This window comes from Callithrix jacchus, chromosome 7, assembly GCF_049354715.1.
Source record: "Callithrix jacchus isolate 240 chromosome 7, calJac240_pri, whole genome shotgun sequence".
NCBI classification, from domain to species: Eukaryota; Metazoa; Chordata; class Mammalia; order Primates; family Cebidae; genus Callithrix; species Callithrix jacchus.
Window position 1 is genome coordinate 96,126,545 of NC_133508.1, and position 72,089 is coordinate 96,198,633.

Consider the following 72,089-nt stretch of genomic DNA (forward strand, 5'->3'; position numbering starts at 1 on the left):
ATATTCTGGCTTCAGCTGACAAGGCCAAGGACATGTCTGCCTCATAAAGTCAATTTAGGAGCTTCTGCTAAGAAGTTATTCAGAAAAAAAGCTGAGACCCTGTCCTTTACAATCCCATAGAGAGATGTACTATACTTTAGGAAGGGCAAGGAGGAAGAAAAACTTACTATCCACACCACAAAGTTAAAACACCCAAGAAGGGTTTGGTTTTGCTCTGTTCTCAGTCCTGTTTTAACTGAGTTTTCCTTTTTAAAAAAATACTATGGCCTTTGCCTGAGGCCTAATCAGGATGCTCATAAATGTGCATATTTATGGATGTTAATGTAATACACTTTATAAAATTCTCTTTGCTTCGAGATGCTGATCTGCATATTATGCATGTCTCAGCTATGCACTGGGCGGCTGCTCCAATATTTCTGCTGAGGCAGGCAGAGTACATCCACCCAAATGCATTTTGTCTAAATGTAGTTTGGTCTGGGACATCTTGGTAATCAGGGAAGACAAAGTAGATTAGAAGCATGTGAGAGGCCAGTTTCCCAATGAGCTCAAACATGCTCTGCTGATAGAAACCACTCCACACAGGGCATGGGTGTGTGACTTTGTGGCGAAGATCAGGAGGTGAAAGGATTGGGGTCAGGTTGTGACGAGGAGATGAGGGTTTGCTCAACCCAAAGAGTCTGTCTGGGATGCCAGCCGTGAGGAAAACAAGCTTCAGCACAGATGTCTGTGATGTGGAGTAACCCCACGTGTATTTCAAAACAGATTTCCCGGGGAAAATTTTTGGAAATTCACAATCTGTTGTTAAAACCAGGCAAGCCTTTGAGGTTTGTTATTCTTCTTCTAAGACTGTAATATTCACTGGCAGGAAAACCCAAGGGAATGATCTACTATGACACCTGATGGTGAGATGGCAGGTGGGGGAGGCGGAGTGAATGGGTTATATCTATTGAAAATTTACTATGAGTTTCTTTTTTTTTCTTTAATTATCACAGAAGAGGTTACTAAATTTTAGAAAGAAGCAGGACTTAGTACTTGGAGACCCAAACATCCTAGAAGGACCCTGGAGATCCTTTGTGAAGTTGAGAAGGAAGGAGATTATTGTTTAAGGTAGCTTCCGAGTTGTGAGCCGAGCATTGGAAACTAAGCCAAGGACACAGCCAGCCAGTGAGCAAGGCCTGTTCCAGATCATTCTGGGGAGTTTTGCTCCAGTTTGGAGGGCTGTTCTAGGTTCCCTCAGTGGTGATTTTGGAGGCCTCAAAGGACTTCCCAGAGATGAGGGAAGAGAGGTCATCCCCATTCCCTTGAAACTGATTCAGCCAGGCCTTTCATGTCAACCCTCTGCACCAGTTGAGCAAAGCAATAATCACACCCATTCAAGTCTTCTAAAGGGAAAGAAATCACCACCACTTGTCCTTATTCTGTTGCACTGGAAATAGATTTGTCAGATAAAAATTTAACAGGATACCCAGTTAAATTTGAATTTCAGATAAATGATATAACTTTTTTGGAATAACTATGTTGCAGATGTTGCATGGGACACACACACACACACACGCACACACACACACACACACACACACACACGATCCGAAATTCAAATGTGATCAGATGTCCTGTATTTTTATTTGCCAAATCTGACAACTCCTTCCACAAGTCACTAGACAATGTCTTATAATTATGTCCCCCTGCAGGTGGTAGGAGGTACCATGTCATAGCACAACCTGAAATATGGGGTTAATGATGGAACATGACACTGAGAGGTAGTGGGTAGTGAGCCTCTTGCCACAGATTGCTTACCTGGCTGTTTTCATGCCTTCCCTGTACTTATAATCTCTCACTACTCAGCTCCGAGGCATAAGGAACATGGACCCTAAGGCAGGTTGCTTGGATTTGACCCCCAGTTAGCTAACGGCCTTACATCTGGTAATATAACCTCTCCGTGTTTTCTAGTTTTCTCATCTGTAAAATGGGGCCAAGAGTAGCAATTGCCTTGCAAAGTTGTTCTAAAGCTTCAGAAGTGCTAAGATTAGTGCTTGGCCCATGGGGAAGAAAGAAAAGATATCAAATATTACTGTAACTACTCCCTGGTACCTATATACAAAAGGAGTTGGGCTACTGAGAATCATGTAATCGTGCCAGAGCTGGGGCAGAATTTAAGGTCTCAGAAGCCATTGCCGAACCACTGCCATTCAGAGAAGAAGAATATTTTGGGAGCATTTAGAGGAACCCTCTTGTTTTAGAGATGAAAAGAAAACTCAAACCCCAAAGACCAAATGACTTGCTCCAAACTTCACAAGTGGTTGAGAGTAAGATCTTGGGGTGAAAAGACAGATACAGATAAAATCACCCAAAGGAATGGTGGAGAGCCTTTTGCTAGGACTCAAGTAATTTAGAATCACAGAATTACAGGATTTTAGAGCTACTAGAAATGGCAGACTTTGCCCCAGGGCCAGCCTAAAGCAAGATAACAGACATGAGAGTCAAATGTTCTTGGGGTTCTAGTCACAGTTTTGCCCTGGTGTTTCTTACATATCTTTTGGCAAGTTCCCTAGCCTTCAGTTTCCCGCCTGTACAATGGAGATAATCATCTGAGCTCTGTCTGCTTCCTCCAGCTATTTCGAAAGCTTTGGAAAGAATTACACCTAGGCTGCCTCCCAGGAACGCACCACCCTACTCTGCCCTCGTGGCCTCTCCCCAGCTTGTCAGAATGCTGCCTTCCTTCACGTCCTTGGCTCCCAGCCCTCAAAGGCATGGGATATCTGGGCCCCAACTGACTGATGGCCAGCAGATTCCAGTATGAAGGGTGATGGTGGAGAAGGTTCATTCTTGGTTGGCTGGCCTGCATTGCCCATCAGCCTAGATTCAAGCCATGCAAAGAAGGACTCTGAGCTCAGCGTTCAACTGAAGCTTTCTGAATTGAGCAGAGTGACCTTGCTGAAAAGTAAGTCTCATCATGACACTCACTAACTTAACTCTTGTCTACAGGCCTTAACCTGGCCCCCCATCTGCATTACCACTCAGACTGTTAGACCCCAGCTTTTCTGTGCCCACTACACTGGCTCAAATCCATTCTTTGCATAGTCACCAAGAGAGCTGTCTAAAATTAAAATCCAATTAGGCTGCCTCCCCGCTTAAAACCCATTATTCACAGCAGGGATTCTTTTTTTTTTCCTTGAGACAGGGTCTCACGGTGTTGCCCAGGCTGAATGCGATGGTATACATGACTCTCTGCAGCTTTGACATCCTGGGCTCGTGAAGCAATCCTCATCCTGCCTCAGCCTCCCAAACAGCTGAGATCACAGGCACCCACCACCATGCCACACTCTACAGAAGAATTTCTGTTTTTTTGTAGAGACAGGGTCTTGCTATGTTGCCCAGGATGGTCTCAAACTCCTGGCTTCAAGTAATCCTCTGGCCTCAGCCTTCCAAAGTGCTGGGATTATAGGGGTGAGCCACCATACCTGGCCGACTGCAGGGATTCTTTATTTGAAGATCACAGATAGATTTCAGGGACTATGTGAACATAGCTCTGTTTGTGTATCAACTTTGATCAGATTCTCAGAGGGGGCTGTGGCCAACCCCCTACACTAAAAAATGTTTACAAACCTCAACTCCACAAAATAAAGTCCAAACTTCTCAGTCTAAAGGAAATACAAAGCCATTCGTGACACAGTTTTTAAATACGCCATCTTCACTTTGGATCTCTCAGTCCCAGTTGCTCAAACACATCTTGCCATTTCTTATCTCCTTGCCATTGCTCAAGCTGTGTCCTCTGTCTTGAAGATCCTCTTTTTCTCATCCTTTCTAGGAACCTCCCTCCCTTGGTTGAGTCCCAGTTAACTAGTATAACTCCATTCAAGAGTTTCTTCTTCCAGAAGCTTCCTAATATGGTTTAGCCCTGGGCCTCACCCAAATCTCATGTTGAATTGTGATCCCCAGAGTTGGAGGTGGGCCTGGTGGGAGGTGATTGCATGATGGGGGTGGTTTCTAATGGTTCAACACCTTCTCCTAGTGTCGTCTTGTGACAGAGTTCTCACAAGATCTCATTGTTTGAAAGTGTATAATACCTCCTACCCATCCCTTCCTGCCTCAGGCTGTGTGCTGGGATGGGGAGAGGGACATGAATGAGTCATCTTTCCCATCCTTGAGGAGGTACAGTCAGGTAGGAGAGACAGATATGGACACAAATAGACATGCAGTTCACATAAAGCAAAGTGGCAGAGCTGTGCATATGGTACAGAAGCAGCAAAGATTCATTCTGTTTAGGGACTTTCGTTTTACAGTGATTTCTGACTGTTTCTAAAGTTTGAAGGTGTGGTTTTTCTTGTTTAAACATTTCAATACTAGGCATTCTGTTGCTCTGAGCCTCAGTCCCACAGCTGTCATTCAGAAGCTATGCCCACCACACAGGGACATTGGAGGGAGTACACAAGGGCATGTGTCAAACAAACCAAGCACAGGGCAGGGTCTTTGCAAGGATCAGAAACTCCTGTGTTTCTGGGGCAGATTCAAGTTTTGATGCAAGTCCTTCAGGAAGGAACTTGCCCTTCTTGAGCTTCAGTGGAAAATTAAGTATCCCTTGAAAAAACTGAGGTGTTAAGAATGCTTGAGGTTAGGCCTACAGAGAAAGAAAAGTTCCCTCCACTTTGAGAAATCTCCCTCCTGTGGGTGTGGTAGTGAATGTGAAAGTAGAACCTGCCTCCTGGCCCCCTGCACTTACCAGAAGGGGCAGTGGTACTTGCAAAGGAGTTACAGAAAGAGCAGCGGCTGAACAGGAACTGGAGCCACTGGTTCTGGGAAGCTGGAGCTTTGGGGGCAGATCCTGGCAGACCCTGGCAGACCCCAGTGTTTACAAACTTCAGGAACACCTGAACCCCAGGCTGTGTTAGGCACAGAGCAAATTGTGGTGAGCTACTGGCACAAATCCTCTGGAGCCAGAAAGTCAGACAGAAAGCCAGGATAATTTCTCTAGGGCCCAGGGCTCACAGTTTCCTGGACAAACAGCCTCACTATGGCCTCTGGGAGAAGGTGGGAGGCAGAGCAGGCTGGTGGGTTAGATATTCATTTATTCACTCCCAATTTCCTCATCTGTGAAATGGAAAAAGAAATTCCTTCCATGTCTACTTGGACTATATATAGTGGGGAAGGGTAGAGAAAGGGTTGCTGTGGCGATCAGATGAGATAATACATTCAGGTCTTCATTGAATAAGCACTAAGCACCTGCTCCGATAAAAACAATAATGGACACTCACTGAGTACCGATTGCATGACAGGCACTACGCTAACTTCCTTAATCCTCACAATCATCCTCTGAGGTAGCTGCCCTGATTTCCATTTACAGATGAGGAAACTGAGGCTCAGAGAGATGACTTGTCCAGATCACACAGCTAGTCAGTGGTGGATCTGGGATTCGAGAGCCACAACGTCAACTGGGGCCCAAATCTCAGCTCCTACACTAGAGTCGAGGATCTGCAAGGTCAGGAATTATCATTTATCAACCTCTAAATCTGCAACACCCATGCCGTGGCCCAGCATATAGTAGTTGCTCAGTAAATGTGGGTAGGCCTCTTGCACAGCTACAAGACAAGGTGAGATGAAGCAGTCTGGTGGGGAATTTAGGAAAGCAACCCAGCAGCAGGTGATAGAATCTATAACAGCGGTGCCTACGAAGAACTCCTGAGGTTTGTGCTGGGTCACACTATGTACCAATCAGGGTCCCAACAGTCCACTGGAGCTCTCAGGAAGTAGCAGATTTTGAGGAGGGCTTATTTGCAAAGGTGCAGATATAGAAGAATCACAAAGGAGAGAGTAGGCACTTAATAGCTGCTGAACTGTTCTCACAACTCTTAATAGCTGCTCAATTGTCCTGCAGAGTTGCCTGCCTTACAAGGAGCAGTAGGAAACCACAGCCAATTCAGTGATGTAGCAAACAGTGTCTCAAAGGAACATCATGCTCCCTGCCTCCTTCTTTTCCCTCCCTCTGGTCTCCTGTGGCTTCCTGTTGGCCAAACCCAAACAGGAGCAGAAGGTTCAAGAACCCATTAATTCAGTCCCCATAGAATTGGATACAGAGCAGATGAGGAAAGGTAATGTACAGATCCAAAGGGACAAATGAAAGGTATTCTGTATGGATCATGAGATAGTGTGGATGTCCCTACCCAAATTTCACATTAAAATGTATCCCCTATGTTGGAGGTGGGGCCTGGTGGGAGGTGATTGGATCACAGGGGCAGATTTCTCATTAATGATTTAGTACCATACTCTTGGTACTGTCCTCACCATAGGGAGTTTTCACAGCTCGTGAGAGATGTCATTTAAAAGTGTGTGGCCTACTCTCCTGTCTCTGTCCTGCTCCTGCTCTGGCCATGTGATGTGTCTGCTCCCCCTTTCACCTTCCACCATCATTGTAAGTCTCATGAGGCCTCCCAAGAAGCCAAACAGATGCCAACATTATGCTCTCTTTACACCCTATAGAACTGTGAACCAATTAAATCTCTTTTCTGTATAAATTACCCATCCACAGGTATTTCTTTACAGTAATGTGAGAATGGCTTAATCTGAACTGGAAGGATATGCAGATTTTTTCTGGAAAGCAGAGTTGAGGAAGGACATCCCATGGAGGGAAAGAATGTGCAATCTTTTTATCTGGAATGCTTGGAATATTCTACATACTTTGGCATAGCAAAGGCATAGGGAATGAGAGACAGCATGGTAGGAAACAAAAATGTGTTCAAAGAGTGGCAGGGGCTGGCTCAGGGAGAGCTAAGGCAGGGAGCACCATTCTATAAGCACAGGGGACCAGGAAGGGTAGTTAAGCATGGACTTCCTATTACTGCAGAGTGGTGAACGATTTGAGGAAAGGGGAGGGGTCTAGAGGCAGGGTTCTTCTTGGAAAATACGGCAACCATCCTGCAGAGGTGAGGGGGAGAGTCTGAAGAAGCAGAAGCCTACCCTCTCTCGAGCAAGATGAAGACAAACCAGACCTGTGCGCTCCACGGAGACTGGACCTACTTCACCAAAGTGTCTTTATCCCCTTCAAGGGCAAGTGTGGAACAGGTATGGCCGCTGGTCAGCCTTTGCGTTGGGCTAATGCTGAAGACCAGAGTGACGTCTTAGTGTCTTGGGGGGAGTTCTATATTTGGTTTCTTTCTGGGTAGAGGGAGGTTGCGAAGGAGACTTTGGGAGAGATTGCAAATCTGTAAATGGGCAAGGCTGCCTAGACCACTGAGAGAGGAAGAGAAAGATAAAGGAGATCAGAAAATTAGAAGGAGCTGCCATTGTTCTTAGAATATGTGGGAGACCATGCCCAGGAGAAGGAATGGATCCTGAAAAGGGTAAGTGTGTGCTGACACTAGGAAACAAATTGGAGGAAAGTTGGTAGATTTCTTTGATTTTTTTCTTTTGCTGGTGTTAAATATCATGAAGAACTAGGAGAGAAGGAGGGGAGTAGGGGAGATTGGGAAGATCAGAAGCAAACATTTCTGAGGAGATAAACAACCTGAAATGCAGAGCGGCTGGGAGAATAAGCAAAGACAAAGTTGTCTGTGTTCAGGGCACATCACAGAAGGACTGATATCTTAGAGGTGGAACATTTTTTAGCTTCCAAGGATTTTTGGGGGGTTATGGTTTCTCCCAACATAGAAGTATAATAATGTCTGAATTCCTTGCAATAAGGTAGGTGACAAGTAATAACACAGGAGGTGGAATATAAAAAGTAATAGTTCACTTTAGTATAGCAATAGAACAACACCTTACACTGGGGCAAATGGGAACTGGAGCAACGCTTGCAGGTCTCACTGTGGGGAAACTGAGGTCCAGTGAAAGGGAAATAACTTGCCCCAAATTATATACATACACTCTCACCTCCATTTGATCCGCATAAAGTATTTGGTTGGTGTGAAGGTAATTGCAATTTTTGCTATCACTTTCAATGACAAAAGCCACAATTACTTTTGTAACAACCTAATACTTTAGGCCAATATGGAGAGGAGACAGTATAGTGCAGGAGCTAGCAAACTTTTACTCTAAAGAGACAGAGAGCAAATATTTTGGGCTTTGGTTGGGGGAGGGTCACATATGATCAGTGTTACATATTCTTTTTTAAAAAAACAATTCTTTAAAAATGTAAGCGCCACTTTCAGCTTATCGGCCATACAAAAATCAGGCCATATAAAAACAAACTGTCCAAAGGAAAACATGGTATTGAATTTTGACCTGGGTTTGAATTTTGGTTCTGCCGTGAACAGGCTGCGTAACTTTTGGCAAGTTAATTAAACTTCTTTTTCTTCTCTGTTAAATGACCACACCTACCTCAGCAGGCTCCTAGGGAGACAGAAAAAGATATTGTCTAGGCTCAAATCCTATTTGCCATTTGTTTTCAGCATAACTCTTGCTAATTGAACTCTCTGTGTCTCAGTTTCTTCATCTGTAAAATGAAGATAATAGCAGTACCAACTTTATATGATTGTTATGTGATAAAATGGCAAATGTGTAAAACTCATAGACTGGTTTCTGCCATGTATAATTTTTACATGAAAATAAGTATTTCTTTTTTACCAGGTACCTCATATGTTTATATAACATTATTACTATAATATAAATATTGTATATTTATATTCTATTAAACACATATTTATTTATTTATTTTGAGATGGAATTTCGCTCTTGTTACCCAGACTGTAGTGCAATGGCGCGATCCCGGCTCACCGCATCCTCCGCCTTCTGGGTTCAGGCAATTCTCCTGCCTCAGCCTCCTGAGTAGCTGGGATTACAGGCACGCGCCACCATGCCCAGCTAATTTTTGTATTTTTTAGTAGAGATGGGGTTTCACCTTGTTGACCAGGATGATCTCGATCTCTTGACCTTGTGAACCACCCGCCTTGGCCTCCCGAAGTGCTGGGATTACAGGCGTGAGCCACCACGCCTGGCCCTAAACACATATTTATATTAATGTGATAATGCTACCAGTCTTAATAGTAATTTAATATATTAATATATAACATTATTATATGATATAAATGTATATAAATATATAAGTATAATATATATAAGTATTGATAACATGCTTATATATGGTAAATATATACTTATATGGTAAACATATATTTATATATTTATTATAGGAGCAGTGAGGAACATGGCCAGTTGATCAGATTGCCAATATTTGATCAATTTTGACCTACAAAAATGGGAAATTCAATACATTCTAATGTAAACAATGTATAGATTATAATCAATACATTATATATTAATTATATATAGTTATATATATTTATACTGTTATATATATAATTAGTAGATTGCATATGTTACAATCTACTAATATTAATATGGTAATTTAAATATATGTGATATTAATATTATATAAACACATAAGGCACCTGGTGTAAGATAGATACTTGGCAAATAGTAGCTAACCATCGCAACCACTCTCCAATGAGAAATCAGACTTCAGAAAATTAAGGAAGGTTGGCCCATATTATAGTGGCCTGGTCAAGCCAGAGCTCACCTATAGTTCAGTCTTACATCTGTCCTGTAGGATAAAGCGAGTAAGAGCAGCTGCATGAAAGTGAACTCTGTTTCTCTGCCTATGTGCGGGGCTCCCACCTCCATCAGATAAGTGCTGTGTAACGTAAGTCTATTTTGATCTCAGTAGAGATCTATGTACACATGCACACGTTTGGCAGCCATGGGCTACAGCCCTGGTGCTCTTGCTTGTGATTCGAGCCATGTTATCAATACTTAGCTCCCAAGTGTGTAAACTTGGGAGATCAAAGCTATCCAGGTCGGGAAGGCTGATATTTAAATTCCAGACTTGCAGGCACAGCACTAAAATTCCATGGCTCAAGATCAAGTTCATGTACAAAATCAAGTCAAGCATTTGTTTAACATGGTTGTAGGGCTCTGGAGTGTGGGTAAGGTTTGAATTCAGGAGAAAGCTAGGGGCCTGCCCAGAATGAAATTCTGTGAAATTCTTGTTGTGGATAGTTTTTAGGTTCAGTGATTTGTGTGATCCTAGTTAGAGCATACGTGTCTTCATGGTCCAGCTTTGGTATCACAGAGATGTTTACAGTCTTTAGAAATAATACAAATCTATAGCTCTCAAGCAGTAAAATCTGGAGATGCCATCATGTACCTTGCAAGGTAATAGAAAAACTAGAGATACTGGACATAACTTCTTGAAACCTAATAGGCTCTCAACAAATGAGAGCTTTGTCTTTACAGTTGTCCCTGCCATTCCCATTGTTCCATCTCCCTCACCACCCTGGAACATGCAGACCAAGGAATACCTCCTTTTGTGATGCCAAATTATCTTTTATCTTCTGCCTACCTCAATAAACCTTTGGTGAGTACCCTTCTGGGCTGAGTAGAATGTAAGGCTCATTGCAAGGGCAAAGATGATTAAGACAGGCCCTCAAGGAGATGTGTCTGGCCGTGGGTCACACATACTGTACTAGTTGTAATGCCATGCAAGTGACTTAAAAGCAGAGTAAACCTAGGTCTATAGGTTCACAGGAAAAGGAAAGATTCATTTTTTTCTAGTAGAAGTGGATTAGCTTTCAAAGGGGAGCTGAACCTCTGACTCCTTCTCTAACATAATATAACAAATGGCCAAGAAACCTAGGCTCAAATCCTGGCTATGTCACTTTTTGAGCTGTGTCATTTAGAGCAAATAATTTAACTTCATTGAACTTTAGTTTCCTTGTCTGTAGAATGAGGATATGATTACTACCCACCTCATGGAAGTGTTGGAAGAAAAAAATGAGATAACCCACGTAGCACTGTTCCCCATTATGCTAGCACAGCTAACCCTATTTGACTACCACGATTATAAAAGGGAATCATCTTAACCTTTCATCTTAAAAACACGGTTTTCTTTTCTTATTCTGCTCACTTATAATTAGATTAGTCATATTTTATACCCGTGTAACACTTTTAACACTTTTACATTAAGAGGAAATACATACAATTGCCAATATTTGATATATTTTGACCTACAAAAATGGGAACTTCATAATAGCTCTCCAAAGCATCTTCTGCAATGGCTCATTTGGTCTTCACAACAACTCTGTGAGTGCGTTGACTCTTCTGGGATTTCCTCCTATGACCTTTTCCTAAAAGATTCTTCTCTCCCACTTCACACAGATGCAAACGCATTATCACGTTCAATGGTTACTACTGTTTGCTCCAAGGGTAAGCATATGGCCTTGTCGGACAAAAGAGTCCCTTCCCCGAGATATTATATTTTCATTAATTCATTTTATTCTTTGAGCAGAACCCTGAGAGTTTCATCAGCTTTTTTTTCCAGTAACTAAAGTTGGATATTAAACACTGAAGAAGTTGGTTGCTATGTTTTCTACCACTAATTTATACAATTAATATTTATTGAGCACCTTCTAGGCTCCAGGCACTGCATAGGGTACAAAGGATATGGAAATGCTTAGGGTTTTTGCCTTCAACAAATTTTATTGTACTGAGAGAGACCAAAAGTAAGCAAGAAAACAAATAAATAAGTTATGACAGTGTGATAAACGCTGTGCTGGGACTATGTGGAAAGAACCAGGCTGTATTGAGAGAGGAGAATGCTGCCAATACACTGATAGAGACAGAGATAAAGTTGAAAGGAAGACTAGTGAGATTTGAGCCTCTGGCTCCGCAGCACCTGAGGTCCAGCTCTGTCACTGTCCCTCCAGCTCCTGGATCATTTGGATTTCAAGAGCTGCCAAGACATTTCCCTCATTGTTACAGTTCAATTGTTAGGTTTCTGCCATTTGCAATCATAACAGCCCATTGTAATCCAGCAATCTAGATGGGAGCACTTCTTCTCCCTGTATAAATGGTGCAAGTAAGGACTTCCTTGGGAAAGTGGGTCTGAAACTTGAGCAGCATTAAATATTTTCTGATATGATACTTAAATATGAATCATAAATAACTAATGTAACCTGGGATGTTGCATGGGATTAAAAATAATTCAACTGTAGTTGGGGTCATTGCTGTCATCGGTGTCTTTGACCACTTTTTATGGTCAATAATACTGAAAGACTAATAGGATAAGCGTATATCTGGAATCTGCAAAGGACTTTAGGGAACATTAAATCAGATATCATTTTAGAGATATTGAGAGGGAGGCCCAGAGCCCATACATGACATATTCAAATCACATAGCTTGAGAGCACCAGGTAAGATTTGAACCCAGGACACCTGACTCTCAGTTTATTCTCAGTTTACTATTGACTCAGCCATTCATTTACTGAACAAACACTTTTGAGAACTATTGTATATCTAGGTGCTGGAGCCACAGTGGTTCCTGCTCAAGTAGAATTCCTTCTGACTGGGAGAAGAGAGACAAATAGAAATCTGGTGGTGCATGTTGGGAAGAACCTAAAACAAGGTGATATGACAAAGTATGACTCTGTGTGTACAGAGGGGAGGGAGGTCATGTTATTCTAAATGAAGTGCTCAGGGAAGGCTTTTCTGAAGACGTGTCATTTAAGTCAAGATCTGAATGTCCAGATGAGTCAGCCATGTGAAGATTCCAGGGAAGAGTATTCCAAAGGGAGGACACATATGATTAAAAAAAAGCTCTGGCAATGGAATGATTTGCCCAGTGAGTGCTGGTGTGGCTGAAGCACAGTGGGGGGCGGTACCAACTGAAGTTGGAGAAGTTAGCAGAGGCCAGAGTGTTGCTCTCAGGACAAGGTAAAGGACTGATTTTTTATCCTACGTGCAGCAGGAAGCCATTTGGGCATCTTTGAGCAAAGGAGTAACATGATCATATTTGTTTTAAAACAGGATTCCAATCACTTCCTGGACAATGGAGAGTAAAAATAAAGAGCTAGTGGTACAGACAGGAATGCTGAGAACCTGGACCATGGAGGTAGAGAGAAGAAGATGAATTTGAGAGGTGCCATGGAGGAAGAATGGATAGGACTTGCTGATAGGTTGGGTCTAGAGGAATTATGATAAATAGCTAAGTCCCAGGCTTTTTTGTCTTAATAAATTAAAGGGATGGTATTACCATGCACTGGGGGAAGATGAAAGTTTGAGGAGAAAATATAAATCAAGAATTCTGCTTTGCATATCACTCTACACCTTTGTACCACAAGAGGTCCATATTTAAGGCCAACAACAAACAAAATAAACCTGAAAAAGAATCACTAGAAAACCTCAGGGGATAGAGATCATGGACTGCTCTTGGTTACAACACAACTGGCCATCTGGTTTCCTTATCTGTCACTAATTAATCAATGTTGAGCAGCCTGACAAGTAATAATTACCATTGTAACAAGCCACAGAAAGGTATCCAGAAATTGCCAAGAGGTCAGTCCTAGTGTTAGAAGCAACCAGGTCAAACCCTACCAGGAGATGCGCAGTCAGACTGGGTGGGACATTCCAAGTAAAGGCACAGCTTGTATTCCAGAAGCTCAATAATGGGCAGGATCACAGTGACCTGGAACGGAGAGATAAAGGGATGCTCATGAGAGATTTACACTGTAAGATGATAGATCAGCATGTCATGTTGTGAGAAGTAAGTACAGGAAAATATCATCCTGTGAAAAAGCTGGGAGAAAAAACAGACTCATTCATTTGTTCATTCATTCATACATGCATTCAACAAATCCTTATGGAGCCCAATCTTTGTGCACAAATGTTCTAGGTACAAGAACTAACAATGAACAGAACAAAGGGGTGTGTGACCCAGTCCTTGCTCTGTTCACTGAGCTCTGCCCAGTGGCTGGTTGCTTTCATACGAGGAAAACCTTTTTTTCTGCTCCTTTGGCATAAATTGCTGGAGATGAATGTACCAAGGTGGGTGAAGGGGAGGATGAGGTCAGAGAGGTAACAGGGCCAGGCAAGCCGTTGTCATTTTTTGGATCTTACTGTGTTTGGAATGTGTTTGCCAGAACAACGGGGGATTTACAGAGAGAGATACCCTATATTTGTTCCCAGTCCTCTTTCACTCACCTGCACCTACCCCTGTGCTTTGGCCAACATGTTCTATGCAGGTGGGTAAAGAAGTTGCAAACTTTCATTTTTCTCCCTGTGTCTCTAAGAAGATGTCTTTCAAACCTCTGATTCTCTTTTGCTCCTTTACAGAAACGCTACTTGAAATTTTCAGGTAGGATGGGGAGAAGGGCAAACCTATTGTTTCCTTCAAACCTAATAATGTCCAAATGAACCCTCTCTATCTGCAGGGTGGTTTTGTTGTTGAGAAGGCTGCAGCTTGGGGAGCATGATATTAAGGAAACCGGTGTCTTGAGTCTGTCCCTTTCTCTCTCTGTCCCATTAAGTCAGTCAGTTCTCCTCTCCGATTGAGGAGGAGAGGGTTTGGGACTCAGACTTTATTCTTGTTAAATTTCCTTTCTCCTCTAATATTCCTTGAACACTTGTCAGTTTTTTCCATCTCAAAATTTCCCCTCTTCACGCTTTGAAATGTGTGAGCTGTTGAAAGGACTGGGAGATGCAGAGTGGAGGGTGAATGGGAGCTGGGCAGGCCTGAAGGGGTCTACCACCAAGGAGCAGCCAGAGCCCCGGGGGGCTGTCTTGGTGGCTGCTGGGGAAAGTACTAGCTCTCCTCACAGAGGGGGCTCTGACAGGCTCTATCCAAACCAGATGTGCACCAGAGAGAGCAAAGCCTATTACAAAGTGTTGTGAAATGGCCCAGGGGAGATAAATAAGCAAAAACAGTCCAGTTGCCTAGCAGCACATACAACAAAACAAGCCGCTGCTCCATTGGCACTGAATAGGGCAGAACAGCTTTCTGCAGTGGGGAAAAAAAGAGAGAGGGCTGGAGTCTGATGAGGACCCAGGGGACCTGTTCCCAGCAACCCATTCCCACTCCCTCCAGGCCATTCCTATGCTCCAGGGTGGCAGGGCTGCCATTGAACCTGCTCAGCCTTGTTCCACAGCCTCGGGGGCTTTGCACCTGGCTAACCCACAGGGTCATGGTCAGGGCCTTCTCCTCAATGGTGGGTAATTGGGGTGAGGGCTGTCTGCACCCATTCCTGAGAATGATGCTTGGCTGTATCCACCAGGGGGGAACAGGACTACAAAGATCTGCTAAAGTTCCCTGATAAGGTGCTTTACAGGTGACTCTTCATCATTCGTTCCTTCATATACCATGTATTTCTTGGGTACCTCCTATGTACCAGGCACTGTGACTGACTCCAGGAATAGACATAAAGGAAGAAAATAGAAACACTCTTTGCTCTCAAAGGATCTACAACCTATGGGAGGAGACAGAGATTAATAAGAAATTGCACAATTAAATGCATGACTGTAAATCATGCTAATTCCTTTAAAGGAAAAGAAATGGGTTGAGGGGTTGGATTCAAAGAAAGTATTCTGGGCAGGCCTCTCTTAGGTAAGTTGAAACTTAAAGAATGAGCAGGCATGAGCCAAGTAAAAAGAAGGGAAAGGGAGTCCCCAGAAGTTGGCAGGCAAGAAGGACTGAAGGTGGGGAAGAGGTGGCTGCTTAGGGGAAAATTACGAAAAAGAGAGTAGGGCTGAACGGTCAGTGAATGGGGTGCTGAGGCAGGGGCCAGATCACATAATCCCTTCCATGAGAAGGATGTGAGATTTTGTCCTAAGTACAATGAGAAACCTTTGGGGTTTATTTTTTTACTGATGACAATATTGAAGAAGCTGCAGGAGTCCTGAGTTGATCAGATTCACTTTTCAAATTAAAAGAAAAATTTTGTGAGATGGAGTCTCTGTTGTGAGATTGGAGTGGTCTGATTATAGCTCATTGCAGACCCACACTCCTGGGCTCAAGCGATTCTCCTGCCTCAGCCTCCTGAGTAGCTGGGACTACAGGATGTGGCACCACACCCAGCAGATTAACATTTTTAAAAGATTACTCCTGGGTACAACATGGCAATTCTGAAAGGGAATGAGAGAGGGGACAAGAAGGAGGGGTTAGGAGGCTAGGATTATTAGCAAACTGAAAGCATAGAAGTTCATAAACTGGCCCACAGTCACAGGCAAAGCTGGGATCCAAGTCTGGACTTGCGTGGTAACCACCAAGCTAGTGTCTCCAGGTTTCTGCCTCCCAAGACTAACTTGAGGAAGCTGTGGAAGCCACCCCAGCTCCTCTCTCAAGGAGGAAGTGTGTGTCTCCATCAGAGCTGAGGGGTAAGCAAGCACTGGCCTGGAAGGAACTCATTGTGATAGTAGCTAGCAATGCCTTGCTGGCTCCCTGACTCTTGTCTCTCCCTCTCTCCCTCTCTCTCTCTCTCTCTCTCTCTCTCTCTCTATCTATCTATCTCTCTCTCTCTGTCTTATACGCATGCATGCACACACACACACACACACACACACACACACACACACACACACAATGCCCTCCCTTCGTTGTGACTCTACTCCTCCTACTCTCCCAGAACCTGAATTGAAAAAGTACTTTTTCTCCAGCTTCTCAGAATTTTTAGTAGTGTCAAATATTCTCAAGAAATTATTGTAGAGAAGAGCTCTTTGCAAGCACAGAATACATCCCAGTTCCTTTTGTAACCTCAACATGAACTAGTGGTGACAGGTGACAGATGGACATGAGTCTGGGAACTAGGTTTTGATTCAGGCTTCACAATGACTAGGTGTGCCTTAGGAATTTTTTAAAGTGGGGACAAAAATACTACTTGCTTTGCAAGATTATGAGGATTAAATAAGACAATATATTATAGAAAAAGGCTTTGAAAATTACAAAGCTCTGTGTAAATATTCATTGTGATATTGACAGATTCTGATCAATCAAAAGTTGCACCTGAATGGATTGGTATTTTCCTGGCTCCCCACCTGTGACACACCTGTGCACAGAGTCAGGGGTGTAGCCCTTCTTTCCAGCATACACCTAATCCAGCTACCTGTCTATACGCATCCTGCATATGTTAAGCACATTCAGGGCTAGCCCTCCTTTCTTACCATGAACACCATCAGCTTCATCCTCTGCTTGCTTCTGTTCATATCCTGGCAAAGAGAAATGAGAAAATTCTGGTCATCCCATAGCATCCAAGGCTTCTTTCCATAATATTAGAAAACTCTACTAAATTGTGATATGGTAAGACATAATAATAAAGCATTGTATGTGGATTAGCTCAATGATTCCAAGATATTAGTCATTTTTGCTCCACCTTTGTTATTTTGGACATATATGGGTATCACCATGTTGTATTGTCTCCAATGTGCTTTAACATCATTCATTGTAGATGCAGTGACTTCTGCAAGTCTGTGTCAGTGAATTAGTCTATTCTCACAATGTCTTTATAGACATACCCAATCTCAGGTATGAGACTGTGTATAAAGACATACCTGAGACTGGGTAATTTATTTTAAAAAAAAGAGGTTGAATTGGCTCATGGTTCTGCAGTCTGTATAGGAAGTATGGCTGGGAAGAATTCAGGAAACTTGCAATCATGGCAGAAGGCAAAAGAGAAGCAGGCATCTTCTGCATGGCCAGAGAAGGAAAAGAAAGTAAGGAGGGAGGTGTGATCACTTTTAAACAGTGAGATCTCATGAGATTCACTCACTATCACAAAAACCCAACCCCATGATCCAGTCACCTCCCACCAGGCCCCTCCTCCAAAGTTGGGGATTACAATTCAACATGAGAGTTGGGCAGGGACACTGACCCAAACCATATCAGTTTATTTTATTCTATACCATGGATGTCTAGTGACATGACAATTTCCTAAGCAGGAAAACACACTGCTGGAGTATTTAGCCAGCATTTAGTCAAAGGCCACACTCCACAGATGTTTCAGTTACTTTTATCTCTATTCAACACCGGAAGTTTGGTTAGTTAGCATACATAATAGAGATCAGAAATAGGGCTTTATTAATGAAATTAATGATTTTAAAGATACATGGGTTGACTAAGATTGTAGAGGCCATCCTCCTCATTTTTATATTAACTAATAAAGAATCCAGGGAGCTTTTTTTTTTTTTTTTGAGACGGAGTCTTGCTCTGTCTCCCAGGCAGGAGTGCAGTGGCATGATCTCAGCTCACTGCAACCTCTGCCTCCCAGGTTCAAGCAATTCTTCTGCCTCAGTCTTCTGAGTAGCTGGTAGCTGGGACTACAGGCACATACCACCACACCCAGCTAATTTTTGTATTTTTAGTAGAGACCAGGTTTCACCTCCAGGGAGCTTTTTACCCTTCACTCTTTGGAATGATGACTGAAGCTTAATCTTTAAACAGTTGAGTCCAGCCACTGATTTAGAGCATTCTGATTGCTGCTATGGGAGCCATGACAATGGGCTCCTCAGTTCTCCAACTGTATGGAGCATAAGTACTCTCATTGCTGGGTACTGGAATCCATCTCTGCATCTGCATTTGGGCTATCTCCCACTGCTACTCCCAAGCCAATGACTGAGCACTTCAGGAGTACTAAAATAGGTCAAGTCCTGGGGAAACTGGCAGCTCCTCTGATGAGCAATATTAGCTCAGGCCTCCCCAACAACTTTGCCACACTTCTTTTAGAGGTGCACTGCAATCTAGACACTTAATGCCCAATTTTCCTTCATTAATCCCCCTGCTCTCCTGCACTTGGGGTCAAACTTGCATCACTTGCATGCTCTCCCACACTCCCAGCTTCCTTTCCCTTGTCTCTCGCAGGCACTTTCCCTAATAAATTTCTCACACATTGAAGCCTATCTGGTTTCTCAGAGAACCAAGATGAGTGGTCCCTGGAGTGATCTGAGAAAACAGTAAGATGGTGCAATAGTCTGTACATTTGTGTCCCCCAAAATTCATATGTTAAAACTTGATTATCAAGACAATGATATTAGAAGATGGGGCCCATGGAAAGATGATTAGGTCATGTGTCTTCCACCCTCACAAGTGAAAGAAACCCCAGAGAGCCAGCTAAAACCGTTTCTACCATGTAAGGACATAGCTTCCAGAGTGACAGGGTCCTGTCACATGGCAGTGAATGCCCAGTGGTGGCAGGGACACCAGCAATATTGTAATAGATTGTTCTTGACCAGCATTGGGCTCTGCCTGATCTTCAAGCCTTATCCTTATGCCTTCTTGTTGATTCTGTAAGCTAGATACAGGGTGTCCTAACACTCACATGCCTTTGTATGGGTTTCTTTTTTTTTTTTTTTTTTTTTTTTTGAGACGGAGTTTCGCTCTTGTTACCCAGGCTGGAGTGCAATGGCGCGATCTTGGCTCACCGCAACTTCCGCCTCCTGGGTTCAGGCAATTCTCCTGCCTCAGCCTCCCCAGTAGCTGGGATTACAGGCACGCGCCACCACGCCCAGCTAATTTTTTGTATTTTAGTGGAGATGGGGTTTCACCATGTTGACCAGGATTGTCTCGATCTCTTGACCTCGTGATCCACCTGCCTCAGCCTCCCAAAGTGCTGGGATTACAGGCTTGAGCCACTGTGCCCGGCCCTTTGTATGGGTTTCTTAAAGGCATGTCCCTCTTGGTAGATCATTAGAAAGAAGCAAACCTTTCTTCAAGCTGAACAGAGCTTTCACTTACCCTCATCCAGGAGCTTTTCTACAGGACACAACCTGTACAACTCTATTTGGTACCACTTGCTATGGAAATACCAATTCAATATATTTTTTCTATTGAATTCAACAAGAATGTGTTTGTGACTGGCATTTATGTGTTCACCAAACCTCACTTCTTTTTCCTCCTGGGCACACAGCTGACTACATTTCCCAGACTGCCTTGCAGTTCTTTGGGTCTGTATAACTGAATTCTGACCAATGGAGTATGAAAAGAAGTGATGTACTTCCAGAGCTAGCCCACAAAATATTCCCACATAATCTGCTATTTGATCTCTTTCCTCAGCTGCTTACTGAAGTCACTTAGAAGAAGGCAGAGGCACAAGATGGGAGGACCAAGAGCTCCTGGTTCTTATATAAGTACATAGCACACAGCCCATTCTGCCTCACAGTCCCTTCATGCCAAGAAATAAAGTTGTACATAATGTTGGAGCATTGATGGTTTATGTTTGCCTGTTAAAGATGTTAACCTACCATGACAAATACACTGTTTGCAAACAAGAATCCTGATTAGTCCTGGTCTCCTTAGGTTACTTAATTTTGTCAGTGTCTTGTCATCTCAATTAACTTGTAAGCACCTTAGAAATGAGAACTAGGGTTTGAAATATACAGCTTCTCTTTATCTAATACCTAGTTCAGCATATGTCTGTGGGTAAATTTTATTTCTCTCTCTAACAGTACATATTTCACTAAAAAGGAAAAAAGAAAGAGGAATAAACCAAGGTTTGGAGAAAGCAAAATCTTAGAAACTGAAAGAATATCCAATGGAGTATAATTATATACAACTACTGATTATTAAATAAGTTTTCTATATTCACTGGTTAGGAAAATAAAGTTGGAAAAATATTTTCTTTTCATCCTTCCATAGTTTCTCAATAAAAGGAACTTCATTGTCTTCTATTACTGACAATTTACCCCGAACATTAGCAGATTAAAATAACATTTTTAATCTCAATTCTGTGGGTCAGGAATCTGGGTGTGGTTTGGCTGAGTGTCTCTGGCTTACAATTTCTCACAAAGTTGTAAGCAATCAGCAGAGGCTGCAGTCTTAACTGAAGGCTATGCTGGGGCAGGGATGGTGATCTGCTTCTGAGTTTGGCCTAGCGGGCCTTGGCCCCAAATTATGTGGGTCTCTCTACAGGATCACCTAATAATTTGGCAGCTAGTTTTCCCCAGGTACCATGCTGTTTCAGTTACTATAGCCTTATAGTATAGTTTGAGGTCAAGTAGCGAGATGCCTCCAGCTTTGTTCTTTTTGCTTAGAATTGTCTTGGCTATACAGGCTCTTATTTGGTTCCAGATGAATTTTAAAGTAGTTTTTTCTAATTCTGTAAAGAAAGTCGGTGATAGCTTAATGGGGATAGCACTGAATATATTAATTACTTTGGGCAGTATGGCCATTTTCATGATACTGATTCTTTCTATCCATGAGCATGGAATGTTTTTCTGTTCTTTTGTGTTGTCTTTTATTTCCTTGAGCAGTGGTTTGTAGTTCTCCTTGAAGAGGTTCTTCACATCCCTGGTATGTTGCATTCCTAGGTGTTTTATTCTCTTTGTAGCAATTGTGAATGGGAGTTCACTCATGATTTGGCTCTCTGTTTGTCTATTACTGATGTAGAGGAATGCTTGTGATTTTTGCACATTGATTTTGTATTCTGAGACTTTGCTGAAGTTGCTTATCAGCTTAAGGAAATTTTGGGCTGAGACAATGGGGTTTTCTAAATATACAATCATGTCATCTGCCAATGGAGACAATTTGACTTCCTCTCTTCCTATTTGAACATCCTGATTTCTTTCTCTTACCTGATTGCCCTGGCTAGAACTTCCAATACTATGTTGAATAGGAGTGGTGTGAGAGGGCATCCACGTCTTGTGTCAATTTTCAAAGGGAATACTTCCAGCATTTGCCCATTCAGTATGATATTGACTGTGAGTTTGTCACAAATAGCTTTCATTATTTTGAGATATATTCTTTCAATACCTAATTCATTGAGAGTTTTTAGCATGAAGAGTGTGTTAAATTTTATCGAAGACCTTTCCTGCATCTATTGAGATAATCATATGGTTTTTGTCATTGTTTCTGTTTATGTGATGGACTACGTTTATTGATTTGGGTATGTTGAACCAGACTTGCATCCCAGGGATGAAGCTGACTTGATATGCTGCTGAATTCCATTTGCCAGTATTTTATTGAGGATTTTCTTTTTGATATTCATCAGGGATATTGGCCTGAAACTTTCTTTTTTTGTTGTGTTTCCGCCAGGTTTTGGTATCAGAATGATACTAGCCTCATAAAATGAGTTAGGGAGGAGTCTCACTTTTTCTATTGTTGTAATAGTTCCAGAAGGAATGCTACCAGCTCCTCTTTGTACCTCTGATAGAATTTGGCTGTGAATCCATCTGGTCCTGGGTTTTTTTTTTTTTTTTTTTTGGTTGGTAGGCTATTATTACTGTCTCAATTTCAGAACTTGTTATTGGTCTATTCAGGGATTTGACTTCTTCCTGGTTTAGAATTGGGAGTGTGTATATGTGTCCAGGAATTTATCAATTTTTCCTAGATTTTCTAGTTTACTTGCATAGAGGTATTAATAGTAGTCTTTGGTGGTAGTTTGTATTTCTGTGGGATTAGTGGTGATATCCCCTTTATAGTTTTTTTGTTGTGTCTATTTGATTCTTTATTAGTCTGGCAAGCAGTCTATCTATTTTGTTAATCTTTTCAAAAAACCAGCTCCTGGGTTTTTTTTTTGTTTTGTTTTTTTGTTTTAGGGTTTTTCATGTCTCTATCTCCCTCGGTTCTGCTCTGATTTTACTTATTTTTTTTTTCTTCTGCTAGATTTTTAATTTATTGTTCTTGTTTCTCTAGTTCTTTTAATTGTAATGTTAGGGTGTTTATTTTAGATCTTTTCCACTTTCCCCTGTGGGCATCTAGTGCTATTAAGTTTCCCTCTAAACACTGCTTTAGCTGTGTCCCAGAGATTCTGGTACATTGTATCTTTGTTCTCATTGGTTTCAAATAACTTACTTATTTCTGCATTAATTTTTGTTTGTTTGTTTTTGGTTTTAGTTTGAGATGGAGTCTCATTCTATTGCTTGAGCTAGAGTGCAGTGGCCTGATCTCGGCTCACTGCAACCTCTACCTCCCAGGTTCAAGCAATTCTCCTGCCTCAGCCTCCTGAGTATTTGAGATTACAGGCATGCACCACCATGCCTGGCTACTTTTTTCATTTTTTAGTAGAGACAGGATTTCATCATGTTGGTCAGGCTGGTCTTGAACTCCTGACCTCGTGATCTGCCCACCTTGGCCTCCCAAAATTCTGGGATTACAGGGGTGAGTCACCATGCCCAGCCTTAATTTTGTTATTTACCCAGTAGTCATTCGGGAAAAGGTTGTTCAGTTTCCACATATTTGTGCTGTTTTGAGTGAATTTCTTAATCCTACCTTCCATTTTGATTGCACTGTGGTCTGAGAGACTGTTATGATTTCCATTGTTTTGCATTTTCTGAGGAGTGTTTTACTTCGAATTATGTGGTCGATTTTAGAGTAAGTGCAATGTGGTGTTAAGAAAAATGTATATTCTGTTGATTTGGGGTGGAGAGTTCTGTAGATGTTTATTAGGTCAACTGGGTTCAGAGGTGAGATCAACTCCTGAATATCCTTGTTAATTTTCTGTCTTATTGATCTGTTCAATATTGACAGTGGGGTGTTAAACTCTCCCACTATTATTGTGTGGGAGTCTGTCTTTTGTAGACTTAGACTCTTCTCCAAGAACTTGCTTTGTGAATCTGGGTGCTCCTGTATTGGGTACATATATATTTAGGATAGTTAGCTCTTCTTGCCTGGATCACTTTGCCATAATATATTGATATATTGTCCTTCTTTGTCTTTTTTGATCTTTGTTGGTTTAAAGTCTGTTTTATCAGAGACAAGGATTACAACCCCTGCTTTTTTTTTCTTTCCATTTGCTTGGTAAATATTCCTCCATCCCTTTATTTTGAGCCTATATGGGTCTTTGCATGTGAGATGGGTCTCCTGAATACAGCACACCAATGGGTCTTGATTCTTTATCTAATTTGACAGTGTGTCTTTTAATTGGTGCATTTAGCCCATTTACATTTAAGGTTAACATTGTTATGTGTAAATTTGATTCTGTCATTATGATGCTCTGGTTATTTTGGCCATTACTTGATGCAGTTTCTTCTTAGTGTCCCTGGTGTTTACAATTTAGCATGTTTTTGCAGTGGCTGGTACTGGTTTTTCCTTTCCATGTTTAGTGCTTCTTTCAGGAGCTCTTGTATGGCAGGCTTGGTGTTGACAAAAGCTCTCAGCGTTTGCTTGTCTATATGAAATTTTATTTCTCCTGCACCCATGAAGCTTAATTTGGCTGCATATGAAATTCTGGGTTGAAAGTTCTTGTCTTTAAGAATGTTGAATATTGGCTCCCACTCTCTTCTGGCTTGTATGGTTTCTGCAGAGTGATCTGCTGTTAGTCTGATGTACTTCCCTTTGTGGGTAACCCAACCTTTTTCTCTGGCGGCCCTTAACATTTTTTCCTTAATTTCAACCTTGGTGAATCTGACAAGTATGTGTCTAGGGCTTGCTTTTCTCGAGGAGTATCTTTGTGGTGTTGTTGACCTGTCTTGCTAGATTGGGGAAGTTCTCCAGGATAATATCCTGAAGAGTGTTTTCCAACTTGGTTCCATTCTCTCCATCATTTTCAACTACACCAATCAAACATAGGTTTGGTCTTTTCACATAGTCCCATATTTCTTGGAGGCTTTGTTTGTTCCTTTTCATTCTTTTTTCTCTAATCTTGTCTTCATGCTTTATTTCATTAAGTTGATCTTCATTCACTGATATCCTTTCTTCTGCTTGATCAATTTGGCTATTGTATGTATGCTTCACGAAGTTCTTGTGCTGTGTTTTCCAGCTCCATCAGGTCATTTATGTTCTTCTCTAAACTGGTTCTTCTAGTTAGCAATTCCTCTTACCTTTGTTCAAGGTTTTTAGCTTCCTTGCATTGGGTTAGAACATGCTCCTTTAGCTTGGAAGAGTCGGTTATTACCCACCTTCTGAAGCCTACTTCTGTCAATTTTTCAAACTCATTCTCCATCCAGTTTTGTTCCCTTACTGGTGAGGAGTTGTGATCCTTTGCAGGAGAAGCGGCTTTCTGGTTTTTGGAATTTTCAGGCTATTTGCACTGGTTTTTCCTCATCTTTGTGGATTGATCTACCGTTGGTCTTTGATGTTGGTGACCTTCAGATGGGGTTTCTGTGTTGATGTTCTTTCCACTGATGTTGATGCTATTCCTTTCTGTTTATTAGTTTTCCTTCTTATCGGCCCATCTGCTGCACATCTGCTGGAATTTGTTGGAGGTCCACTCCAAATTTGCCTGGGTATCACCAGCAGAGGCTGCAGAACAGCAAAGATTGTTGCCTGTTCCTTTCTCTGGAAGCTTCGTCCCAGAGGGGCACCTGCCAGATGCCAGCCAGAGCTCTCCTATATGAGGTGTCTGTCAACCCCTGCTGGGAGGTGTCTCCCAGTTAGGAGGCATGTGGGTTAGAGACTCACTTCAGGAGGCAGTCTGTCCTTTACCAGAGCTCGAGTGCTGTGCTGGAAGAGCTGCTGCTATCTTCAGAGCTGGCAGGCAGGAACATATAAGTTTGCTGAAGCTGTGCCTACAGGCAGCCCTTCCCCCGGGTACTCTGTGCCAGGGAGATGGGAATTTTATCTACAAGCCCCTGACTGGGGCTGCTGCCTTTCTTTCATGATGTCCTGCCCAGAGAGGAGGAATCTAGAGGTGCAGTCTGGCTACAGCGACTTTGCTGAGCTGTTTTGGGCTCTGCCCAGTTTGAACTTTCTGGTGGCTTTTTTTAAACTGTGAGGGGAAAACCACCTACTCAAGCCTCAGTAATGGCAGATGCCCACCCTCCATACCAAGCTCAAGAGTCCCAGATTTCTAACTGCTGTGGTGGCAGTGAGAATTTCAAGCAGTGGCTCTTAGCTTACTGGATTCTGTGGGTGGGATGTGCTGAGCTAGACCACTTGACTCCCTGGCTTCAGCCTCCTTTCTAGGGAAGTGAATGGTTCTCACTCGCTGGCATGCCAGGTGACACTGGGTGTAAAAAAAAAAAAAGAAAAAGAAACTTCTGCAGCTAGCTTGGTGTCTACCCAAATGGCTGCCCAGTTTTGTGCTTGAAACCCAGGGCCCTGGTAGTATAGGCACCTAAGGGAATCTCCTGGTCTGCAGGTTGTGAAGACTGTGGGGAAATCATAGTATCTGGGCCAGAGTGCACTGTTCCTCACTGCACAGTCCCTCACAGCTTCCCTTGGTTAGGGGAGGGAGTTCCCCAATCCCTTGCACTTCCCATGTGAGGTGATGCCCCACCCTGCTTCTGCTCACCATCCATGGGCTGTACCCACTGTCTAACCAGTTCCAATGAGATGAGCCAGGTACATCAGTTGGAAATGCAGAAATCACCCATCTTCTGCATTGATTTCACTGGAAGCTACAGACTGGAGCTGTTCCTATTTGGCCATCTTGCCAGGGACCCAAGCAAAAATTTTAAATAGGATAGGGCCTCTATGCTAAGGGGTCTCCAAGTCTAATGTGGAAGATTAAAAATAACATTACAATGTACAAAAAGTGTTATAGGAATGGTGTAAGATGACAATAGCAGAGGAAAGAGACATTCTACTTAACTTGGGTAGGGAAGAAGAGGAAAATGGGAAGACAGTGAAGGCTGTGAGGAAACAACAGCACCAGGGGCATGTTCCAGAAAGAAAGCACAGCCTACAAAATGTCTGGGGCAAAAAGAGCAGCGTCATTTGTGCAAACTACTTTTGCAAACACATCAAGGCTTTTTCCTAAGGAGCAGAGGAGGAGGACGACTAGAGAAGAAAGTGTAAATGGGGAGGGGCCCGGCCAAGAATAGCCACCTAGAATCACCTGAATGTAGTTCTGAAGGCACTTGTGGAAGCTTGTCTCAGAAATCTCTTCTCAAAACAGTAACAAGAGCAGAGTCTGCATCTGGTCCTCTCACCCGCATGCTTGAGGTGTCAGAAGTTAAAAGGTCCCTCTCTGCTGTGTACTTTGGACTAAGGATTCTGATCTGAATAGCCAGGACCCAATTGGTCCTGAGCCCCCATTGCTAAAGAAAGTCTCACCATTCTTGGTTCCATTAGGTCACTCCTTGATGTCATAGGACATTTTCCAGGGAAAATATGCACCAAACTTTCCCCCTAATAAGTGGGCAAGGCATCCACAGAAGACTAAAGAGGAAAAAGCCCCTATTTGGAAAGCCCCAGGTGACCGGATTTCTGAGCCTGTATTTTCATTCTCCCTACCTCAGCTCTGTGAAGATCCCTTTCTGAAGTCATCATAACTTCTAAATCCACATAGAAGAATACAACACAAAGAGCTCTGGTCTTCCACTTAACGTGCCCAAGCTTACCACCTTGTCATCTACCTTGCTGGGGTGATGCAGTGACTTTGAGCTAGAGAAGAAACTTTAACTCCTTCCAGAAAACATCCTGAAGGCACACTGAGCAGGGACAGCTGATGGCTGTAAACTTTTGTGGGGGTCCTCATATTCTTAAGTATTTTGCACCATTAACAATAATTCTTTTGGTGGATAGAATTACCAGGGCACGTCCACATTCTGTGTTTTTACATTTCTGTGTTGTTTGATGGTTTAACCACCTATGATATGTGTAATTTAACAAATGTGTGTATAAGCATATATTTAAACCCTTTGGAGGTGTTACTGTTGTTACTAAGAGAGCTGTAATACACGGAGACCAGGAGCTGGAGGGAACTTTTGAAATCATATATAGGCCCCGCTACTCCAATGGTGTCTAGCAGCATTAAATTCTCCTGGGATTCTGTTAGAAATGCAAAATCTCAGGCCAACCCTGGACCTACTAAATCAGAATCTGCATTTTAACTGATGCCCAGATGACTTGTATGCATATTAGCATTTGAAAAGCCCTTGTGTCATCTAGCCAAATTCTGAATTTTATTGCGATGGAAACAAGAAGGGTAGAAGGAATCATTTGCCAAAAGTTCACACAGCTTATCAGCACCAGAACTAGAACTCCAATTCCCATCTTTAGGCTCCCAACAATCATGCTTTCAGGCTGCCTCTCCAGCTTGTGGTCTTCCTTGAACCCAGGCTTATTTTTTTCTGTACGTTATAAGAAAATGTCTTCTAAGTCTCAGGGTACCATGGAAGGTCAACCTTATTCCTTTAATTCCACTCAATACTGCTAGGTAAGTTAAGGCACTGGCAGGCTGAGAACTGGGCCCACCAGCCCTGGATTGGGCCCCAAATCAAATTCTCATAGTGTCTGAGAGAAGGCTCAAGGGGAAAAGTGAGGGTGGAAAAACAGGTCAAGCTAATGATATCAGGGCATCTCTGGAAATTCAGGGAGGGCAAGGAAAAGGTTTGGGAATCCCTTACATATTGCTTCCCATTTATAGAGGTGGCAGATGAGTCCAATGCTGGCTGGTGTGTTTTGGAGAAGGGAATCGCCTATAATTGAGTTGTGAGTGCTTGTACAAGTGTTAAGCAGGCCAGCTGTTTACAGAGTTTGAACTCAGCTCCCTCACGCAGATGGAATCATCCCAGCTTGCTGGCTTGTGTGGGGTCTATAGTATTGCCTCCTCCTCTTGATCTGAAAATATGCTCAGATTGGGGTATGTCTGATTCAGGAAAAGATTGAGTTCAGCATTAATCAGCAAAGGGGCCAGAACATAAGAAGGCTCCCCAGAGCCCCAGAACTGGAGCTGGGTCTCTGCCTGAGATTTTGATACCAAGGCCAAAGGTGCAGGCTGAGTGAAAAATACACAGTAAAGGCAAAGTACTAAGCATCAGAAATTCTGCCTGAAAATTATCTAACAGGGCAGGCAATGTGCACCAGGGAGAAGCAGCCAGTAGGCAAGAAGAATAATGTGATTAATAGCTAAGAGGTGGGCCGTGGAGAAAAGTACCATTCTGGCTTCACCAGCCTCTGGCTCTGTGTCCTTGGGCAAGTGACTTCTTTCAAAGGCCTCACACGTCCAATTAACAGACATTATTTCAAGGTAATGTAATATCTTTTTGTTTAATGAAACACTGACTCTTGTAAAGAGTTGAATATAAAGTAACTCCCTCTTTTCTGAAGCATAGTGTTTTTTTTTTTTAAAAAAAGGAGGAAATAAAAACAAATGTTGCCATTTATTCAGACATACTGATGAACTTACTCAAGGTTTTAGTTAATAAGTGGTAGAGTGGGATTCAACACAATCTCATACCAGAGTCCAAGTTCAAGCACAAAGCTGTGGTATACATCAGCATCAGGACTAAGTTTAAGCATCACCTGCCCAGGACTTCCCTGAGTAGCGCATCCTCTTCCCCAGATGTATGTATGGCCTGTTTGAGCATCCCTCCTCTGCCTTCCCTAGGGCTGTGGGCTTCCCTCCTCTATAAGGGAGGAAAAATGCCTTTTCCTCACCATCCTGGGTTCAGGGTTGAAACTCTTCTAACAAAAGACAGATTAGGAAAGAAATACATACACATTTATTTAATGTACACACACACACACACACACACATATATATATAATATTTTATGTGACATGGCAGCCTTCATAAGGAAATGAGGACCCAAAGAAAGAGTTGCATCTGAATATTTTTATGCTAGGTTTGATGAAGTATAGATAGCCATGGAGAAATATGATAAGGCAAAAAGGAAAGGGTATGATCTAATGAGAATAAACTGGAAAAACTTATCAAGCCTGGTTGTTCAGACTCTTCTCTGTATCCCTGTGTCTTCAAAAATCAGAATGTTCCCTTTTTCAGGTATAGGGAAGCACCTTCCACAAGGCAATTTTATGACTTGATTAAGGGAAGGCCAAACATTCTTTTTTAGGTTTGAAGACCCACTTCAGGGGAGAAGGGCACAGGGAAGTCAAAATCCTCTTCCTGCCTTTGTTGTTTTCTTCAGTATGCCCAGGTGCCATATTTTCAGGGTAGTGTGTCCTGAATCCAATCACCTCACAGAACTTAGCACACTAAGTTATAAATTGCATAGATGATCCTTTGAGGGTCAACTGTGTCAACTGAGCTGTAACCACAGCACTTAATGCTGTGGCTGACACATAACAAATGCTCAGAAATATCTATTGATTAGCTATCTACCTTCAGGACTTGATAAGTTTACTATGGCAGATATGGTGGATTGGCACTCAACACCCATCTCATCTTCCTTCAATGTGAAATCTAGAGAGAGAAAAGATGTGTTCTAGACTCTCTCACATTTAAGCACTGGATGAGATCTAGGTTTGGCTAGTCAGATGCAGGAGCATGAATTCTGGAATGGAGTAATGAGGGGACACACTTCTGCTGCCTTTACTGTGTCAAGTTGTGAGCTGACATAGTTGTGAGGGTGTTTGGTTTTTTGCAGCACCATTAGTGGAGGACCCACTGCTGGGTCACTTGCTTTGTGGGGACCAGGAGGCAAGGTACCAGACATCCATCCTGTTGGTACACACTGTAGCGTACATAACATGGCTCTTCCAGGTTAGAGCAGTGCTGAGGTAGTTTTGGAACCAGAGCTTCCATGTCATAGAAGGTCCAAGAAAAGAAACAAAAACAAAAAAAACAGAAGATCCCTGTATTGCCCAGGGCCTTGGAATGATTTATAAAAAGCTCAACTTTACAAGCTATTTTAATACTCATTTTTTTTTTTTTTGAGACGGAGTTTCGCTCTTGTTACCCAGGCTGGAGTGCAATGTCGCGATCTCGGCTCACTGCAACCTCCGCCTCCTGGGTTCAGGCAATTCTCCCATCTCAGCCTCCTGAGCAGCTGGGATTACAGGCATGCGCCACCATGCCCAGCTAATTTTTTGTATATTTAGTAAAGAAGGGGTTTCACCATGTTGACCAGGATGGTCTCAATCTCTTGATCTCGTGATCCACCCGCCTCGGCTTCCCAAAGTGCTGGGATTTAATACTAATATTTTTTAATTAGGACATCGTGTTGGGTGACTTACCAAGATACATAATGGACACTTAAATAAGGTAAAAGGTTTTTTCTTTCACACATAAAGTTATAAGCTGGTAGGCAGTCCAGGGAAATACAGTAGCTTTATCTCCCAAGGTCATTCAATGACGTAGTTTTCTTTTTTCTTGGTGTACCATTACCCCCTAGAGTTGCCCTAATTGCATGGCTGAAGCTGTCTCCCACCACCAGGTCCCATCATCCAGTATGTGGGAAATGGGAGAGTAGGAATGGAAAGGAAGCAGCTTCCTTTTAAGGAAATGACTTACTTATCCACAGGATCACATCTAGCTGCCAGGGGCCTGGCAAATGTCATTGCAATGTAGGCAGCCACATAATGCCTGGCTAAAACTTGGAAGGAATAAAGTTCTAGTCTTGAAAGGAAGGAAATGGATATTGGGGAATAATAGCCTCCTGCATAATTGATTAAAAAAATTTCCTGTCCTGCTTAAACTAGCGACAAGAACTAAATATATTCTCCGCAACTAAAAACTGATTGTTACAGCTGCTTAAAATGATATCAGGAGGGGCTTCCACCTGGTGCTGGTATATAATTACGCAGTAGATGTGGAGCCCACTTTGTGTCCTAAAAATCCCATTAGCAAAACGAAAAGTAACACAGAATTAAAATGTGGCTTTTGAGACACATACAATGCAATTGAAAATTCTAAGTTAACACACAAGAATGGCCTTGCCAACAACAACAACAACAACAACAACGAAAAACCTGAGTGTTCCACCTGAAGGTGAGGTGAACAAAGAAGTCTTAGTCTGACGTGTAAGTAATGTTGACAGAAAATAAAGATTTCAGGTCATGAGATACTGTATAATCAATTCTATTTTGGAAGAGGGTGACAGAAGATATAGGCAGCCTCTTATTACAAATAAAATTTATCTGAGAGGCAGGTGCTAATGTTTGTCAGGTGCTTATATTTCCAGGCACAGTTCAGTAGTCCCCCCTTATTTGCAGTTTTGCTTTTGGCGGTTTCAGTTGTAGTTTAAAATGTTACGTGGAAAATTATACAAATAGACAATCTCTAAGTTTTAAACTGTGTGCCATTCCGTGTAGCATGATGAAATCTCACATTGTCCCACCTGGGTCGTTAATCGTCCCTTTGTCCAGTGTATCCACACTGTATATGTTTCCTAACTGTTAGCCACTTACTAGGCATCTCAGTTATCAAATCAACTGTTGCATTATATCAGTGCTTGGGTTCAAGTAACCTTTATTTTCCTTAATAATGGCATCAAAGTGCAAGAGTAGCGATGCTGGAATAGTGTTACAATGTATCTATTTTATTACCAGCTATTACTGTTGATTTCTTACTGTACCTAATTTATAAATTAAATTTTATCATAGATATGTATATATAGGAAAATCTCTAACATATAGAAAATTCAGTATTATCTGTGGTTTCAGGCAGCCACTAGGGACCTTGGAATGTATCTGCCAAGGATAAGTGGGGGACTACTGTCCTACATATGCAGCTTAGTTAGTATTTCCCCAGTAGCACCTGTTTATATGATTACCTCCAGATACCTTCCAACACCGGATAAAGAAGGCATTATTATTACCATTATAGTTGAGGAAGCTGAAACAATGAGAATAAGCAACTTTCCCAGGGTCCTGTGGTCATGTAAGTGGTAGGGCTGGGTACTTCTATATATGTTTGCCATGATTACCTGTGATTACACTCTTCCTGTTTCTTCAGCACTTCTATATATGTTTTCCATGATTGCCTATGATTACAGTTTCCCTGTTTTGTCCCTCAAGGCAGCCACTACCAGCTCAGGCTCCAGATAAAAGACTTGAAAATGCACCAAAGAATCTGGACAGTCTGTAGGTGACCTCACATATGACTAGTTCCTATGAGTAAAAAAGCAACAAGACTTCATCAACGCTTATTCTTTTTTTTTTTTTTGACAGAGTTTTTCTCTTGTCACCCTGGCTGGAATGCAGTGGTGCAATCTTGGCTCACTGCAACCTCAGCCTCCCAGGTTCAAGTGATTCTCCTGCCTCTCAGCCTCCTGAAGTAGCTGGGATTATAGATGCCCTCCACCACACCCAACGAATTCTTTTGTATTTTTTAGTTGAGACAGGGTTTTATCATGTTGGCCAGGATGGTCTTGAACTCCTAACCTCAGGTGATCCACCTGCCTCAGCCTCCCAAAGTGCTGGAATTACAGGCATGAGCCACCCCACCCAGCCCATCAATGCTTATTCTTTGCCCATTATTATACAAGGCCTATAGGATGTGGTCCCTGCCTTTCAAGAGCTTAAATATTCCTAACAGTAATATGAGGTACACAACCACTAATCTGGGGCTAGATAAAAACCTACATATTCCTTAACAAATATTTAAGGAGGAATGATTCTATGCCAGACCCATGGTTTCATGAGACAAAAAAACTGACAAGATTTCTGCCCTCCTAAGGCTCAAAATGTAATGGGTGAAATACATATTTAGTAGATACGAATAAAACACACAAGTACATTAAACTGTATGTAAATATATACAGTGTGCAGTAAGAAAAATGGCATGTGGGTGTTCATTTGGATGTCAGAGAATAAAAAAGTTGTGTTTAGTCTCAGTTTTGAAAAATGAAGAGGAATTGGACTGAGAATCAGAGAAGACGATTTTGTACCAAGGGAGAAGCAAGTTTGAGTCTCTCAGGTGGCGCAGAGCTCTGTGAATTCAAACCCCATGAGGGCTGCTATAGCCAGAACATAGCAATTGAGGGAAAGAGTGGTTTAGGCAAGGCTGGAGACATTGGAAACCAAGCAAGTTCTTGCGAACCAATCAAGGAGTTTAAGTAGTTGTAAGTATTAGTGGGAATCCATTGTAGGTTTAGAAAGAGAAATGACCATGTGATATACGATTAAGACAATCACTCTAGTTGTGATAGGCATGGTTTATAAATTAAAGAAAACGAATTAAAAGTTTTTGCAGTACTCCAGGTCTTTGGATGTTAAATTTCAGATACTTTTCACAAACCATGACATGTACTTCAAGATGCTGCAGCTAGAACTCTGCAAACCACATTTCAGCTTGGCTAGCTAGTTACCTGCTGAGCTCAGCCCATGGAGGCAGAAGCAGGAGCCTGCACACCTGGAGGAGGGAAAGACACAATTGTTCCTTTCTGTTTGCTTCCTGCTTTCTTTTTTACTTCCCATTCCTATCTATGTTCATGAGCAATGTCTCTTCACCCTGGCAGCAGTAGTTGTTTCAGAAGCAGCAGTTAAATCCAATTTGCAGTTTTTCTAATACTCACAAACAGCCTCATTGAGCCCCCTCAGTGACACCAACCAACTGAGCCCCCACCTCAGAGATCTGGGTCCCAGACCAATGAGACTTGTCCTTCAAACTCAAGAATGCTATCATCAGTTGGGCAGTGTCCCTTCTCAAAGTCTGAGTTTCACCTCTGCAGGGCCTCCTCTCCCATATTTCTAAGTTTAAATAATGCCAGCCTCTTTCTTTTGTTGTGCTAATTCCAGAGGCAGCTGCTTCCTGTAGTTGTTGGCTCCATGATACCTTAGCATTCTCTTTTTGCCGTGTTCGTTATTTAGTTTCCAGACAGCAATTCTCTACATTAAATTCTCCCGGTTAAAATAACTGGTATGGTCTCTCTATGTTGGCTGGACCTTTACTGATGCTACGTAGGATTTCCCCTTCTCTAACTTTTGAGCTTTGAAATATCCATTTTTAGTGTATCATCTAAAAGTCTAAGCAAATAAAATGACAGACCCAGCCATGGAATAAATATAAGCGTTGCAATCAGGATAACAGCAGAGCTACTTACTAGAAGTATGACTGTGGGTCTCACCCTTAACCTTTATGAATCTTAGTATCTAAATCTATAGAATAGGTGCAGTAAACCTCTACTTAAAATGGTCATTGTGATGGACTGGCACATGCCACGTACATATTAGGTACACAATTTGTGGTAGCTATTATTATTAAAATATCTTTCATAGAAAGCGTTTGATTTTAGATAATTTATTCAACAAATATTTTAGAACATGCTCCATGTTAATTTTCTTCCTGTTCTCTCTTGCCCCGCTGCAGGTGCCTCTGACTCATGACTTCCTCTCTCATAAATGTTCCTCAAAGTCTCCTCCCTACACGTTCACTTGCCTCCATGTTCCCTCTCCAAAACCAGAATCGTCACAGGATCAGGAAGAAAGCAGTCAACACAAAACCTGACATTTTGTATAGATCCAGTCACCACTTTTTGACTAACCTCTGCTTGCTAACTGTTCACTATGGCTTTGTCTGGCTTCTTACATCCTCTGAATACCTTGGCTTCCCTTGGGATACCTCATGACTGGGCCAAAGCATCGGGACAAAAGAGCAGAGCAGAAAATATGTAAAGAAGACACTTCCCACTGCTCTCCATGGCTTCCTATTCTCAAGGCCAGGGGCACTTCAGCAACCTGCTTCCCTCTAACTCTGTCCAGCTGGAGCCCTCTTGTCAGCTGCCCAGGGCTGTTAGCGAAGGCCCATTCACAGTTAATGAAGGGGTAATTAGCAAGCCCAGTCAGGATCATCAGCATTTCTGCATTCCCACTTGTCAATGATAACTGGCTTGAGCGAGGTGATTAAAAAAAACAGCTGGTGGGAGATTTTAAAAATTTCCATACAGGTCCAGCTGAGTGCCCACTGGGAATCCTTGGGAACCTCAGTAGTCCAAACACCAGACAGATCCCCTCTCCCTGCCCCAACACTATCCTTAGAAGGAACAATCACGGAGACCTCTACACCTTCCCTATAGCACAAAAATACAAATGTCTCCTTTCCTGGTAAGAGAGGACATGGTCATATTAGAGAGGAAAAAAAGCAAACACACACACACACACACACACACACACACACACACACACACGAGAATTTGAAGTCAGGCAGACGTGAGTTGAAAATTCAGCTTCTATACTTCCTAGTTTGGTGGCCTTGGGCCAGTATCAGTTTCTTTATCAGAAGCATATTCTTTGTCTTTATGGACAGATTTTTTTTTTAACAAATCAAGATGGTATTCGACAGTAAACACATCAGTATTTTGTTCAAAAAAGAAAGGAGAGATGAGCAGATAGAGCCCACAGAATCTTTAGGGCAGTAACATACAGTAACTATATGATACTGTAATGGCCAGTACTCAACATCATGCATTTGTCAAAACCAACAGAATGTATCCAAAAGAAAGTAAATCATTTTACCAAAAAGACACATGTATGTTGATCACAGCACTATTCACAATAGCAAAGATACAGAATCAACCTAGGTGCCCACCAATGATGAATTGGATAAAGAAAATGTGATATATATATATATATATATATATATATATATATATATATATATACACCATGGAATACTACACAATCATAAAAAAAGAAATCATGTCATTTGCAGCAATATGGATGCAGCTGAAGGCCATTATCCTAAGTGAATTAACACTGGAACAGAAAACAAAATATCGCATGTTCTCGCTTATAAGCAGGAGCTAAACATTTTGTCCTCATAGACAAAGATGGCAACAATGGACACTGGGGACTACTAAAGAGAGGAGGCATGGAGAGGGGCAAGGACTGAATGACTATTGAGTCCTGTGCTCACACCTGGGTGACAGGATCATATCTATCCCAAGCCTCAGCATTATGCAATATACTCATGCAACAAACCTGCTCAGGTGCCCCCTGCATCTAAAATAAAAGTTGAAATAATTTTTTTAAAAAAAGTGAAAAGACTCTCGAAGTCATTGTGGTTGAAGAAGGAAATATATTCTTTGCAATTAAGAGATCTACCCTTAAATTTTGCCTTTGCCAGTTGATAGGCTTGTAACTTTGGACAAGTTAAATAATGCCCCTGAGCCTCAGTTTTCTCATTTGTAAAATTTAATTAAAAACACCCTCAATTATCTACCTTCACTGGGTTATTACAAGAGTTAAGTTTGATAATGTACATTAAATTTTAATAATTGTAAAATTTATACTGCAAAAAAGAAAACCTATAGGATGCACATAACAAAGAGTGATCCTTAGTGTAAACTATGGACTTGAGTTAGTGATAATGTAATTCTGATTCATCCATTGTAACAAACTAATGCAAGATGTTTATAATAGGAAAAGCTAGGTGAAGGTAGAGAAGAGTATATAGGCATTTTGTACTTTCTGCTCAATTTTGCTGTATACCTAAACCAGTCTAGAAAAAAAAATCAAGTCTACTAGTGCTTTTTTATTTCAAGGGATACTTGAATATTCCTTACCCAAAATTGCCTAGCCCAGTGCATTTCAAACTTTAAAGTACATGTCAATCACCTGTATTGCAGGTGACTCAGCAGGTCTAGAGTGGGGCCTGAGATTGTTTCTGTCTTTCTAACAAGCAGTGCTGCTGATCCACAACCACACTTGGAGCAGCAAGGCTCGAGACTAAAGCGGTAATTGTCTAAGTAAAGCAACTGGAAATGATGGGTACTCCACAAAGTGGGACACTTGCTAATACGATTCCCTTCCCTGGCGTTGTTCAGTAACCTCAGGATCAAAAGACAGCCTAATGCTGGGCTCTGCTATTAGCTAAATGAATACCCCAAACCTCAGGGATTTTGCCCTCAAATGACAACTGGATCCATTTAGGAATACTTGCTAGATAAGATTCAGGCCACGGCCTGCACCATGGCTCATGCCTGTAGTCCCAGCACTTTGGGAGGCCGAAGTGGGCGGATCACAAGGTCAGGAGTTCAAGACCAGCTTGACCAACATGGTGAAACCCCATCTCGACTAAAAATACAAAACTTAGCCGGGCTTGGTGGCATGCGCTTGTAATCTTAGCTACTAAGGAGGCTGAGGCAGAAGAATTGCTTGAACCCAGGAGCAGAGGTTGCAGTGAGCTGAGATCACACCACTGCACTGCACCCCGGGCAGCCGAGCAAGGTTCCATCTCAAAAAAAAAAAAAAAGTTACAGTTTACCCAGTTAAATTGGAATTTCAGGTAAGCAATGATAATTTTTTAGTATATGTCCCCTGTAAATGTGTTCCCCAGGAACCAATTCACTTAACCAAAGGAATGCCTCTCTTTGATCGCTTTCCTGTCCTCCCCTTCCTCAGGAGCAAGTGGCCAGCAATGACTGCATGAATGGAAATACTGAGTGTGTATATGGAATGTTGCTATTCATTTCTATCAAATTACTGTGGTATACCTGACTTCACAGTTTACAAAACACTTTTACATCTTTTAGTCTAGTGTTTATCAAACTTTGCCATGTATGCAGATCACCTGGGGGATCTTGTTAAAAATGCAGATTTGGGCTCAGCAGGTCTAAGGGTCCACATCTCTCTAACAAGCTCCAGGAGGTGCTAATATTGCTGTTCTGTGGCTCACACTTTGAGCAACAATGGTTTAGATATTCCCAGAAGATAGATAGGCTGTATCATCCCCATTTTATAGTTAAAGAAACAAAGGCTTAGATTACATAGACATTCTCAGGTATACACAGAGATGGAGGAGGAAGGGGCGTGGAGAGAAAGAGAAAGTCACTAAGATGTATATCAGGCTCTACCATACACCTGCCTCTGCAGGGGAGAGAAATACTGAGTCTGAAACCCTTTTCAGTCCTTCACAGGCTATATGATCTTGGAAAAATTATTTGGCCTTTCTGAGTCTCTGTTATAACCACAGTAAAGAAGTAGGGTAACCTCTCAGAGGCTTCCATGAGAGACTAATGAGATCAGTGAAAGGGTTATATTCTGAAATAGGATACAAATGGGTTTTTTTTTTTTTTTTTTTTACTATTATTAAATCCTGGATACAGCCCTTTAGAAGGTAGTTCTAAGTAGTTTACATGTACTCACTACTCCTCACAACACCCCTGCAAGCTAGCTACTATTGCTATCATCCACCGTTTACAGCAAACTGAGTCATATAGAGGTTACGTGAACTGGCCAAGGTTATCAAGCTAATAGAACCAAAATTTGGACTCTAGCATTCTGCTTTAAAGCCTATGCTCTTAATCTCTAACTATATTGCTTTTCTCTAGGAATTATCCCCATCTCTTCCCCTGCTGGTTTTATAGATAAGGAAAATGAGGTTCAGAGAATGTGATTTTTCCAGTGGTCAGTCATATAGCAAGACTGTAAATGTGATGAGAGCTCAGGCCACAGACAAATACCTACTGTGTGCCATGCAACACTGAGGGGAAGGTGCCTACTGTGTGCCACGTAGCAGAGAGGGGAAGAGGAAGCCGTGGGTCTACAGAATGAGGGAGCAGAGATAGGCTAGGCAAGGGGATAGGGGCCATGAGTCAGTTTGGCAACTTTAGTATAATCTTCTTTGTCAGGCAACCTTATTGATGCTTTGGGAAAGGTAGCCAGTGACTTTCAAATGAAGATGAAGCTCTCAACCTGCTTTCAGGAGATGAGGATGGCAGAACATCAGACTCCAGGAAGGAGTGACTGAACTGAACAGACGAGCTGCCCAGCCTGGTCCGCTGGTGTTTGCAGGGTCATCTAGGGAAGAGTTCCTGACCCCAACCATGCTAAGAGCAGCGGACGCAGACAGACTTGTGTTCGAGTCTTAACTCTCCCTTTTATTACTAAATGACCCTGGACCTGTTGCTTGACCTCTCTGTGCCTTGGCTTTCACATCTGTAAAATAGGGATAACAATTGCACCTATTCCACTGAGTTGTTGGAGGATATGTGCAATCACTCACTTATTACTATTGTGAAATAAGAGATGTCAGGAAAGCAGTTAGCACGGTGCCTGGCAACAAGTAAGTTCTCAATCAACAGGGACTGCGGGTAAGAAGGAAAAAGGGAAATACATTTCTGCAGTAATGGTGCACTGGGAGGAGAAGACCAACTGGCTGAAGCCATTAAAACTCACAGGATCAGTAAAAGTGATTTGCCTCCTTAAATCTTAGAGTTGGGAAACTGCCATTTCCCTAACAACAAGATGCAAATCAGTTTATTTGCCTGTGGGGACTGCATTTCTTTCTTCCTCTCCTTCCCCAGAGACATCTGCTATGGGAGGAGAAATCACAAATATGCTGAGTGACTACTGTGTGTCAGGTCCTGTATCAAGATCTTTCTTTTATACCCATCCAACACCTTTACCAGACCAAGGCTCAGAGAGGTTGAGAGCTACATCCAACATCCTAAACTCCGGAGTGATAGAGCCTGGATTCAGATCCACTTCTGTTGAGCCAACATCAAGACTGTCAGACTCCTTCCAAGGACTCGAGGCTCTCGCTGGGCCCAGCCAGTACTCACCATGGCTTCTGCGATGATACCACTAGGCGCCAGATGGTCTTGGAAGCACTGCAGCTATGGGCCCAGAATCATTTTCCCACAGGCTAGGTGGTTACATTTTATTAGCCCCACTTCACTCCTGAGAGGAGGCAATTGAGTTAATTATTTGAGCTGAGAGCCCCTTGGTGGTATCAGCTGAGATAACTATCGCAGCTTCTGGCTGCCAGCCCCAACCAGAGCTTTTGTTCGTTATCTTCCCTCAGAGAAACTCGGCACTCAATTGCTCATTAACATGATTTGGATAATTTTCTCAACAGCCCTCCAGTGGAGCAGCTAAAAGAGAAACTGTAAACGCCTCGGCCATTCAGATGCCCCCCTTCCCCCACAACCTTGTTCTTTCTCTCCTAAGTAGTGGAGAAAGACCGATCTGCATTTGAATTCTGGCTAGGACTTTCACTTGCTGGGTGATCCTTATTATTTCCTCTCCCTAGGCCCCCCATTCCTCATTTGTAAAATGAGAATATAAATACCACTTGCTTCATGAGTTGTTTCAAGGACTAAACCAGAAGGAAGTTAGCAAGAGGGAAGGAGCTTGGATGGTTTATGGAGTGCCTAATGGGGAACAGAAAATGCATAGACAATACTATTTGATTATCACAACAATCCTATGAAATAAGTGGTATCATCATCATTTTAAAGGAAGGGAAACTGAGTGACAGAGAGGTTTATTTAAAATTTTACAGGTAGTAGGCCGGGCGCGGTGGCTCAGGCTTGTAATTTTCAGCACTTTGGGAGGCCGAGGCGGGTGGATCACGAGGTCAGGAGATCGAGACAATCCTGGTCAACAAGGTGAAACCCCGTCTCTACTAGAAATACAAAAAATTAACTGGGCATGGTGGCGCGTGCCTGTAATCTCAGCTACTCGGGAGGCTGAGGTAGGAGAATTGCCTGAACCCAGGAGGTGGAAGTTGCGGTGAGCCGAGATCGCGCCATTGCACTCCAGCCTGGGTGACGAGAGCGAAACTGTCTCAAAACAAAACAAAAAATTTTTATGGGTAGTAAGTGTACGTAAGAGCAATGATTTAAACAAGGTCTGGGTGACAGCAAAGCCTAACCTATCACTCTCATTTGCTCTTCTTCAATGTTCCTTATTCAATTATTTTGTTCTTTATTCTCTTTCATTCTTTCTCATTCACTCATATTTGCTCCCTTTCTTTCATTCTGAGTCTTTCTTATTTCTCTATATAACCAGCTAGAACAAAGGAAAGATAAAAGACTGGACAAAGATACAGCAGTCCTGGTAGTAGATGAGAAGTCTGATCCTTGATCTTTTGTGTAGACTCAGGCTGAGAGAGAGACAATTAGAGATGGGGTGGGTTAGGAAAGCAAAGAGATGCCTTCCTCTTTGGATTTACATTCCGAAGGTCAAGATCAACCCCAAGGTAAATATTTAACCCCTGAAACAGCTCCTGTAAGTAAAACAGAAAACTCCCATCGTTTTCTTCTATCCAAATTTCATAGGTGAGGCTCAAACATTACCTAGATCCTGAGTTCAAAGCTCTGGCTCTGCTGCTTTAGCAATGAGAGACTGGATAAAACCCTCCACATTCCCTGAGTCTCAGTTTCCTCACCTGGGCATCGTAAAAACATCCCTGCCCTCAGGATTTAGGTGAGGATTAAACTAGATCAGGCAGGTGCAGTGCTCAGCGCCCTGCTTGGCACCCAGTAAGTGCTCGGCAGTACTAGTATTTCTGCCCTCATTAACCCAGTGACTAACTTATTATAACCCTGGTTTCCTCAAACTCTTCTCCAACATAAAGGTCTTTTATAAACGTGAACTTTTCCCTTTCTGCAGACTTCCCATGGTGATCTGGCCCTTTTAACTACAGAGATGTCAAGGAATCTTTGTGAATCAGCCATCAAGTGTGGGATGCTTGACGTGACTGTGGGGTTAACTTACAAGTGACTAATTTTTGGGGGCGAGGTTTTGTACCCTTCCCACTGGTAGCACCGTGGCTGAGTGTAATTACGTAGCTGATGAGTTTACTGAGGGGCTCGTTAAAGGTTCAGTATTAATATCCATATGAATACTTTCAACAAAACCTTTTGTTCCTGGAGTAGGGGATGTGGGAGGTAGTTACAGGAACTGTCTTGCTTTTCCAAATTTAATTGTCTAAATACAGTGCTGCCTCAGCAATCCAGGACATTTTTCTCACTCCTCTCTCTCTCTCTCTCTCTCCTCTCTCTCTCTCTCTCTCTCTCTCTCTCTCTCTCTCTCTCTCTCTCTCTCTCTAACAGAGCTCTGCCAAAAGCCTGCTTTGGCAACAGGAATGATTAGTTTGTGTTTCAGTAAACTTGCTGCATCAGAGTCGCTATCCCAGCAGGGGCAGAGGGAGTTGAAATGTGCTCTATTAAACCAGTTTGAACTATTATTTATTCGAAATGGGTCTGGGGCACTGGTCGTGGAATTTTTGATAAAGAGGAACTTAATGGCTCATAAGCAAGGCATCTCTCCTTTAGCAGATACTTTGGGCTACACACGAATGTCCAAATCAGTCTCCCTAAAGGTAGATCGACCCCCTTCCAGTCTGCTGAATTAATAACTCACATTGTTCGGCGTGCTCAGCATTCTGCAGAGCTTTATTAAATTAGTCTTCACAACAACACACAGGAGGAAGAACTATCATTAGCACTCTCATTTTGCAGAGGGGGAAACTAAGTCTCAGAGAAATTGAGGAATTTGCCTAAGTTTGCATCAACATAAAGTGGGAGCATCAGTATCTTACTCAGGTTTTTCTGATTGCAGAGCCTGAGCTCAGATTCCTCTGGTATTTGCAACGGCTTTGGGGATTCTGGCACACCACTCTCAGGCTTGCACATGTTTTATAACCAGAAGGGACCTGCAGGTAGGGTGACCAAGTGTCCCGGTTTGCCTGGGAATGAGGGGGTTCCTGTGATGTGAGACTTTCAGTTTTCAGGCCCAGTCAAACTAGGATGAGTTGGTCACCCTATAGGATGGAAGGTTGGCGAAACTATCAAAAGAGATAAAAAGTGAGAAAGCGTCTAGACTAATATGAGATATTCTTGTTATCCTCGTTATCTTTTCCACTCTAAATTAGCAGATGAGAAAACTGAGGTTCTGAGAGGAAAAGTGACTTACCCAAGGTCACGTATCTCCTTAATAGACAGAACAGTAATTGGAAAATAGATCTTGGGATTCTCAAATCATTTCTCTTTTTCAAAAAGGGAAGCTGCAAAGTTCAAGCCAAGGTGCACCCATTGTGCTCCTATTGCATGAGCAGCTGGGCTGTGGGTTAGCAAAAGCCCAGGAGAAATAGGTGTCTAAGGTAATGTTGTCAAGTAGAACTTTCCATGATGTTGAAAACGTCCAATATCAACACTATCCAACACACTAGTCACTGGCCATATGCAGCTTCTGAATACCTGAAATGTGGCTAGTGTTAACAGATAACTGAATTGTTAGTTTTTTTAATTTTAATTAATTTTAATTTAAATAGCCACACATGACAAGTGGCTACCACATTGGAAAACACTGGTCAAATGGATATGATTATACTTTAGAAGCATTTTATTTCAGAAAACAGATCCTGTAGTGTGCACATTCTTGAAGAGGAAAAAATTTTTTTGGAAGGGAATATGGGGGCAGAAAAAAAAGTACCGTTCATGAAGGGCATACTGACATACTGAGTAGCAGCACTAAAGTTAACATTTGCTCCCTCACTCTTCCAACGAGCCTGTGCAAAGGGCATCAACTTTCCTGGTTTATGAATGAGGAAAGTGAAACCCACAGCCGTGTAAACTGCCCAAGGTCTTATTTGTAAATACTGGAATGGAAATTTGAACCCGGGTCTGAATCTAAATCACATCCTCTATCCCATGCATTACAACTTGAATGTATATATGAAACACCAGCAGATCTTGTTGAAGTTCTGATTCTGGAGGACTGTGACTGGTGATTCATTATAACAAGCACCCAGGTGATGCCACGGCTGTGGCTCATGGACCACACATTAGCCAGATAAATTCTCCTCTTAAAAAAACAAAACTTTCTCCCTTCCTTAATGATCAAGAAACACTAGATGCCTACAGAAAGGTAGATAAATTACAAGTTGTAAAATAATTATTAAAGTTCTGAGAAAGGAAGTGTGCCTTTGTTGACCTGAAAGAGGGCACCTTCCCCATTGGACAGTGGAGTGGCTCTCCAGCAGGCGAGGTTCACCTGCCGTCCAGTCACAGCTCAGTTTCATCAGATGATGCAAAATCAGCTGGAAAGGGTTTTTAATCAGAAGAGTGGGGTAGTCTAAAGAACATGTGCTTTGGAATGAGGCTGGTTTGGGGAAAGAATCCCAGTTCTTCTCCTTACCAGTGATATGACCATGTATGAATCACCATCATCCATCCCTCTGTAATTTGTAATCCATGGACACGTATTACTAGTAAGGAACAAGAGAAATCCTATGTGTAAAGTACTTAACAGAGCACACATTTAACACAAGAGTGTCTCCTCTGCCCCTTTCTTCCTGGCCCTCTCCCTCCTTCCCACCCTTTCTTTTGTGTGTGTGTGTGTGTGACGGAGTCTCACACTGTCAGCCGGGCTGGAATGCAATGGCGCACTCTCAGCTCACTGGAACCTCCAACTCCCACATTCAAGTGATTCTCCTGCCTCAGCCTCCTGAGTAGTTGGGATTACAGGGACCTGCCACAATGTTAGGTTAATTTTTTTGTATTTTTAGTCTGTTGGCCAGGCTGGTCTCAATCTCCTGACCTCATGATCCACCCACCTCAGTCTCCCAAAGTGCTAGGATTACAGGCATGAGCTACCGCACCTAGCTCCCACCCTTCTTTTTTTTTTTCCTCGCCTCTTCTAGGAAATCTTCTCTAAGGGCAACTCAGTGGTGAAGAGAGGATGGAGTCAGGTTGGCTCTAGAGACTCTCCCAGTCTCCCGCTTTCTACTACAACCTCCAAGCGGGGCTGAGAATTATTATCGGCCAGGGTCTCCGTTTTCTTCCCCTTCTTCCTTAAGGGCCCACTACAGAAATGTCTTCGGGTCCTCCTCACCACCTTACTTCTGCATCTCAACTCAAGGTGGAAAATACAGAAAAGAAAGAGTGTGTGTAATGTATCCAGGAGTACTAGTCTCATCACTAAATTGTCGGTGCTGAAATCAAAATAACTTTAATTTTAAAAATTAATTATGTGATCTTTTTTGACAGGCAGAAGAGTTCATATCAAGGGCCCATGTTTGAACTGAATATAATGATTTTTTTTTCACCTTGGAAGAGTCTCAGAGGCAAGACTTGAATGTTAATCTAAAAAGAGTGCAAATTTCTTCAACAACCATTCCCATGGAGGAAGGTGAGCTCAGACTCACTTTCATCTGTCTGTCTCCCCCATGTGCTTAGCCATGGTAAGGGAGTCTCCTCAGGAATGTCTCCCAGTCTCCCAGACAGCTGACTCTCCCTGTGTAAATAATTCTAACACTCAGTGATTCATTATTCATCTGAGCCACCTATTGAACTACAGGCTTTAGGATTAGCTTTGTACAACCCACACCCAGCATAGGGTCTGGCATATATATGTGTTCATAAATGTAACAAATAAACATTTATTTAAATGTATTGATTTGTTCACTGTTTTGTTTATACCTGTGTGGTGGATTGCAATATTGATTCCAATCCTACAACCCACCCCACCACCATCTTTGCCATAGCTAAGCCCCCTCCACACTTCTACCATCGACACACACACACTTTCTGATGCTGTAGGTTTCAGGTGAGACCAGAAAAATCTCAATTATAAAAAAGAGCTTTAAAAATGCTCCATTTTTCCCCATTTTAGCTTCCCTCGCATCTTCTCTTTAAAAAAAATTAAGACAGCCGGGTGCGGTGACTCAAGCCTGTAATCCCAGCACTTTCGGAGGCTGAGGCGGGTGGATCACGAGGTCAAGAGATCGAGACCATCCTGGTCAACATGATGAAACCCCATCTCTACTAAAAATACAAAAAATTAGCTGGGCATGGTGGTGTATGCCTGTAATCCCAGCTACTCAGGAGGCTGAGGCAGGAGAATTGCCTGAACCCAGGAGGCGGAGGTTGTGGTGAGCCGAGATCACGCCATTGCACTCCAGCCTGGGTAACAAGAGCAAAACTCCAGCTCAAAAAAAAAAAAAAAAAAAAAAAAAATTAAGACAAGGTCTCACTCTGTTGCCCAGGCTGGAGTACAGTGGCATAATTTCAGATACTGTAACCCTCACCTCCCGGGCTCAAACGATCCTGGATCAAGCAATACTCCCACCTCAGCCTCCCAAATAGCACACCATAACTAGCTAATTTTTGTAAAAATGGAGTCTCACTACATTGCCTAGGCCAGTCTCAAACGTCTGACCTCAAGCTATCCTCCTCCCTTGGGCTCCCAAGGCGCTAGTATTACAGGGGTGAGCCACTGTGCCCAGCAGCTTTCAACTTTAAATTGTAAAGGTTGCCATTGCAGGCCTCAGGCATGACAATGAGCAGGTGAAATACTAATAGAAAAGTGTTCAAAATCTCCTGTGTTAACTAACAAGCTTCTGAATGTATCACTGTGGTCCACAGAGAGGGCTGGAGAAGGTAGCAAGAAGATGCTAGGCCAGCTACTACAGCCTTAAAACAAAGGTGGTGTCTTTGTAGCTAAAGTTTTCCCTATGTAGCTTACGTTATTTTTGTTTAATCAATCAAACAAGGGGTTTTTCCATGGGGGAAAAAATCCCTCTAATGCCCACCTTCTTTTCTTCTTTTTAACAATAAAGAAAAAAAGGAAAGAAGGTATAGTTCAGAACTGACCCAATTTATTTTTCTTCTCTAAATGAGATTAAGATAAAAGTTGGAGCGAGGCCACTCAGATATGCCCAGAAATGATAGCTCAGCTTCTAACAGTTATTCAGCTTACATCCGATTAAGGTTTTCTGTAAAACTGAAAATTGCTCCTCATACCAGGCCCACTGGGCAGCCCTGGGTTGGGTCCTGGCCTCAAAGTGCTGGGTCTCTCTGGGGTCCAGGCTGGGGACTGGAGATCCCGAGTTCCTGTCATTTCCCTCCCCTCCTTCCTTCCTTCCTTCTCCCCTGGCAAAGACTGTATCCTGTTGCTCTGAACAAGGCCCAAGAGAAAGGCCAGCAGCAAGTTATTGTGCTGGGAAGGAAGACAAATGAGTCCCTTTTCTGTGGGGCTCCTGGCATCCTGTTGGAGGAAGGAAAGGACAATGCTTTGAGGGAGCTGGCTTTGCCGACCCCTCCTGGCAGGCTCTCCCCTCTCCTTTCCGGTGCAGCGTTAGTCAGCCCCAAAGCTTCCACTTCCTGAGCAATCATTAGATGCACATGTGAGGTATGTGGTTCCCCCCCATGCCCAAGGCAGATTCCTGGCCCAACTTCAGGAAGTGCAGCTCAACGAGCTCTGGACCAGGACCCTGAAACGAGGCAGAGTCTTGGCTCCTCTCTCTCTACCAGGGTAGCTACTGCCAGATCACTTCACATCTTAGGGCCTCTGTTACGGCATTTATTTAAGTGCCTCCTGTGCACTTGAAACTGCCCCCTGCATCAGGGATTTCCACATCTGCCTGTGCCTCAAAGTCACCTGGGGAGCTTTGTTGACCTACACTCTTAATATGCCACGTCTGGACTCCAGGCAAGAAAAGCTGACGCTCCATTCCCAGAAATGTTCTGTGATAATTCCATTCCCTCTGAAATTTAAAAAAAAAAAAAAGTATCCCTCCCTATCCTCTTACCTAGCTCTTTCCTATCCCCCTTCAGTAAAGTGATGGATTAACAGGTACACAGATACAGGAAGCAGTAAGGAGTAGTGGCTAAGAGAGTGAATTTCAGAGACACACTTCCTGCAATCAAAGCCCAGATCCACTACTAGATAGATAGTAAGCTTGGGTAGAACTTTCAACCATGAGGTGCTTGCCTTTATCTGTAAAATGGTAATAATCACAATAATAATATTACTTTCTAGGATTGTTGTAGGGTTGAGTTAATATGTTCAAAGCCTTTAATATAGAATTTGGCTAATCGTGGATACTATATAAGGGTTTGTTATTATTATTATCCTAGAGGTTCACAAGTATGTTTATCCTTCATTAAACATATAATGAACCTTTTTTTTTATGGACCTAATATCAAACCAAGCACTGGTGACCTTGGAATGAATATGACACATTTCCTGCCCTCAAGAAGTTTTCAGGTCAGTAGGGAAGTCGGACTTAAGAAGAACCAACTATAATAAAATATTGTCACAGGATGGATCCCCCCAGGAAGCAGACTCAGAAGGTGCTTAGCACTCAGGATGTTCTCAGGGAATGCCTTGAGATGAACACTTGTGAAGAGGGAAAGGCTAGAGCCCGGATTGGCAGAGTGAGAAGGCAAAGCACAATGCAGGCTCTCAAACTATCTTGGCCAAACCCACCCAGAGCTCTGGAACTAAAATGACCTTTCAGAGTTGTCAAAAGTGAAGCCAAGATAGCCAGAGGTCTTTTTACTCCTATATCAATCAGTCACTGGATTATGTTGCTCCAGGAAGGAGTGTGACTTGGGATCAGCTATCCCTTACCTAAATTGACAGTACTCCAGGGACTGGAGTAACAAGTTCTTGATTGAGAAGGGATCTGGAACCAGGTGCAGTGGCTCATGTCTGTAATCCCAGCACTTTGGGAGGCTGGGGCAAGCAGATCACTTGAGCTCAGGAGTTCAAAACCAGCCTTGCCAACACGGTAAAGCCCTGTCCTACAAAAATTACAAAAATTAGCCAGATGTGATGGCATGTGCCTGTAATCCTAGCTACTTGAGAGGCTGAGGCAGGAGAATCACTTGAAACAGGGGGGTGGAGGTTGCAGTGAGCCAAGATAGCACCACTGCACTGTAGCCTGGGTGACAGAGTGAGACGCTGTCTCAAAAAAAAAAAAAAAAAAAAGAAAGAAAGAAAAAAAGAAAGAAAGAAAGGGGATCTGGAAGATGCATCCCACCCAGTGTCTACCTTAAATCTATAAGGTCATTTTTGATGACATGACAAAAAGTACAGAGAGGAAGATGAGTAGCTAATGATATATTATTATTCAAGGATCAAGCAAGGGTGTTTCTGTATCAGTTCAACTTTATTTACTTATTAGTCAGTAACATTCAAGAAAATTCTAGTTTCAAAAAACGCTATTGCATGTTAAACCATGGAAAGAGTCTTCATCATTTGAATAAATATTGGAGAAGACCACTACATTAGTCTGTTTTCATGTTGCCGATAAAGCCATACCTGAGACTGGGAAGAAAAAGAGATTTAATGGGACTTACAGTTCCACATGGTTGGGAAGACCTCAGAATCATGGAGGGAGATGAAAGGCACTTCTTACATGGCAGTGGCAAAAGAAAATGAGAGAATGCAAAAGCAGAAACCCCTGATAAAACCATCAGATCTCGTGAGACTTATTCTCAACCATGAGAACAGTATGGGGGAAACCACCCTCATGATTCCAATTATCTCCCACTGGGTCCCACCGACAACATATGAGAATTATGGTAGTACAGCTCAAGATGAGATTTGAATGTGGACACAGAGCCAAACCATATCAGCCACTCTAATATCATGTTTTTAAAAACTTATATGTTAGGGGAGGTTGGGGAGGGATAACATGGGGAGAAATGCCAGATATAGTGATGGGGGGGATGCAGGCAGCAAACCACCTTGCCATGTATGTGCCTATGCAACAATCCTGCATGATCTGCACATGTACCCTGAATCTAAAGAACAATAAAAAAAAGTTATGTCTGTGACACCCAAGTATGTAGAATTACTCTCAGTTAAGTGTATTTTGTAGAAAAGTCAATAAGAAACCTGCTTTACTAAGAACAGATAAGAGTGATTTGTAAATATCTGATCATTGTCATTTACTGAATACTTGTTATGTGCCAAGCTACTATTATTGTGCAATTGAGTTATTCTTGTCTGCTGCCCAGAAAAAGCCAATACACTGAAAACAGCAGATATTGCAGCAGAAAAATAGTTTAATAATCACAGGGTAATTGAATGAGGACAGAAGATATTTCTCAAATTTGCCTCCTTGATAAGTCAGAAACTAGGGTTTTTCAAGGATGGTTTGGTGAGCAGAGGGACTAGCAAATAGGAAATTTAATTGGTTAAATCAGGGATAGAATCATAAGGTGTCAAAGCTGTTTTCTTGGCCAGGCACTGAGGCTCACACCTGTAATCCCAGCACTTTGGGAGGCTGAGGAGGACAGGTTACCTGACGTCAGGAATTTGAGAACAGCCTGGCCAATATGGTGAAACTCTGTCTCTACTAAAAACACAAAAATTAGCAGGGTATAGTGGCACATACCTGTAATCCCAGCTACTTGAGAGGTGAGGCTTGAACCCAGAGGGCAGAGATTGCAGTGAGCCAAGATCATACCACTATACTCCAGCCTGAGCAATAGAATGAGACTCTGTCTCAAAAAAACAAAAAACAAAAAAACTGTCTTCTTGCGCTGTGTCAGTTCTTAGATGCGAGTTACAGGACCAGTTGAATCAGTTTCTTGTTATGGGTTGCTGGTCCATGTGGTGCCTGTTTGTCCATCGGAATATAAGGTCTGAAAAATATCTCAAATGCCAGTCTTAGATTTTATAATACTGACATTATCTAAACAGGCAATTGAGGATGTTATATAAATGTTATGGCCACTGGCTATGTGACTCTTGAGTAGTAAGCAGTTCTAAAAGGCAGATTATAAAACATAGCCTGGTTACAGTTTAACAATACCTACATCTTAGCAGAAGAAACGATGACCAATTATTTATTTATTTGTTTGTTTGTTTATTTATTTTTGAGGCAAAATCTTGCTCTGTTGCCAGGCTGGAGTACAATGGAACAATCTCAGCTCACTGCAACATCCACCTCCTGGGTTCAAGCAATACACCTGCCTCAGCCTCCCAAGTAGCTGGGACTACTAGTGTGCACCATCATGCCCAGCTAATTTTGGCCAGGATGATCCCGATCTCCTGACCTCATGATCCGCCTGCCTCAGTCTCCCAGAGTGCTGGGATTATAGGTGTGAGCCACTGTGTCCGGCAATCATTCTTATTTTAAAATTCAACTGTAAACTAAATTATTCTCATAGTTAGCCTGGCATACAAGTAGGAATGAGAAAAGGTAACTTATGAGGTTAGAAGCAAGACTGAGTCAGCTCTGTCAGAATTCTCTCTTACAATTTTATATAGGTGATTTCACTACCCAATATTAGTAGTGAAGGGTATAGTAATGGAATGAGATAGAGAAAAGTTTACTTAATGGAACACCTTTCAGGTGGGCTCTGTGAGTTTAAAAAAAAACTTTGATAGGTGGCTTAGGGTGGAGGCAGGGCTGAGATCCCTAAAGAGTTAAACAGCTTCTTAGGAGGATCAGCTGGTTCATGGAAGCACTTTGGGTTTGTTGAGTAGGATGTGTGAGTTTAGATGTAAAATTTGGTCAAGAACTAACAAGCGGTGAGAGACTGAAAGGATCCTGGAAGCATTTGAAATTTGGAGAATGGAGCTTTGCATGGCAGACAGATGAGCTAGTTTAGGGGCAGCACAGAAAACAGATTTAATAAGACTACGAAGTAAGGTATCAGAGGATTCCAAATGCTCATTCCAGAATGTGTGATGCAAATTATCTCCTCTGTCTCCCTGATAAGATCTCCAGTAAAATCCATCTTTAGTAGAAACTTCTTTAGTAGAAATTTCTTCTGGAGAGTGGAAATTAGCGCTGAGACCTGCATAAAGTTAATGCAAGGGTGGGGCTGCAAGTGTGCACTGCCTACATCTGGGAAATAATAATTAAAATGATAACAATTGCAGCTTCATTGCTGAGCACTCATTAAAGGTAGGCTAATTGTAGACCTTATCACAGTTAATCCTCATTGCCACCTCTTAGTTCAGTGGATTATCCCTCATAATATTAATGAGGAAACTACAGCTCAGAATGTTTAGGCAACTTGCTTGAGAATTCAATGGTATGTGGAAAAGCTAGAACAAAGATAAAGTCTGTCTAACTCTAAAGTTGTCTGCTCCCATTCACTGCTATGCTGCCTCTTTAAAAGTGGAGGTGAGGGGCAGGCATTTAGATTAAGCAGTAGCTTTTCCAAAATGCACCTGCTATGTGGGACAGTCAGTGTGTTTGACAACTTCCATCCCTGGATCCCTGGTCTCTGGTGTCCCAGGAGTCTATTGATTTCAAGGTACTCTCATTATAGCTTCTTGGGAGAGTTAAATAAGTTAATACATGTAAAATATGCTTAAAACAATGCCTGACATCAGAAATTCCCAATAAATGTTATTCATTATTACCATGAACTTTATAGATATATTCTTATTTAAGTCTCACAAGTGTATGAGGTAGAAACTATTATCCCCATCTTACAGATAATAAAACTGAGAGGTTAAGTAATTTGCCTAGGTTCACACAGAAAGTAGGTTATAGAACATGAATTTAGCTCCAAATTGAAGGATTCCAGATTTATTGTCACTATATCCACTGTCCTCAGCTGCTTCTCTCTGACTCTAGCTCCCAACGTTTCTGGGGTTGGGAAAGCACAAGCCCCAGGCTGGCCCTAATTCTAAAGTCCGTTTGTGATTCAAGCATTCATGCCAAATGAATGCACAGATTGTGAACTTCTATATTCAGCTTTACCGCGTATTCCAAGGAGCCAGAGGTTGAAGCCAGCAAGTCCGGCTTCTCCAACATCCTGCCTTCTGGTATGAATGTGAGCATGCAATGTTTAGTCTATTGTTTGTTTCCAGCAAGTCTGAATTTCAAGTCCTTTTCCTGGAGGATTACGACTTAGGAATCCAGAACGAATGGCTTTTCCAAAGCACTCTTGGTCACATCTTCTGTACTTATTCATGCTGAGATATTGTATCATGTTACTTATCTCACTTGATGCAAGTAAAAATGTCTGTTTTCATGACATCTGAGTTTAAGTAACAGGCAACTCAGAGGTGCGGTGTACATAGGCCTGTGAATCACATTCTCACCTCCCAAAAACTTGTTTTGAAGTTCAGAACTATTTGCAATGACCACATTGAATATTCAAAACTATATACCATAGTTACAGTTATTCTAAACTTTGAAAAGGACACTTGGAGTTATGTGATGATGGATTCTGGAGTCTAGTCATTGATGTTAGGGAGATGAATCCCACTTCCTTCACTAATAACATGTGTCACCTGAGACAAATTAACCTTATCTCTTGAGGCCTCTGTATCTTCATTTTCAAGAGAAAATAATAATAGTATTATTATTTTTTGTTTGTTTGTTTTGAGACAGAGTTTCGCTGTTGTTACCCAGACTGGAGTGCAATGGCAGGATCTCGGCTCACCGCAACCTCTGCCTTCTGGGTTCAAGCAACTCTCCTGCCTCAGCCTCCTGAGTAGCTGGGACTACAGGCATGCACCACCATGCCCAGCTAATTTTTGTATTTTTAGTAGAGACGGGGTTGCACCTTGTTGACCAGGATGGTCTCCATCTCTTGACCTCATGATCCACCCGCCATGGCCTCCCAAAGTGCTGGGATTATAGGCGTGAGCCACCGTGCCCGGCCTTATTACTATTCTTAAGCTATTGTGAGGCTTTATGAGCAAGTGCATATAAATGCTTAGACACATGATAATAGCTCCATACTGATTGTCTATTACTAGGAGCCAATAACACATGATTCCTCTGGGAACTTAATAATTTAGGTAAAAACAACCAGCACAATGCTTGTCACAAAATAACTACTCAATAAGTGTTATCAACAGTGTTGCTATTGTGGTTGATCTTATCATTCAACCTGAAGTCTTTAACCTTTGATTCGTTCATTCATTCATTGATTCATTCACAAACCTGAAGTGCCTTTCCCGTGTAAGACATTGCTCTTAACATCGGAATGGGTCAGTTGTCATTCCTGGTAACAAGAAGTTCACAAAATCATGAAGGAGACAGATTAATGAAGAGAGAACCATCTTACATGCTTCAACAGAATGAAAGGGTGTGCTGGGGCCAGTCAGGGAGGGAGACTGTTGGACATAGTAACTTCTGTTTCAGGTAGAGAGTCCAGGAAAAACTCCACGAAAGAAGGCAATGAGCTAAGGTTGAAGAAAGTGTGGATGATCACTGGAGACAGGGCAAGGGGGAAGGCCACTTCTGGTGGGCAGCCTTGAAATATAAAGCGAAAGTGTTGAAGCTGGCAAACTATAGAATGTCGAGACTTGCTTGTACATGGGTACAAAAACATAGTAAAAGAGTCAAATGAGAAAAGAGCTGAATGAAGCACAAAAGATTCCAGGAGGGCCCTCTGTGCACAACATGGACTGCGGTTTCATCCCAAGTGGAGAGACTTTGCCTAAATTTAAGCTGGGACATGAGGTGATAGTCTCTGTAATGGCCTCCACACTCTAGAGGATGAGTGGAGGCTGGGTTGGAAGGGTCCCGATGGGGAGAACAATCCAGACACAGTAATGTGTGTGAGAGATTATGAGGACCAGCGCTGGGGCAAATAGAGCAATGAGAGAGAGGAGGGAATAGACTTTCCAGGCTTTGCTAACTGCTGGAATGCAGGATATGAGACTCAGGCAACCAAATAGATATTCACACCATCTACAGGGAACACAGGAAGGCAAAAAAGCAGGTCTCATTTAATAGTGATGAGTTCAAATTGGAAAATATTAGTATAGTGATGCCCAGGAGACAAACACCAGGCAGTGATGCCCAGTAGCATCTTAGGAGCATCCAAGTCACAGACAAAGATTTGGTTATCATCAGAATGCTGAAGGCAGCTGAGGTTATTTAAGAGAGGTATGTGCAGTGAAGAAGAGACATGAAGATAAAACCTTATGAACCCTGATATTTGCTAAGCTGGTTGGAAAGCAATGCCCACAAAGGAGACTGATGAAGAAGAATTGAGAGGCGGTGGAGAGGAAAGATGGCATGATGGCATGAGCCCACCTAAGGCCATAGTCTTGGACATTAGATAAAAGTAGACTTGAGTCCAGGCTCTGCCACTGTGAATTCTGTGAACTTGTGCAACTTTTGAGTGTGAAAAATATTATTTTTAAAGTGTACTGAGTGTGTTTCACCATGTGCACTATGAACCGACTGCAGCAGCCATTTGCAGATGTGAGATGGCGGCATAAAGAAGTGGCCTCAGTTCTTCACTTTTCTCTGGACCATGCGACTGCAGCTTCTCCCACAGAAAGCGGAGTGAAGCTCATGTCCTGTTTTTTTTGTTTGTTTGTTTTTTGTTTTTTGTGTTTTTTTTTTGGTCACAGTTCCAGGCTCTGCCACTGTGAACTCCATGGACTTGCTCACATTCGAGCCTCTATTTCCTCCTTGGTAAAACGAAACAACAATGGCATCTGGCTTATGAGACTGTTTTGAGGATCAAGTCAGATGTCCCAAGTAAGATTTTTTAAAAAGTGTCCTGCACTCACTAAAAACACGGTAAATGTTAAAGAATCAGGATAATGTGTCACAATAACGCAGAGGGGAAAGAGTTTTGAAAAAGTGACCATCAGTGCTAGAGATGTCACAGAGAAAATCAAGTGAGAGGAGGCTTTAAAAGTCTGGTGGTGACAGGTTCTGTTATACCCCAAACTTCAGCACCATGCAATATACCTTTGTAACAAACCTGTACATATACCCGCAATTTGAAACAGAAAAAAAAAAACAAAACAGAGGTCATGAGCTTCACTCTGCCTTCTGTGGGAGAAGCTGCAGTCGTGTGGTCTGGAGAAAAGTGAAGAAGAACTGGGCCGCTTCTTTAAGCCGCCATCTCACATCCACAAATGGCTGCTACAGTCAGTTCATAGTGCAAGATGGTGAAACATACTCAGTACACTCTAAAAATAACAATATTCCTCTCCTGACTCTGAAAGTAATACATGCTTATCATGCAAAAGTATGAAGGGGAAAATGAAAATCACCATAATTCCATCTCCTCAGATGATCCCTGTCAGGATTTTGCTGCATATCCTTGCAATGCACACATCGGTTTACGTGCTCAAATAAACAACAGCATATATATTTATATATAATAAAAGGGAGAACATACTTTATTTGGTTTTGTATACTACCTTTTCCACTTAACCTAATTTTGTGAGCTTTTCCTTGCATGATTAAATATTCTTATGAAATAAAAAAATAAAATGTAAAGTTAAAAACAAGTGCCCAGTGGGTTGGGCAGTTGGAAGGCCAATTAGTAATTTTAGAGAGGACAATTTCAGTGCCACCACACCCATGGAAGCCTGATACAGTGGTTTCTAGGTAAAGGAGCTTCATTGAGACCTTGCTGCTCATTGTAGCTTTATTATAAGACACAAGTAGAGTATATGCCCTACCCTGATGGGAATCACTCCAGCCCTGGATGACTGCAAATCGTCCCACCAGCCTCCAGCCCAAGTGCCTGCCCTCCCCTCCCATAGCTCCTCCCTGTGTTCTAACCCCATCATGTTCCTGGCTACTTGTCCAAAGCAACCACAAGAGCAGCAGCTGTGCGGGCCTTGTCCCATCTGCGATGGTTAATTTTATGGATCAACTTGATGGGGCCATGGGTTGCCCAGACTACACATTATTTCTGGGTATGTCTGCAAGAGTACTTCCAATGAGACTAGGATTGGAATCAGTGGACTCAGTAAAGCAAACAGCTCTCCCCAACCTCTGTGGGCATCATCTAATCCACTAAAGGCCTGAACAGAAGACAAGGCAGAGGAAGGGAGAATTCACTCTTTTTTCCCTCTCTGCTTGAGCTGGGACATCTGATCTCATCTCCTGCACTCAGACTGGGAATGACCCCATTGGCTTTCCTGGTTCTGTGGACCCTGGACTTTTAGACCGAATTATACCCCCAGCTGTCCTGGGTCTCCACCTTGCAGACAGCAGATTATGGGGCTTCTCCGTCTCTCTAAGCACTTGAGCCAATTCCTCATAACAATTCCCTTTCATAGTGATTCTGTTTCTCTGCAGAATCCTGAATAATACAACATCTGGGTGCAGAAGACAATGAGAAAGAGAATTCCAGGTAGAATTTCAGCTAGTGATGAAGGTTGTGAAGGAAACCTAAGGATGAAATGGAGTAGAGAAAGGTCTGGGGGTGGAGGAAAGCATTAGCTATTTTGGGCAGGTAAGGCCTTGGTGAGGAGGTGGCTTTTCGCTGAGAGAGGCAGCCATGCAAGGCTCCTGAGGGAGAACATTACAGACTCTGAGACCAACAAGCTCAAATGTCCGGAGGTGGGGATCAGCAGGGCCTATCTGTGGGGAAGAAGAAACCAGAGAGTAGAAGGCCAAGAGAGAGAGGTAGGAGACAAGCCTGAAGGGGAGAGATCAGGCCTCATCACCTCTGTCATGGGCTCTCAATTTCTTCACACTGGGAATGTCCCAAAGGCCACTGATACATGGACTGAATGGACTTCACAGACATCACATCAAGTGTCACCACTAGCAGCAGACAGTCTCCTCAGCTCCTGCTGATAGCTGAGGACTCACTCCCCTCCATTGGCGTTTTGGCTTTAAGGACCCAAGGCATGTGACAAGAGATAAGCATTGAACTGAAGGTCTTTGTATTTTACTCTATAAACGGAAAAAGAAAGAGAGATTTTTCCCTCAACTTTTTATTTGTAAAAATGTCAAAGCTACAGAAAAATTGCATGACTAGTACAATGAGCCTTAGTTCTTCAGGCCCCCAAGCAGCCCCACCAAGGGTTCACACTTGGCAACATTTGCTCACTCTGTCTCTTGTTCTCTCTCCTGTATGTGTGTGTGTTTATTTTAATTTTTTTTTTTGTTTTGCTGAACCATTTGAATATTAGTTGCAGTCATCATGATACTTTGATCCAAATACTTCAGCATGGATCTTCCAATAACAGGGAAACCATATTCTCCTATATAACCACAGTCTTCACTCCAGGAAACTTAACACAATACTATAATCTAATATACAGTCCAGATGCAAATTCCCCAATTGTCCTCAAATTGTCCTTTAAAGTTGTTTTGTTTATCCAGAATTTAATCAAGGATTATTTATTTTAACTATCATTATTTTTAGTCTCCTTTCAACTAGAATTCCCAGGTTGTTGCGATTTTTTGCCTTTTGTGTTTCACAGCAGTAAGATGTTTGAAGAGTCTAGGCCAACTGATATAAAATACGTCCCTCAGTTTGGATTCATCTGCTTATTTCTTCTTAATTCAATTCGGATTAATCTATTTGGGCATGAACACTGCATAGGTGATGTTCCTTCTCAGGACCCCAGAGTATGCTCTATCATTGGTGATACAAATTTTGATCACCTGGCTAAGTGATGCTTACAGATTGCTCCACTGGGGATGTAGCTTTATGCCTTTGTAGTTGATAAGTAATCTATAGAGTGCTATACTTGGAGACTGTATGAATATCCTGTTTCCCAGCATCTTTTCACGCAATGGTTTTAGCATTCATTGATGATTTTTGTTTGAATCCAGTATGATGGCCATTGTAAAATGCTGATTTTCTATTTTTAGAGGTCCTGCTACATTTCCATATTGATATTCCTTATTAAGAAAGAGCTTTCCTTGCCACCCACCTCCAGAACATATCCATTCTTGCACTCTTGGTGCTTGGGTTGCACTGTTCCAGATTCAAGTTCCATCCAAAGTCAAAGTCCAGTTGGTCCAGGGTAGGAAAAGGTGATACACCTTAAACTGAGAGTTCTACTAAGGCTGGAGGAAGAGGTCATTCCTTAAAGAAAACGTGAGGTGCAATTGTTAAAATCAGGAGAAATGGAAGCCAAGCAGACAAAAGCAACAGCTGTCCTTATAGCAAGCAGTTAATATTAGTGGGATGTCTTCCCATCACTGTGTGAGACATCTTAGTTCTCAAATAGCTGTTGTTTAAAAAGGATAGGGGTTTAGTGCTCACAGCATCCCCGACTCCTATCTTAATGCTTCCTTGCATGCGGTCTTCATTCCCAAAGTTATCTGTGGTCCCTGATAGTTCCTCTAGCTCAAGTTTTCACCACGGTACTCCAACTAAGGGGGAGAAAAAGAGGCCAAAAAGAAGGCCAAACTTATGCACTTTAAGGATATTTCCCAGAAGTTGGACATACCGTGCTGCCGACCTCCTGCAGTGCAGAACAGATTCACATGGCTATCCCTAACTACCGATAAAAACAGGAAATGTTGTCTTCATTCCAGACAGTCATTTGCTTAGCTAAGAACTAAGATTTTATTATCACAGAGGAAAGAGAAAACCAAACTAGGAACAATTAGCAGTCTTTTCCCCAGATCCCACAAGAAACATGCTAGTAAGCTCATTTTAAAGGTGAAAAAAATAAATGAAGCTTAGTGAAATTAAACAATCTGAAAAAGTCACACAGAGTACAAATTATTGTGTCCATTTGATTCCAAAAATCTCCATGCTAGAGTTAACTCTGATTTTTGTCTCATTCAGTCCACATCCTGAATCTACATCTCAGTATAGTTTTGTTAAATTACCTTCTTTGGGGATGGCATTGCAGCCTCATGATATAATGACTAGTGATATCAGGTCCTTCTTAGAAATGTGCTGTTCATTTCTGGCTAATGTTCCCTAGACAATCAGCATAGATACCGACACCATGATACATCCATGGCAGTGACAAAAGATGCAGATGGAAAGGAGAATGACAGTGGGTGTGTGCTGGAAAGCACCCCAGCCTGGGAGGCTGGATACCAGGGTTCCAGTCCCAGTTCAGTTACTCACTAATTATATGATCCTGGGCAGATCATGACCCGCTGTTCCCCAGTTCCCTCCTTCATGCATCCCCTCCAGCTCTGATTCTCTCTCATTGTAGGTAATATCTGCTTGCATGATGAGTCAAACTGGGATCTGGACCATAAAAGTATTTAAAGCCTTCACTTTTCTATGCTGTGCAATTACAGAATCCGTTGAAATTCCAGGGCCTGGCTTGCTAATTGGGTTTACATTTTGCTTTTATAAAACCCCATGTGATCAATGGGAAATGTTCATTAACCAGAAGCTTTATGAGAGGAATCATGTTTGATTTTCTCATTGTTATATCCCCAACAACTGGCGCAGCCCCTGGTACATGATGAACTCCATGATATCAATTTACTTATTGACTGACGTAGACAATGTTATTGCTAGATATGTATGACAAATTATTCTCTTTCTCTCTCTGCCCAAGAGCAAGAATGAGCTTGAAGGGAAGGAATAAGGAAACCAGGGTTAACACAGTACTTATTTTGCAATTTACTTCATTTACTTTTCATAAAAATTCTTCAATAAAGATATTATAATCCCTTTTTTAATGGATGAGAAATCTGAGATTCAGAAGGATGAAGTAACGTGTTTAAGATTACATAACTGTAATTAGAAATGTTCAGAAATTTTATGAAGAAAACTAAAATACACCTAAAAGGCATAAAAGTAGACTTGAAAATGTAGAAAAATATCTCTGTTCTTGGTTCAGACATCTCATTACCAGTCAGTCAGTTTACCCTAAGTTAATTAATTAACTTATTGTAATTCTAATAAAAATACAAAGAACTTTTTTTCTGAAACTAAACCAAGCTGATACAAAAATTCGTATAAAATAATAATGCAAAAAATGGCTAGGAAAACACTGAAGGAAATTGCTAGAAGAGGGCACTAGCCCTACCAAATATTAAAACATCCTTAAAACATCTATAGGTTAAAATAGTCTAGTACTACTATGTGAATAGACATACCAATAGACTAGATTAGGAAGTCCACACTGGGTGTGGTGGCTCATGCCTGTAATCCCAGCACTTTGGGAGGCTGAGGCGGGTGGATCACGAGGTCAGGAGTTCGAGACCTGCCTGGCCAACATGATAAAACCCCATCTCTACTAAAGGTACAAAAAATTAGCTGGGCATGGTGGTGCACAACTATAATCCCAGGTACTTGGGAGACTGAGGCAGGAGAATCACTTGAACCCGAAAGGTGGAGGTTGCAATGAGCCTGGATGCACCATTGCACTCCAGCCTGGGTGACAGGGCAAGACTTTATCTAAAAGAAAAAAAAAAAAGAATATAATAAAAATGATAACTCAGATCATTAGGACAAAAATGGGCTTTTTTTCAAACTTTTATTTAGTGATCAGAAAAAATGTACTTTTAAGTAAGTGGTATTGGAACAATTAGACACTTGAAAAATATAAAATTAGATCTATTCTTTATATGATAGATAAGAATAAATTCCAAATGTGTTAAAGATCTAAATGTAAAATAATGAAATAACACAAGTATTAGAAGAAAACATTGATAAATTTCCTATAAGCTGACTGTTGAGAAAGGCTTTCTAACTATGACTTAAAGTCAAGAGGTGATAAAAGAAGAAAATGGATACATTCGACTACTTGAAAAATTAAAAAAAAATATTTGCATGGCAAACTACCATAAGCAAAACCACAAGACAAATGACAAATTGAGAAAAAGTACTTACAATGCAAATCACAGAAAATTTCTAACCTATAAGGACATTTCAAATCTCAAGGGGAAAAACAGATTATACATAAAAAAACATGAATAGATGCCAGAGATATATGCATAAATGACTGGCTCCTGCTAAGAAATGCTGTGGTAGGCAGCCTCTAACATGGCCTCAATGATCTCCACCTCTTGGTATTCATGCCCTCATATAATTGCCTTCACTTGATTGTGAGCTGGATCTAGTGACTCTCTTCTAATGAATAGGATATTGCAAAAGTGATGGGATGTCACACTTAGATTAGGTTACAAAAAGTCTGGGGCTTCTGTCTTGGGTACCTCCTCTCATTCTCTAGCTCATTTGCCCTGAGAGAAGCCAGCTGCCATGTTGTGCTCCACCCTCTGGAGAGGCCCACAATGTCTCCAGCCAACAGCCAGCAAAAACTGAGGCCTTCCAACAGCCACATAAATGTGCTTAGAAATCAATCCTTCTCTAGTTATCCTTGAGATGACTGTAGCCTCAGCAGATGCCTTGATATGCTGTGTTGAGAGGCCCTGAGCTAGAAATACCAGCTAAGCTATGCCTGGATTCCTGACTCACAAAGACTATGAGATAGCAATCTTTTAATGTTTTAAGCCACTACATTTTGGGACAATTTGTTATGTAATGATAGATAACTAATACAAATGCAAATTAAAACTATATGGAGATACCATTTCTCACACATCAGATTGGCAAAAATTCAAAAGCAAAATTCAGTAATCCTACTTCTGGGTTTTACCCTAAAGATATACCACCAATAATACAAAAATACATTCACACAAGGTCATTCCCTGAGGCATTATTTATAATTGCAAAAACTACCTAAATGCTCAAATATGGGAGATTGAGCATACCTACAGTAGCATACTATTGTTTCAGTTATCCATTGCTTGGTAACAAACTACCTCAAAACTTACTGGCTTAAAACTACAACTTACTGTGCTTCATGATTCTGTAAGTTGACTGGGCTCAGCTGGGTTGTTCTTCTTGGCCACTGAAGTAGGCTAAAGTCACTCAGCTGTTGCCAGAACACACAAGACAGTCTCTTGTTTTCCGGGACCACTTTGCATGTGACCTCTCATCACCCAGTGGTCTATCCTGAGCTTCTTTACAATATGGTAGGTGCCTTCCAAGAGTGAGAAAACAAAAGCCAATGAGCATAGAATTTCCAGAACATCATGTATACCACATGGTATTGCTCAAACAATTCACAAGGCCATCCAAGTTCAAGGGAAAGGAAATAGACTATACCTCTCCATAGGAAGAGCAGCAGATAATTTGTGGCTCAGAGGAGAAGCAAATAACTTACCACAAATATGCAAGTGTAAAAAAACAATAAGGAACATTTCCATGAGTGCATCTGGAGTGACTGCCAGAAAAAAACCAAAGCACAAAAGTATACATATAGGATGCTGCCTTTTGTGGAGGAAAAAAAAAAGGAGAAAGAAAACCCAAATGTATCTATCTCCTTACTTTTGAAAAAAGAAACACAGGAATGATAAATTCAGACACAATAAAATTGGTTACCTACAAAGGTTGATGGAATGGCATGGAAAGGATAAGAAACAGAGAGCACTTCTCTGAGTACACCTTTTTGTATAGCTTGACTTTGGTAGAATGTTAATATTCTACAGTTCCAAAAAACAAAGTTAAATCAACAAGCAAAAACATAAAATTGAATACAAACAGAAACCATTATACCAAATAATTACATCAGATCCTGGAGAAGAACAACGGCTACACAAAAGACACTATTGGTGCAATTTTAAAAACTGGAACATGAACTAGATATAAAAGTGATCTATTAATGTTAAATTTCCTGAAACTGCACTGGGGTTATATAATATAAGAGAATACCTTTGTTCTTAGGTAATATATATGAAGTATTAAACGGTATGCTATATGGAGCATGATATAGGCAATTACTCTCGAATGGTTCAAAAAACACATTATACATTATTATATAATTCAGTTATGCACTGTAGAATGACATTGCAATCGACAATCAGCCACAAACGTGATGGTGTTCCCATAAAATTATAATACTGTTTTTTTTTGGAGGGGGACTCCATCTCACTCTGTCACCCAGGCTGGAGTGGTACAATGGCATAATCTCCACTCACTGCAACCTCCGCTTCCCAGGTTCAAGCAATTCTTCCTGCCTCAGCCTCCCGAGTAGCTAGGATTACAGGCACCTACCACCACACCTAGCTAATTTTTGTGTTTTTAGTGGAGACAGGGTTTCGCCATGTTGGTCAGGCTGGTCTTGAACTCCTGACCTCAGGTAATCCACCTGCCTAGGCCTCTCAAAGTGCGGAGATTACACACATGAGCCATCTCACCCAGCCTATAATACAGTATTTTTACTGTACCTTTTCTATGTTTAGAAAATACTTACCATTGTGTGAAAATGGCCATGTGTATGATGGTACAGTCACATGGTGTACAGGTTTGTATCCTAGCAGCAATGTGCTATGCCATATAGCCTAGGTGCACAGTAGATTATACCACATAGGTTTGTGTAAGTATACTCTATGATGTTTGAACAACAACAAAATTGCCTAATGACACAATTCTCAGAACATACGTCCTTTGTTAAGTGACACTTACCATATTACAGAATGTGTCAAACATCTATGTGCAGTTTTAACTTAAAAATTTTTCAAAATATAAATGCTACAGATTACAAACAGTATCATTTGTAAATTTACTTGTTTCTTTTAATTCAGTTTTAGACTTTTGAATAATTTTTGATTTTAATATTTTTGTTTCAGTGAACTTTTGACATCTTCAGTGAGAAAGACTGAAACAAAAAACTCAGAAGAGAGAAAGAGACTGAGATAGCAAGTGTGACAAACTGTTAAAAATTGGTGAATCTGCCATGAAATACTATGCAGTCATAAAAAAGGATGAGTTCATGTCCTTTGTAGGCACAGGGATGAAGCTGGAAACCATCATTCTCAGCAAACTAACACGGGAACAGAAAACCCAACACTGCATGTTCTCACTCATAAGTGAGAGCTGAACAATGAGAACACATGGACACAGGGAGGGGAACATCACACACTGGTGCCTGTCAGGGGGTGGGGGGTTAGGGAGGGATAGCATTAGGAGAAATACCTAATATAGATGATGGGTCGATGAGTGCAGCAAACCACCATGGCATGTGTATACCTATATAACAAACCTGCATGTTTTGCACATGTATCCCAGAACTTAAAGTATAATTTAAAAATAAAAATAAATTGGCAAATCTGGGAAAAATTTACACAGGAGTTTCTGTACTATTCTTACAACTTTTCTGCACATTTGAAATGTTACAAAATAAAAAGTATTTTTAGAAAAAGAGTATACAGTTGGAAGTGACTGAGGCATCTGTGTTTTTGTACCTATGGTTGTCTGATACCAAAGCTCAAGTTCATTCTACTTTGTGGCTCTGCCTTTCATCTTGAGCAGGAGAATCAGTGTAAACCTGATTCTCTAATCATTAAAACATGCTCTAACCATTAAGACAAAGCAGGACCATAGGCACAGTGGCTAGGATTGGGCAGTCAGTTTGCTGCCTTGGAGAAGAGGAAGGAAAAAGGCCCCCTCCCACCGCCCCTCATCCTTGAGGGATTCACTCTTCAATCCACTGAGCTAACCAACTCCAGACTTTTCCCTAAAGAGGACCGTGTAATAGGCGTGTAAAGCGATGAAGGGATTGCTTTGGAAACTTGTGTAAATAACTCTTTGGGCAAGAGAAAGATTGCCAACACCTGCTATTTGTTTTCTGGTTTTTATTAGAGCCACCCTGTGAAGGACCTCTAAGCTTCCTGGATCTTATTCATTTATCTGAGTTCACTCTTGGTTCAGGGTCAACATTTTTCAGGTCCTGGAAAAGCTGGCAAGGATCAGAGGAGGGTCACTGACTCTGAGCTTTTGGTAGATGAGTATGATTCAAAGAATGCCAAGTGGATAATAATGTAATAATGATTTTGAAGCCAAATTTGGTTGCTCATGATGCCTTTCCTAGCCCATCACTTCCTATTCCCTTCTCCTTATAGTTATTTATTAATTCATCCATCCATCTATCCATCTATTCACCCACTTAAGTAATAATTATAAATAGGCAGCTGGACACAGTGGCTCATGCCTGCAATCCCAGCACTTTGAGAAGCAGAGGCAGGCAGATCACCTGAGTTAAGGAGTTCAAGACCAGCCTGACCAACATGGTGAAACCTTGTCTCTACTAAAAAATACAAAAATTAGCTGGGCGTGGTGGCACATGCCTGTAGTCCCAGCTACTCGGGAGGCTGAGGCAGGAGAATCACTTGAATCCAGGAGGCAGTGGTTGCAGTGAGCTAAGATCGCACCACTGTACTCCAGCCTGAGCAACAGAGTGAGACCCTGTCTCAAAGTAAGTAAGTAAATAAATCAATAAATAATAACAATTAGGCCTGAATGAATGTCATTGTGCTAGATGCTGGGAGTACAGTGATGAGTAAGACTGTTCCATGCTCTAGGAAGAGAGAGGGATAGACAATTTAGTACAGCAAGGTAAGTGCTGTCACAGTCACAGGTACAGGGTACCATAGAAGAGGGGTACTCAACCCAGCCTGGTGAGGTAAATCCAGGGACATCTTCAGAGCTGGGTCTAAAAAATGGTGGGGCTGGTGGGTTAGGAAGCGAAGTACCAAAAGCAAAAGCACGGTAACATAAACTGTTGCCTTTCCAAAGTGTGGTCCATTGATCAGCAGAATTAGCATTACCTAAAACTTTTCTAGAATTGTTAGAAATGCAGAATCCTGCCCCACCCCCACAAACCCCCAGACCTTCTGAATCTTATCCCGCATGTTAATAAGATCTCCCAGGGAATTCCTAAGCACATTAATGTTTGATAGGCATTGGTCAAAACACTATTTCTTGGGGAAATTACCAGTGATTGATAGGCATCTCATTCTCAGTCCAATGCTCTCTTCTCCCAACCACTGTTACCTCCTGCTGCTGACTTGAAGATTCAGCTCTGGGCTCTCCCTAGCTTGCTTCAGGCACCAATATCCCAGCCATCTTCAGGTTTCTGAGCAGTGAGTTCTTCCTCCTGGAAGAGTTGCTAAGTCTAGCTTTCTTTTAATTATAACACTGTCTGTACTTTTTGACCCAGTAATTCCACTCTGAGGACATTAGCCCAAAGGGGAAAAAAAAAATCTAAAACAAAATAGTCATTTATAGTCAGATGTTAAATGTTTACCACTGTATCATCCTCAAGCACGAACAATCAAAGGAGAAACCTCCCAAATGCCAAGCAATGGTGTAGGGGTGGGGAGGGGAGCTGGTTGCTTACTAAGCACTCTCAGGAATAGCCAGGGCTATGTAACAGGGGCCAGACTGTAGTTCATGGGAAGCATCCTGACTGGGAAGACAGAAAATCTGGGCTGAGTTCTAGTTCTGCTACTCTGGAAGGAATCCCCTGGGGTAAGCGCATTCCTGTCTGAGGGCTTCAGGTTCTTCTGCCTAATCTTTAACATTCAGTCTGTGCTCCTTAGTAGCCCCAGATCCTCCTGGCATATGCCTGCCCTTCCATACAGAAGGGCAAGGCTCAGAGCACAGACCCTGGGAGAGGTGGCACTAGAGACAGAAATGCAAGCGAACTGACAATAACTGCAGGGAGAGAGCAGAAAAAGAATCTGTGCTGAACCCTGTGCAGACTCTGTGATACTCGTAAACGCTAATGTTCACTCAAAGCTTACTGTTTGCCAGATACTGTTTTAAGTGCTTTTATATGAATTAACTCACTTAATCTTCACATCAACACTGTAAATTAGCAATTATTATTCTTCCATTTTCCAAATAAGGTTCAGGAACTGGCCTGAAGACACTCTGCTAGAAGGGGCAGGGCCCAGGGTTGAACCCTTATGGCCGGGCTCCAGAGCTCACATGGTTGACCTCTATCCTAGTACTCCTCCTCACTGCGATAGCTGGACCAGCAGTATCAACATCCTCTGGGGACTTGCTAGGAAGGGCATGCTCTCCAACCCACCCAATCAGAAAGTGGGGGTGGGGACATGGTGGGGCCCTCTGATTATTTATACTTATTTTATTTTATTGTTTTTATTATTGAGACAGGGTCTTGCTCTGCTGCCCAGGCTGGAGTGCAGTGGTGTGATCATGGCTCATTGCAGCCTCTACTTCCTGGGGTCAAGCAATCCTCCCACTTCAGCCTCTCAATTAGCTGGGACTACAAGGGCACTCCACCGTATCCAGTTTTCAGAGTTTTTAGGTTTTTTTTTTTTTTTTTGCCTTTTTTTTTAGAGATGAGGTCTCACTGTGTTTTCCAGGCTGGTTGCTAACTCCTGGGCTCAAGCAATCCTCTTGCCTCAGCCTCCCAAAGGCTAGGATTACAGCAATGAGCCATTGCAATTGCACCTGGTCTAGCTTTATTTTAACAAGTTTTCCCTATTCCTCAAGTGATTATTATGCATGATAAATTTTGAGAACCTTGCTCTAGACACTAACTGCTTTTAGTAACTCATAAAAATTTGTGTAATTAAGGATAACTAATGCCACTATTTCACTGAGGCAACTGAGCCTCAAAAGGGTCTCATGCTCATGGGTCAAACAGCTAGAAAATAGTAGAGCCAGGATTTCAACCTGAACCCACTAGTGCCCAAACACCAGCTTTTTCCACTATATCATGCCCATGTTCAGTACCTGTGCAGAAATCATTTATCCAGAAGTGGAAGAGAGGGAGAAAAGAGAGTGCGAAGGCACTGGCCCTGATGCCAGAAGAAGGTGAGAAAAGAGGATACATGTGGAAAAGTTGGCCAAACCTCATTTCTTTGGTCATCGTGCCCCTAAAGTGGTGGTGGTAGCTTGGTTCTGCCTTGTTAGCCAACCTCCTGTGTGCTGGGCTGCTGATTTTCCTGGGTGCCATGCATAGGACCTATTTTTAGCTCAGCCCTGATGGGACATGTTTGCCAAGTATTGCAAATCACAAGAACAATCACACCCTAGTAGCAGGCAGGCTGTGCTTGGCTCACAGACCATGTAGGGCTGTCTGGGCAGGTACCCAGCCTCCACCCAGATGCTGGTCCCACCTGGACCAGCCCTAGGTGGGAAGAAAGAGATTCCAGGGGAATCTGGGCTATTGCAAATCCTTTCTCTAGTCACAGGATGCTGTTGCTAAATAGGCTCTCAAAAATCCGAGAGGCCCACAGGGGCACTGTAACTTACCCCTGGTCACCCAGCCAGTGGGTGGTAAAATGGGATTCATAATCCCAGTCTTCCTGACTTCTTTTCCCTATGCTGTGCAATCTGAGTTCTCCAGTATGTTTGTTTATTTGTGTTGTCTGCCTCTGCTAACCAAAAAGAAAGAAATACCAATACCCATTGTTGTAACAGATGGAGCCTCCCATGAGACAGTTTGCAAATGGAGATAGCAAACTGGTGACCCCAGGAGGTGGTTTTCTATGAACAGCATTAGGGATCCAGTAGCACTGTGTAAAAGGGACAAAAAGTATTGCTCCTGCTCACATTGCAGGCAGCACTTTCATGCTAATTTCCCCCAAGTGTGAAAAGTTTACTTTCCTTTATTAGCTAATATCACAATTTACTCAAGAGAGAAGAGGGGCCAGATGTTTCATTATCATTAATTATAAAGATATAAGTAATGATAATAACTGCTATCTTTGGTGTCAGGTTCTGTGTTTCACATTCATCAGCTCATTTAAACCTTACAATATGGCCGGGTGCGGTGGCTCATGCCTGTAATCCCAGCACTTTGGGAGGCCGAGGTGGGTGGATCACGAGGTCAAGAGATCGAGACCAACTATCCTGGTCAACAAGGTGCAACCCCGTCGCTACTAAAAATACAAAAATTAGCTGGGCATGGTGGTGCGTGCCTGTAGTCCCAGCTACTCGGGAGGCTGAGGCAGGAGAATTGCTTGAACCCAGAAGGCGGAGGTTGTGGTGAGCCGAAATCATGCCACTGCACTCCAGTCTGGGTAACAACAGTGAAACTTCATCGCAAAAAAAAAAAAACTTACAATAATGTCATGATGTGAGTAATATTAATATTAGCCTCATTTTACAAATGGAGAAAAGAAGGATCAGAAAGTGTAAGTCACCTGGTCAAGATCACACAGCTGGTAAGTGTCAGAGCAAGGCCTGAGAACTCCAGAGTAGGTGAGCTTAAACTTATGGCATGCCCCTTTTAGAAAAGAGGAGACTGGTTGGGAAAGCAGGGTACAGACAAACAGATGTGAGGGCTGCCTTCACATAGCAAATGTTTATTTTGTAGAATGAAGAATAAGCAAGACCTGTTTCCTGAAAACACCAGAGCTGCTAGTAGAAGTTACAGAGTTGCACATGTCACTCAGTGTAAGAAATGACTATTGTTTACTCACAGAGTAAGTTGCTCAGATGCTAGCCCCCAACTCTGGAGGTGCACATCATAATTGCACTAGATGATTGTCTAGTCCAGGCATCTCTTCTACTCCATTGTAGATGAAGTAGAGAGAGGTCTGGACTAGACGATCCCTAAGATCCCTTCCAGCTGGGGGATTCTAGAGTTTGTGAGCATTTAAGTATCTTGGGGTAGATATGGCATTCAATAACTCTCCATGCTCCCCAGAGAATACAGCATAGGCCTACACAGGCAGTGGTAAGAAAATGTCTGCTGGTTTTGCCAGTAATGTAGTCACTTTCTTCTGCCTGGTCCTCAAAATGGGAGATCAAGGAGATCTCTCTTTGCCACACTAGCAGATCTCAATTCCAGCAAGTGGCAATAAAGCCCTTATTTCTCAATCTCTCTGAGCCCTAGGCCTGGCAATCTGAAACATAGAGGAGGACAAAGGACTAAGAAACACAAAGGACCAAGATCTGGCTTATGGGGTGTAAACAGAACTACAGTGTAAAAATTCCAGGAAGTGTCCTTAAGGGAAGAGTGTACCCTTCCCATGCCCTCCTCTGCCATGCTGCTGTCTGAAAAATAGATATGACTAAAGCTTGAACAGCCATTTTCAGGGATGAGGTGGAAGTCATGAGTTGAAAAGGGCAGAGCAATAAGATAGAAAGAGCCTGGGCCTGACCATCAAAGAGCTGCCATACTAGGTCTGTGCTGCCTGTAGGACAAGATGGAGAAGGAAACTTACCATTATTTTGGGTCTTCTGTTACTCCCAGTAGAATCCAATTCTAAACCTTATAGAGTTGAAAAACATTCTGAACAACTGAATGAGTGAATAATTGTGAAAGTAAATCTGAGCGGGCTATTGAGATATACATAATTATAGAAGAAGGGGAGAAAGTGAAAGGGAGGAGAAAGAGAAAAGGAGGAGGAGGAGAGGAAGAAGAGGAGGAGAAAGAATAAGAAGAAGAAAAGGAAGAGGAAAAGAAGGGGGAAAGGAAGAGGAGATGATGATAATGACAAGAATACGTCTTGCTTGCAACCAGTCTACAATATTCCTGAAGCCCAAGGTAGAGAGAACGCTACATGCCCACTACCACAGTCCCAGTATCCTCACTACATCTCACCTGGAATGTTGGGTTGACTCTCTATTTTGTGTATGTCTATAGTTTCCTTCCCTCTCCTTGATCCATTCTGCCAGCTATTGCCCAAGGCTTCATTATCACTCCCTTGCTCAAAATGGATCCAGGCCGACTTTGTATTTCAGATGAGAAAAGGAATTCTTATTCTGACATTTGCCAAAAATCTATCATGTCTGCCTTTTACTTACTTCACACCCCTCGCCCTCTCACAAACTTTCCATTTCAGGAAGAGTAAATTATTCACTGCTCACCAAACGTGCCTGCTAAATCACTGCCTCTGTCCCTTTGCTCCCACTGGTTCTTCCACCTGGAATGTCCTTTGCCCTCATCTCTGAATGCTGACAGCTCAACTGTCCTTCACAATGTTGGTCAAATGCCCCATTCTCTATCGATAACTCCCAACTCTCCTTGCCCCAGCTGGAGTCCATCTCCAAAGCCCATACATCTTTTAGTATGCATGACTGCCTCTTTGAACCCCCACACTAAAGTCTGTCTGTAGCAGGAGAACACAACACCAGCAGAAGGAGGAAGTGGGGGAGAAGAGATTGCCTTTCTCCGGGTCCAGTGGTTATGACTTGCCACTGCTCCAACTCCAACTGGGATTCCTCATTACCTCTTGGAGAAACACTCACCATCCAGCCTTTTCCTTCTTTTTAATACTGCAAGGATATCTGAGGCCAGGTAAATAAATTATATATCCTAAATTTTTCCCATTTGACACTGTGTATTGCTGTGGCCTCCATATATTATCTTTTCTTCCACCCCAAAGACTGTCCCCATTTGTCAAGGATCTACTCCAGTTTACCTTCTCGAAGGAGCCCTGAGCTATCTCAATCCTCTATGAGCTATCTTCTCTGTGAAATACTATCTCATACTTCTTTGAATTACCTCTTATAGAGGATTTTTTATGTTCTTATATTCTTTCCAACATAGTATATACCTGAGATTTTATATTTGCTAGACTGTAAAGAACATGCAGCTTTGGAAGACAGACTTGTCATTGGACAAGACATTAACTTTGCTGAGCCTCAGTTTTCCCATCTGTAGAATAGGGATTTTAACACCTGCCTCAGAGCAGTCATGAAGATTAAATAAGAGAGCCTGGTACTCAAAGCAAGGTTAGTAGCACCTGCTGTGAGAATGAGGCAGAAGCACAGAACCTGGCACAAAGGAGGTCTTCACTGGGGTTGGGGAATCCCTGAGCTATTGAAGTTGAGGCTCCTGTTGGAGTCTCTGAAGTTAGCTGGGAGTC

The 72,089-nt window shown here is 42.2% G+C and overlaps 1 long non-coding RNA gene across 1 annotated transcript; it reads right to left on the reverse strand.

Annotated features, from left to right (window-relative positions):
* Positions 1-13,028: 13,028 nt before the first annotated feature.
* LOC144577011 (uncharacterized) lies at positions 13,029-40,032 on the reverse strand. The gene is made up of 3 exons (XR_013520134.1): positions 39,817-40,032; positions 16,918-16,962; positions 13,029-13,450 (listed from the first exon to the last, which is right to left on the reverse strand). It is a non-coding gene; the product is annotated as an uncharacterized LOC144577011 (long non-coding RNA).
* Between the last annotated feature and the right edge of the window lie 32,057 nt (positions 40,033-72,089).